The sequence below is a fragment of the Sinocyclocheilus grahami genome, unplaced genomic scaffold, assembly GCF_001515645.1.
Source record: "Sinocyclocheilus grahami isolate Dianchi unplaced genomic scaffold, SAMN03320097.WGS_v1.1 scaffold125.1, whole genome shotgun sequence".
In the NCBI taxonomy this organism is placed as follows: Eukaryota; Metazoa; Chordata; class Actinopteri; order Cypriniformes; family Cyprinidae; genus Sinocyclocheilus; species Sinocyclocheilus grahami.
In genome coordinates this window covers 1,936,208-2,008,296 of record NW_015505304.1, presented here as the reverse complement: position 1 = coordinate 2,008,296, position 72,089 = coordinate 1,936,208, and the positions used below count along the sequence as shown (strand labels likewise).

The 72,089-nt window shown below is 36.8% G+C and overlaps 4 protein-coding genes across 10 annotated transcripts in view; 1 reads left to right on the top strand and 3 right to left on the bottom strand.

The window, feature by feature from the left end:
• The window catches only part of LOC107590168 (nuclear receptor coactivator 3-like), a 42,124-nt gene extending 29,530 nt beyond the window's left edge, over positions 1–12,594 (top strand). The window contains exons 8-23 of the mRNA XM_016278791.1: positions 170–313; positions 569–716; positions 821–1,281; positions 2,616–3,616; positions 4,561–4,678; positions 4,868–5,026; positions 5,127–5,345; positions 5,442–5,556; positions 6,549–6,720; positions 6,861–7,214; positions 8,062–8,163; positions 8,251–8,316; positions 8,475–8,649; positions 8,820–9,000; positions 9,639–9,822; positions 10,675–12,594. Of these exons, the coding sequence (XP_016134277.1) occupies positions 170–313; positions 569–716; positions 821–1,281; positions 2,616–3,616; positions 4,561–4,678; positions 4,868–5,026; positions 5,127–5,345; positions 5,442–5,556; positions 6,549–6,720; positions 6,861–7,214; positions 8,062–8,163; positions 8,251–8,316; positions 8,475–8,649; positions 8,820–9,000; positions 9,639–9,822; positions 10,675–10,686 (3,611 nt within the window). The 3' untranslated portion in view covers positions 10,687–12,594. The remainder of the gene's footprint in view (positions 1–169; positions 314–568; positions 717–820; positions 1,282–2,615; positions 3,617–4,560; positions 4,679–4,867; positions 5,027–5,126; positions 5,346–5,441; positions 5,557–6,548; positions 6,721–6,860; positions 7,215–8,061; positions 8,164–8,250; positions 8,317–8,474; positions 8,650–8,819; positions 9,001–9,638; positions 9,823–10,674) is intronic.
• Positions 12,595–17,099: 4,505 nt separating this feature from the next.
• id1 (inhibitor of DNA binding 1, HLH protein) lies at positions 17,100–18,188 on the bottom strand. Its single transcript, XM_016278792.1, has 2 exons — positions 17,712–18,188; positions 17,100–17,596 (listed from the first exon to the last, which is right to left on the bottom strand). The coding sequence occupies exons 1-2, from the start codon at positions 18,060–18,062 to the stop codon at positions 17,561–17,563; spliced, it is 387 nt and encodes a 128-aa protein (XP_016134278.1). The 5' UTR covers positions 18,063–18,188; the 3' UTR covers positions 17,100–17,560.
• Positions 18,189–47,311: 29,123 nt separating this feature from the next.
• Positions 47,312–56,574, bottom strand: pfkfb2b (6-phosphofructo-2-kinase/fructose-2,6-biphosphatase 2b). Of its 7 annotated transcripts, none has more exons than XM_016278786.1 (17): positions 56,338–56,574; positions 56,177–56,257; positions 55,850–56,000; positions 54,511–54,636; positions 54,021–54,117; positions 53,843–53,909; positions 53,643–53,717; positions 53,505–53,561; positions 53,256–53,380; positions 52,770–52,977; positions 52,545–52,691; positions 52,349–52,453; positions 52,082–52,211; positions 51,555–51,617; positions 51,413–51,477; positions 48,960–48,982; positions 47,312–48,444 (listed from the first exon to the last, which is right to left on the bottom strand). In XM_016278786.1, the coding sequence occupies exons 3-17, from the start codon at positions 55,935–55,937 to the stop codon at positions 48,375–48,377; spliced, it is 1,446 nt and encodes a 481-aa protein (XP_016134272.1). In that variant the 5' UTR covers positions 55,938–56,000; positions 56,177–56,257; positions 56,338–56,574; the 3' UTR covers positions 47,312–48,374. The 7 variants fall into 7 exon arrangements, with proteins under 7 accessions (XP_016134272.1, XP_016134269.1, XP_016134271.1 ...); XM_016278783.1 differs by having other exon boundaries at positions 56,230–56,257; positions 56,395–56,574; XM_016278785.1 differs by having other exon boundaries at positions 56,395–56,455.
• Positions 56,575–57,973: 1,399 nt separating this feature from the next.
• On the bottom strand, positions 57,974–69,858 carry phtf1 (putative homeodomain transcription factor 1). Its single transcript, XM_016278782.1, has 17 exons — positions 69,535–69,858; positions 69,233–69,322; positions 69,090–69,146; positions 68,935–69,004; positions 67,907–68,065; positions 67,488–67,668; positions 66,589–66,703; positions 66,339–66,515; positions 66,010–66,258; positions 64,625–64,753; positions 64,099–64,368; positions 63,711–63,842; positions 62,994–63,080; positions 60,832–60,987; positions 59,855–59,950; positions 59,648–59,773; positions 57,974–58,343 (listed from the first exon to the last, which is right to left on the bottom strand). The coding sequence occupies exons 2-17, from the start codon at positions 69,260–69,262 to the stop codon at positions 58,323–58,325; spliced, it is 2,055 nt and encodes a 684-aa protein (XP_016134268.1). The 5' UTR covers positions 69,263–69,322; positions 69,535–69,858; the 3' UTR covers positions 57,974–58,322.
• Positions 69,859–72,089: the final 2,231 nt, after the last annotated feature.

Below are 72,089 nucleotides of genomic sequence, written 5' to 3'. Positions count from 1 at the left end.
TTAGTAAATATTGAAAATGTTTAAATAGAAGACAAAACTTTGAAACCGTTTGAGGATGATTAAAAAAAATGATTCAAATTAATAATTATATAATGATTATATATAATATAATCAAATTATATTTGAGTTCGGTGCTGTACCACATCTGAGTGTGTATGTTTGACCCCAGGTAAACTGATCGAGATCGAGCAGCAGAGCCTGTTGCACACCACCATGCGTCCTGGCTGGGAGGATTTAGTGCGCAGGTGTATGCAGATGTTCCTGCATCGCAGTGAGGGTCAACCCTGGTCCTACAAGAGACACTATCATGAAGGTATGTGGTAATACACCTGCATGGATCTTTTCAGTATTTCTCAGCTTTAATCTTTACTTTAGTTAATTGTGTAAATGAAGTAAATTACTTAATCTACTTGACAAATGATGTTGAAAGACAAAATAGAAGTGTGAATTCTGTAACTTGTTAATATGGCAGAAATAAAAACGGGCTGCTTTTGCATGCGGTGTGAAATGGGTTTGACAGATTGAATACATGTTTTATTAATGTTGTTTGTATTCTTCTTCTTTTCAGCATATGTTCATGGTAGAGCAGAGACTCCACCCTATCGGTTCTCTTTGTCAGATGGCACTCCAGTAACAGCACAAACGCGCAGTGAGCTCTGCCGAAACCCTGTCACCAATGACCCGCTCACTTTCCTCTCTACTCATCTTCTGCAGAGGTTTGTTCCTCTCCAAGTCAACACTTATACACTACTCTGATTTTACATGAAAATGCCTCTGTGTTCTCCTCGCCTTCACTTATATTTCAATCACTTTCACACAGGGAGCAAAATGGATACCGACCCAATCAGGGTGGTGTAATGCGATCAGTTATGGGCAATGCCAATCCGAATGCCCAGATGGGCATGGGCAATACCAGAGGCTATGGCATGAACGAGCAAGGTCACATGGGACCCAGAGGAGGAGCTATGTACGGCCCAGGCAACAGGATGAATCAAATGAACCCGATGCATCAGATGAATCAAATGAACCAGATGAATTCAATGAATCAAATGAATATGAATCAGATGAATTGCATGAATCAGATGAACTCCATGAATCAGATGGGCCATCCCGGCATGAATCAGCACCAGCAGGGTCAATTTCAAGGTGGTGGCTATGGAATGGGCATGACAAGTCCCTCCCAAGGAAGCCCTGGTATGAACCCTGCTCAGCAGAATCTCATGGGCTCACCACGGATACGAGGGAGTCCTAAAATGGGTGCAAGTCCTTTCTCACCTGGAGGTAAGTGTCCTGTTTTTGCATTTTGGATTAGATAGATGTAAGATTAGGCCTGCGGAATCTAACAGAATTCCACAGACCGCTCCATTCAATTCCACAAAATCAAACATGTCACTTCCAAAGTTCTAAACATCCCAGGCACCTTGTGCTTTTGTTTTATTAAAGGGATAGCTCACCCAAAAATGAAAATTCTGTCATTAATTACTCACCTTCATGTCGATCCAAACCCGTAAGATCTTCATTCATTTATGGAACACAAATTAAGATATTTTTCATGAATTCCGAGAGCTCTCTGACCCTCCCATAGACAGCAAGGATCCTAACACGATCAAGGTCCAGAAACGTAGTAAAGACATTGTTAAAATAATCCATGTGACATCAGTGGTTCAACCATAATTTTACGAAGCTATGAGAATACTTTTTGTGCGACTTTATTCAACAATTTGTCTCCTCCGCATCATCCTGGCACCATTTTGGAGAGTATCACATATGTAATCAACTTATGCAACGTATGTACGCGGATACATTGTTTATGTTTAAATCAAAATGTAAACAATGTATCCGCGTACATTCGTTGCGTATGTTGTTTACGTATGTGATACTCTCAGAGAGAGTAGAGACCTCTCGGAATTCATCAAAAATATCTTAATCTGTGTTCCGAAGATGAACGAAGGTCTTACGGGTGAGTAATTAATGACAGAATTTTCATTTTTGGGTGAACTATCCTTTTAAATATTTTAGCTAATTATATAATTCTCTTACCTGATAATAAATAGGGATTTGTCAAAGTTGTTAAGCAGTTGTCCAACTTTTACTGAAAATGTGCGATTTCCGATTCATTAGCCAATATACCTAAGAACATTTACATTTACATTTAATCATTTGGCAGATGCTTTTATCCAAAGCGACTTACATTTGAGGAATACATCAAGAGATTTACCATAAGATGGCAATAAACACACAAAGAAGTGCCCGTTATACAAGGTTTCAGTCATTGTTAAAAATAGTAAAATCTAGGACAGGAAGGGAGTAAATGGCAAAACTAGAAAAATGCAGTAAATGGCAAAACTATTGCGCATTGATTGAAATAATATGATAAATAGTAGTTTGTAAGATCAGGCCACAGTAAATGACACTGGGTGCTCTTACATTAACAATAAGGTGGCTATTTTAATTTGGTTGCATTTAAATCAAATCTGCAGATCTTTCCTTTCAACCATTAAAGAAAATGTGCAAAGATTCTAATGGCCTAATTAAATATACTAGTTGTGCTGTCTCTATTAGTGCTTAATTTGAAAACAAGCTCAAAATTTAGCTTTATTTTCTTGATTTCACAGGCATGCACTCTCCCATGGGTCCTGTGGGAATGGGCGGCAGTGGTGGATCTTCTGGTCCATCAGTTGGCAACACTTTCTCCAATAGTTCTTTGAATGCTCTCCAGGCCATCAGTGAAGGCGTTGGCTCTTCTCTACCTTCAGCTCTGAACTCACCTGCCCACAAATCCGACAGCTCTCCCAGCATCAACTCGACCCAGTCCAGTCAGCAAGGCCAGACCGGCAACAGCAAACCCAGCTCTGGGGATTCCAAGAGCCCGTCAAGTGCTCACAGCACAGGGTTAGAGCAGCAACAGGCTGCTTCATCGGAGACCACGGATAAACCGGACAGTCAGTCCAGCAAGGACGCTTCCACTGCGGCCGAAGCCAACCGGAGAGTCCCTGATGGAAAGGGCCATAAGAAGTTACTTCAGTTGCTCACATCCCCAACTGAAGAGATTGGGTCTGGTGGACCTGTCCCAGGTCGTGCCTCCACTCCAATGGGTCCTGACTCAAAGGAGGCAGGAAGTGGCATGATGAGTCCTTCATCGACGGGAGTGTCCTCCTCATCTGGTTCATTATCGGGGAATAACGTAAATCAGCAAGGCTCGGGAGGAGTGTCGTCCACGGCTTGTCCCGGTGGCTACCACAGTTCTCACACCTTACAGGAGAAACACAAGATACTCCACAAACTTCTTCAAAATGGAAACACTCCCGACGAGGTGGCTCGCATTACAGCCGAGGCCACTGGTAAGTCCTCTCTTGGTTCAGAGCCCCCAGGTGCTGAGGGGAGGAATCTAGATCTCAAGCAGGAACAGCACAGCCCGAAAGAAGGAAAAAAACCACAAGCCCTCCTTCACTACCTCCTCAATAAGGACGACTCCAAAGAGCCCAATGCAGCAGAGGTCAAGTCAAAGCTGGAGGAGCTGGAAGGGAGAGGGGTCACTGGAGGGCAGGGGTCAGGGGTCACAACCTCAAATTCTAACAGCCAGGAGGGCAAAGTCAAGATCGAACCGCCCGATGAGGTATTTATGGTTAATTCATACTGTTTAAGTACTTCTCATGTTGGGTTCATATTTCTATACTTCTCAAGATCATATCAGTCTTATATTTTGGGATTAATCTAATAATAAATATAAATACATATTTTTAACTAAATAAATAAATGTAATATATAATACTACTCATTTATAAAAGAAATTAATACTTTCATTCAGCAAGGATGCATTAAACTGAACAAGTCACAGTAAAGACTTGTATAATGTTACAAAAGTTTTCTATTTCAAATAAACTTTCATCAAAGAATCTAAAAGAAAGAATCCAAAGTATGTTCCATTTAAAGGAATGCATTATATTTTGAAGTATATTAAAATAGAAAACCGTCATTTTAAATTGTAATAATATTTTTGTTGAATTGTAATATTTGTAAATATATCTGTTTTTTGGTCATATTGCAATACATATTGCATTAAAAATACTTTTCTACATGATATTATAATTTATTATATTTTAAAAAGTCTTAAGTCATTGCTTAAAAATTTAAAAATTAAAATTTCAAATAAACTTTCATCAAAGAATCTAAAAGAAAGAATCCAAAGGATGTTCCATTTAAAGGAATGCATTATATTTTGAAGTATATTAAAATAGAAAACCGTCATTTTAAATTGTAATAATATTTTTGTTGAATTGTAATATTTGTAAATATATCTGTTTTTTGGTCATATTGCAATACATATTGCATTAAAAATACTTTTCTACATGATATTATCATTTATTATATTTTAAAAAGTCTTAAGTCATTGCTTAAAAATCTCAGCTGTAGTTTTATAAACAACTTGAGACTATCTTTTGCACATTTTGAAAAATACTGACAGTTATTAAATTGTTCTGTTGATATGCAGAACTCTCATACAAATTTGCAATTACTTATTTATCATTCTAACATCAATCCTTTGTTTTATTTTTCCAGCTGGATAATTTGGAGAGTATTCTCGGAGGGCTGAGGAATTCTGGTTCTGGAATGTTTGCTGATTCTGGAACGGAAGGGGGCAATAAGCAGGGCAATGGACCTAACAGCACCGCACATGGTGAGTAACAACACCTTAAGTTCCTCAAAAGTCAGGAAGGGGATGTTGAAAATTGAATGTAAAGATTAATAGAAAATATATTGGGCATATATTATGCAGGTAACTGCTGATGACCGTGAGGATGACCAACAAAACCTGCCCTGTGTTTTTATTCTTAATGCTATTTGTATGAATTGCTGTGTATTTCAGATCGGGAGGGTGTTTGTATGGGCTCTGGTCAACGTGTGCCCTTCCAGAGGGCTGTGTCTGTCGATGGTAAACCCTTGAGCGGTACGGGTATGACTGGTAGGAGGAGCGCCCCTTCCTCTCTTGTCAAACAGGAGCATACTGACACCCAGATAGGCATGGGTGAGTGTCTCATATATTCAGCTTTAATTTTATGTAGCTACAACTCTACATGCATTCATTCTTTAGCTGAATTTTAACATTCCCAACATGCTTTTCCCAGGAGGTCCAAACAGGCCAATGGGAATGCCCAATCGTCCCCCCATGGCAAGTGCAGGAGATTGGGGAATGTCCGGTTCTGGCAGCCCTGTCGGACACCCTGGCATGGGTCGCACAGGCATCGACCACAATCCCAAGAGCATGATGGGAGGACCCATGGTTAACCGATCAAACAGCGTTCCTGCAACCAGATCTATGTTGCAGCAGCAGTTGATGGATATGGGTAAGTTCTGTTAACTCAATACCAGCAGTGTGGGCCTATTACGACAGATAAAACATCCAATTAAATCTTTCAAACTGCATGATGTTGTTTTTGCAGGGCCTTATGATGTAGGAATGGGTATAAATTCGTTCAGTGGGCAGGCACCTCCTCCACAGTCCCCTTCGTGGCCAGACAGTGGGATGAGAATGGAGAGAGCACAGAATGCAAACAGGTAACATAAGTGAGGCATTTAGTCATTTAGCAGATGCTTTTATCCAAAGCGACTTACAAATGAGGACAATGGAAGCAATCAAAATCAACAAAAGAGCAATGATACGCAAGTGCTATGACAACAAGTCTCAGTTAGCTTGACGCAGTACACATAGCAAAGTTGTTTTTTTAATTATATAATAAATAAAAAGAAAACCGATACAATAGAAAAAGAATAGAGCAAGCTAGTGTTAGAGGCCTTTTTTGCTTTTGTTAATTATATAATAATTAAAAAGAAAAGAAATAGATACAATACAAAAAAATAGAGAAGCTAGTGTTAGGTTTTTTTTGTTTTTTTTTTAAACAAGCATTTAGTAAATGAATATATATAATTTTTTTAATATTCAGATGTAATCCCCTTTGTAATCGTTAACATTTTCATAAGTAGCTGTAATTTAATTGCACTTTTTTTTCTCAGTGACTGTAAGACTACAGTTACATTTCTTTTGTAATTAAATTACGAAATTCTGATGTAACCCTCTTTGTAGTCGTTAACATTTTCATAAGTAGCTGTAATTTAATTACACATTTTTTTTCTCAGTGACTGTAAGACTACAGTTACATTTCTTTTGTAATTAAATTACGTAACAGCATTACAGCACTGGTGGAAAGTCACTGTCTTGAGTCATTGAGTCGTTCATTAAACTCATTTGTTCAAACAACTGATTTATTCATGAACGATAAAAATAGCAAGCGGCTGTTTTTATAATTTGACAATGTTATTACTGTAGATGATTCATAGACTTAAATTAACTTAGTTTTTAAGCCATATTTTGATAAAATTATCTATTATAATCATATTTTTTCCCTTTTTTAACAAACTTTTACTTGATTTATTCTTAAAACCAAAAAAAAATACCTAATTAAAACAAGTGTGTTCATCTGAGGATTAAGGTTAAATAAATAAATTTACACACGCCAATAACATCCTTTTGTCTGCTTTTTATACATCAGGCTGCCATTTAATAACTCTCTGGATGACCTACTGGTCCCTCCGTCTACCACTGAGGGTCAGAGTGATGAGCGAGCTCTGCTGGACCAGCTGGACTCTCTACTCAACAACACTGACGTTATCGCTCTGGAGGAGATCGACCGTGCCCTTGGCATACCAGATCTCATCAACCAGGTACCCAGCCAGTCTGCTTCATGGAAGAGATGCGTTCATTTTATAAATCACAACCCTCAGTGCTGTGGTGTTGAATATGTTAGAGTTGCTGCCCAGTCACATTCACTGAAAACCACCGTTTTGGTCTATTCTCTCTTCAGGGTCATAGTTCAGACCAGCCCCCTCCGACAGACCCCTTCTCTGGTCATGGTCCGGGACCTGACTCCTCTATGGGTATGGACCCCAAGGGCATGTATGGGCAGGGCTACCCGGGCCCCCCTTCCATGGGAATGCAGGGTGGATATGGCCGTGGTCCCAACCCTGGTCCTGGACCTGGTCCCATGCCAGGGCAGTCTGGACCAGGGTTTAACCCCATGATGAGTCAGATGAACCAGCAGGGTGGCTTCCCCGGAATGGGCGGTATGGGCGCTATGCATCCTCGTGCTAATATGACAAGGCCACGGATGGGAAATCCGACCAGATACCAGCTGCAGCAGAGACTGCAGGGACAGCAGGTAAGCAGCTGCACGCCAATAACACTCAACTTATAATTACTGTAAAAGACACAAATATGAGTGGTCAGTGTAGAAGTGTAATCGAATAACCTGATATTGCAGCTGATGCACATTTTAGAAATTATAGTGTCCCAGAATCTATTTAGCTATATTATTTTGAGTAATGTAGGGCTGTGACTACTAATTAATAACAGTTAATAGTGAAAATTGTAAAAAATAGGGAATATTATAAGCATTATAAAATTATATGGCAGTATTGATTAGACCGGTCTTGTTGCTGAAAATTTTATTTTTATGTGTATTTAAAAAAATTAAAAATATCTTTAAAAATATGTATATTTTATTTTTGCATTTTTGAGGACTGCAGCTGAACAGTGAATATTTCAAACATTTCACAATATTTAGTAATAAATATTTGCCTTCCAAAGTTTAGTTCCAAAATATTATTTTTAATTTTAAATACCAAACTGGTAATGTTTGCTTGTTATTTTTCACTTTACAAATTTGGCTCCACTGTTTCAGTGGTATAAATTTAAATGCAATTTCAAACACATGTAGGAATTGCAGAACAAGTGGTGTTTTTATTAAGAGCAGTGCTTTTAAAAAAAAAGGCATTTGACATTAATATACTTCCAGAACAGAACATCCAAAACAGTGATTAAACGTTGCTGTTGCTGGTTTTAGATATCTGCTGATTCAATGATATATGTTGTTAAACATACATTTTAGGTTCTAAATTAACAATAGATTCAACACAAATAATTTATTAAATCACTTTATTATTTGAATAAAGGAAAACTTAAGCATTTAACATGTCTCATAACATTTGAATGTTCCTTTGCTACAGTTTTTGAACCAGAGCAGGCAGGGCATGGGGATGAGGCCAGAGAACAACCCTGCAGGAAACCCTGGCATGAGACCTAGCATGCAGCCAGGCATGGGCGGCCAGGTACCTTTTTTTAATCTTTTGATGATATCTGAAGTCTTATACGTGTTCATTTTCTCTCTCTAATACCATCCCTCCTTTATCTTTCAGCCTGGTTTCCTGAATGCACAGATGATGGCCCAGCGCAGCAGAGAAATGATGAATCTTCAAACAGAGGTATAAATAGATCATTTTCAAAATATGCATTTGTGTGTCTGTCAGTGATGTGGAATTGCATATATGATACTTAACCCCCATTGACAATGTAACTGAAGTATAAGATTTTATGTAAGACTGATCATAATGTTTAACTATTGTTTTCTCCCTTTCTACAGATGAGAAGACAGAGGATGATGATGATGATGCAACAGCAGCAACAGCAGCAGGTTGCAGCCGGAGGCTTCAGTCCCCCTCCTAATGTCACAGCTCCCACAGGAATGGACAACCCTATGGGAGGGCCACCAATGACCCAGCCCGGCCAGCAGCCCTTTAACTATGGAGGCAGCTATGGTAGGCTAGTTATTGGGATCTTGTACTATCAAATAGCAAGTAATGACACATGGTGGATAAAATAATTGGAATAGAATAGCAATTTGCTTGGGTATATTGATTGCTGATTAACACGCTATGCACTTTCTTATTGCTTTCTTTTTATAAATGTCTCTGGGTTGTGATTCCAGGTATAGGCCCGCAGGGGGATCCTTCATTTGTGGGAACAGGCAACAGCCCCCCTAATAATATGATGTCTGGCCGTATGGGTGGCCCTCAGAATCCCATGATGCAACAGCACCCTCAGAGCAATCCCATGTACCAGTCTGCAGAGATGAAAGGCTGGGGACAGGGGCCTATGCCCATGAATAAGTAAGTCATAAAACCTTCTATAGCACCGTGGAAATGTCAGTGAATTTTTGCCTTCAGGTCTTGAAAAATAGTTACAGTTACAAAAATCATGAAATTACGATTACAATTAGTCATGAAAATGTTATGGAAATTACTGTAGTTAAAAAAGCACATAAAATATACAAACCAATGTATATTTAAAGAATATTCAGTGGTACAAAGCATATTTAATATTTGTTAAAATAATATTTAATATACATTTTTGTTTTATTACTGTACACTATTGTATATAAATAAGCTTTTCAAATTATGGTCAGATATAAAATAAAATGTAACCAGCTAGAAAACAGTCAAAAGCTGTGTTTTTATTGTTATATCTGAAATAAAAATATATTAAAGCTAAATTTACATCTAAAAGATAATAATTAAAGATATAAACATCAAAGGTAATAATAAAAAAAAATAATCAATAGTAAACACTAATATTTTAAAAGGAAAAAAAATAATACTACAAACTTGTGTGGAACACTGTCAAGTAGTAAGTAAAATCAACCTGTCAGTCACAATAGTCCTTCGTACGTGGCCTTTAAAAGAGTTCATCTTTATATTGGGTGTATTTAATTTTATTTTATTATTATCCTGTTTTATCTGTTTCCTAGTTCATACTCGCAGCAGCAGCAATATCCCCAGCAGGGGGCGCCGGGACAATATGGGGCAATGATGATGAACGGTTCCATGCAAGGAGGTGTAAATGGCAACGGTGCAGGACAGATGCCCCCAATGCAGGGCCAGATGGGCATGAACGCCATGGGTATGGGACGCATGCCAATGGGACCTGATCAGGTACAGACTGCATTGATTTGGTTACATTTGCTTAAAGGAATTCAGTTTTCTGAAATCCAAGATGTAGATGAGCTTGTTTCTTCAGCAACACTGATTACTGAAATTTAGCATTACATCACTTGCTCACCAATGGATCATCTGCAGTGAATGGGTGCCGTCAGAATGAGAGTTCAAACAGCTGATAAAAACATTACAATAATCCACACGACTCCAGTCCATCAGTTAACATATTGTGAAGGGAAACGCTGCATGTTTGTAATAAACAAATCCATCAAGACATTTTTACTTCAAACCATAGTTCCTGACCAAAAAAAAAAAAAAAAGTCCTCTAGCCATAATATTGCTTTCTCCAGTAAAAAAAAAAAACTTGAATCTGAATGAAGAGAGAAATGTGCACAGACCAAACCCTGTTTACAAGCAAAAACCGTCTAAAACTGTTCTAAACAAATATGTGGGTGGATTTTGATATGGGAGGACAACAGGGATTGGACTTTTTTTTTTTTTTTATCGGAGGAAGGGTTGTTATACAGACTGGTGTTTTGGCCAGAAGTGACCGTTTAAAGATAAAATGCAGATTTGGATTTGTTTCTTACAAACACACAGCTTTTTCACTTTACAAGACCTTAATTGATGGACTGGAGTACTGTGGATTATTGTGATGTTTTTATTGAACTCTCATTCTGACGGCACCCATTAACTGCAGAGGTCCATTGGTGAGCAAGTCATGTAATGCTAAATCTTGCTAATCGATTTTGATGAAGAAACATGGCCGGAGGTCTTCTTTAACTGCACTAAAAGATGCAATATGTTACTTTTACTTATCTCTGCGCACGTATAATATGTGTTTTACAGAAGTACTGCTGAGGAGATGAGCCATCTCTGTCAAAGCTGGATTCGAACTCGGGACTCACACATCAGTCCAGTGAGGAAATGTCAACACAAAGCTATAAAATCCACCTCGTAGGGGATAAATCACTGGAAATCTCCAGTAAAAACTTGACTGAGAGCGAGAAAGACATGGAAAGGGAGAGAGAGAGAGAGAGACTCAAGCCTTCTCTGTGGGCTTCTTTCTGAATATGCCCAGTAGCGAGTGCAGCAGGCTCTCTCCTGTCCCATGTGGCTGTACTGCAGTACACGACATAACCACCAGGGGGATCAGAGTAGGAATGGCTGTGGTACAACACGACAGTGTGGGGGAGCACTTTATTTTAAGGCTAGTACGGAAAAGGATAGTTGCAATATATTTCTTGCTTTTCTAGCCTTATAGAACGATTATGTGCATATTGTTTATTTTGAATTTGTTTCGGACAAGCCTCGTTTGAAATAAAACCGTGGGAATTGTAAACACCAGAACTTCACCACTTACGCATATCAAAGCAATAATCCTCCTCTCAATGCCACCGGCTCAAAGTGGTGTGTCAACAAAAAGCAAATGGTACTGCAGTATTAGACAGGATTTTTTTTCTTTTTTTGTGTGTGAATAAGATTAGAATTGTAAATACTGTCTGCTACATATGTATCATACATGCTTTTACTACATACTTTTTTTGCACAGCGTTTGGGCCCGGTTAGGTCCATCTTATCTATATGTTAGTTCAGTACTGCTCTGGGTTTTACATCTATTTGAACTTTTGTCAAAGGGAGAAAATATTTTATTTTTATCCTTTCCAGCACAGCCTCTTATTCCTTTTTTTTTTTTTCCAACAGTGACCGCTATTATGTTTGTATGGCACTATTTCTAACATCACGGAAATGTTATGCAGTGACGGTTTCTTAATTTTATTTTCATTTCCATTTGTTCTCCTGACCGGAAAAAAAAATGGTGCAAGTTTTCCGATGATACGCAAAGATTATGTTTGTTGTTGCTTTTTGAGCTAGCTCTTAATAAGGAAAATTACTCACTTTCTCACTGTATCATACTGTTGGTTCTTCAGAAATCTACCTTTAAGAAACATGCACAATCCAAAGATGCTTTTTTCAGGCTCTTTTTCCTGTTTTCTCAAGTTTGATTACAGAAATGTATCCATTTACATGTTTTCCCGCAAATGCGCGGAGTAAAAGGTACATATCATATGAACATATTACTACATATTATGATTTTGTACTATATACTGTATACATACAAAACAAGTATACCTGTTTATTTTTGAGGCCAGTTAATATTTTAGCAGTATTGTCTGTGCTTTTGGAGGGTTTCTCTCTCATGCGGTTTATTCGCTCTTCAGTTTAAGTTTTGTAAGATTTTGATGATTATGAATTATCTACAGAACTGCCAAGACTTATAACTTGTAACTACACACCTCGTTTTAAAACTTTTCTTAAACCGCTTTTAAGAGCCTCTTGGATGTGCTTTTTAAAAGTACGAATAATAAGGAATCCATTCTTCAAAGGCGCTCATCCATGTATCTCTGTAGTGTAGTGATCCTCGGCCGCTTCATTAGTCCAGTCTTTACCATCAGTGACTTCAAATAGTGCTGATTCCCAGATGTGGGAATGAAATACAGTTGGGAAACTAATAATACATCAGTCTTTTCAGGAAAGCAACACTATCATTTGTGGTAATTTCGCTAGGTTACTGTTGATTGTGACAGAGTATATTTTGAAATGATAATTCCTGGAAATTGAGGTTACTGTGGTGTGTTTTCAGAACTGGTTGACTGAGGGGTGTGAACGGAAGATAAGCTCACATTTTACAGGATGTAAATTACAATACACTTAATTATTTTGCTTGATGTTGATATTGTTGTAAATAAAAGTTCTATTTAAACGTGACATGTATTCCATATAGTCTCTCTCTCTCTCTGTGTGTGTGTGTGTCCGTAGGCCTGTCGCAATAATCAATATGTCGACTTATGGCGCAATATATGTACATGACCGCAATCATTTTTGGTTACGCAATATATCGCCCATTATATTTACTTAAAAATGAATGTCACCATGTTTTGTACATTCCACTTGTGCCTGTGTCTTCTTCTCGTACATAACGTGGTGTAGTCATAAGGTGCTAGTTCAAATTTAAAAAATGCTTCTACAAAAAAAGTTTCATCTGCAGATATGGTCTTGTTTAGGGATCTGTGCCTTTGTGCATACGGACATCTGACTGCTGAGTAGTGATTGTGTTTTTCAGCAATAGTGTGCACCCTTCATTTACAGAGAAAAGAAGGTCAGGGAAAAATCTGCAGATGGAAAAATCTCCATACAAGTTCTTTGTGCGTTTTTCTTTTTTTCCAATTGTTCCTTTGCACTTTTTGTTAGAAAATGTTTATTTATTATTTATTCAGGTTTTTAAAGGCATCTAATATTTTGATACTTAATTTCCATGATCTAAATATTCTTAAAAATTTAAAGTTTGTTGTCATTTGGAAGTGTGTAGGCCTTCTTGCATTATTATGCTGTTACATTATGATTATATATTCAGTGGTATAAAATGGTCCTTAAAATGACAATAATATCGCTTATCGCTATTATTTCTGGGGCAATATATCGCGCAACAAAAAGTTGTTATCGTGACAGGCCTATGTGTGTGTGTGTGTGTGTGTGTGTCTATTTATTTTGGGCACCCAGAAGTGAGATAAATTTGTTAAAACTGTATAAAAAATTTTTCTCTTTTTTTAATGGTAAAATGCAAGAGGTTTTTGTTTAACGTCCAAAGATGCTTTTTTCAGGCTCTTTTTCCTGTTTTCTCAAGTTTGATTACAGAAATGTATCCATTTACATGTTTTCCCGCAAATGCGCGGAGTAAAAGGTACATATCATATGAACATATTACTACATATTATGATTTTGTACTATATACTGTATACATACAAAACAAGTATACCTGTTTATTTTTGAGGCCAGTTAATATTTTAGCAGTATTGTCTGTGCTTTTGGAGGGTTTCTCTCTCATGCGGTTTATTCGCTCTTCAGTTTAAGTTTTGTAAGATTTTGATGATTATGAATTATCTACAGAACTGCCAAGACTTATAACTTGTAACTACACACCTCGTTTTAAAACTTTTCTTAAACCGCTTTTAAGAGCCTCTTGGATGTGCTTTTTAAAAGTACGAATAATAAGGAATCCATTCTTCAAAGGCGCTCATCCATGTATCTCTGTAGTGTAGTGATCCTCGGCCGCTTCATTAGTCCAGTCTTTACCATCAGTGACTTCAAATAGTGCTGATTCCCAGATGTGGGAATGAAATACAGTTGGGAAACTAATAATACATCAGTCTTTTCAGGAAAGCAACACTATCATTTGTGGTAATTTCGCTAGGTTACTGTTGATTGTGACAGAGTATATTTTGAAATGATAATTCCTGGAAATTGAGGTTACTGTGGTGTGTTTTCAGAACTGGTTGACTGAGGGGTGTGAACGGAAGATAAGCTCACATTTTACAGGATGTATACACTTAAACACTTAATTATTTTGCTTGATGTTGATATTGTTGTAAATAAAAGTTCTATTTAAACGTGACATGTATTCCTCTCTCTCTGCCTGTCGCAATAATCAATATGTCGACTTATGGCGCAATATATGTACATGACCGCAATCATTTTTGGTTACGCAATATATCGCCCATTATATTTACTTAAAAATGAATGTCACCATGTTTTGTACATTCCACTTGTGCCTGTGTCTTCTTCTCGTACATAACGTGGTGTAGTCATAAGGTGCTAGTTCAAATTTAAAAAATGCTTCTACAAAAAAAGTTTCATCTGCAGATATGGTCTTGTTTAGGGATCTGTGCCTTTGTGCATACGGACATCTGACTGCTGAGTAGTGATTGTGTTTTTCGGCAATAGTGTGCACCCTTCATTTACAGAGAAAAGAAGGTCAGGGAAAAATCTGCAGATGGAAAAATCTCCATACAAGTTCTTTGTGCGTTTTTCTTTTTTTCCAATTGTTCCTTTGCACTTTTTGTTAGAAAATGTTTATTTATTATTTATTCAGGTTTTTAAAGGCATCTAATATTTTGATACTTAATTTCCATGATCTAAATATTCTTAAAAATTTAAAGTTTGTTGTCATTTGGAAGTGTGTAGGCCTTCTTGCATTATTATGCTGTTACATTATGATTATATATTCAGTGGTATAAAATGGTCCTTAAAATGACAATAATATCGCTTATCGCTATTATTTCTGGGGCAATATATCGCGCAACAAAAAGTTGTTATCGTGACAGGCCTATGTGTGTGTGTGTGTGTGTGTGTGTCTATTTATTTTGGGCACCCAGAAGTGAGATAAATTTGTTAAAACTGTATAAAAAATTTTTCTCTTTTTTTAATGGTAAAATGCAAGAGGTTTTTGTTTAACGTTAGTTTTTAGTATTTATTACTAGCTGTATATAAAAACTAAAGTCTAGATCACTCAAAGAGAGTTGGATAACTCCGTAAACTTGTGTGTACAGACCAGTGTTGTTTAAGTATTACAGAGACACTATTATAGTTTTTAAATATATGGAATTTTTGTGTTTTCCATTTTTTTTCATTTATAAGTAATTTTGTGGTTCTATTGATTTCTTTTAGTTGTTTTTACAGCCTGTTTTTAAATGTTAGTTTGAGCTATTTTAGTGCATCAAGTTAAACTAAACGAAAATGAGAAATGCTGTGTGTGTGTGTGTGTGTGTGTGTGTGTGTGTGTGTCTATTTATTTTGGGCACCCAGAAGTGAGATAAATTTGTTAAAACTGTATAAAAAAAATTTCTCTTTTTTTAATGGTAAAATGCAAGAGGTTTTTGTTTAACGTTAGTTTTTAGTATTTATTACTAGCTGTATATAAAAACTAAAGTCTAGATCACTCAAAGAGAGTTGGATAACTCCGTAAACTTGTGTGTACAGACCAGTGTTGTTTAAGTATTACAGAGACACTATTATAGTTTTTAAATATATGGAATTTTTGTGTTTTCCATTTTTTTTCATTTATAAGTAATTTTGTGGTTCTATTGATTTCTTTTAGTTGTTTTTACAGCCTGTTTTTAAATGTTAGTTTGAGCTATTTTAGTGCATCAAGTTAAACTAAACGAAAATGAGAAATGCTGGGAACTAACTCAAATGAGTTGATGTTAAAGTTAATGTTTACTTTATTTCAAGTAACACATTTTTTTCTTATGGTTTTAGTTCTAGTTAAATATATAATAATCTTGGCTAAACCTGGCCATATTGTAGAAAATATATCCGAATATAGTGCAACGTTGAAGCACTCTTCACTATTTGACAGACTCGAATCATATTCCTCTCTACCTACATCAACAGGTTATGTTTTTGACAGTTAGTACATCATTTTTTAGATTGTAAATAAAACAAAGACTGAGTAAGAAAAAGCTATTTCTGTTTTTCTGATCATTTAGCCTACCTCCAAACTGTTCAAGTGGCCTAACGTGACCAAATATGAATTTAATTATTTGTATCCTTTCCAGCACAGCCTCTTTTTCTTTCTTTTTTTCTTTTAAATGTAATTGAATTGAATTAAAACCTAAATACCTCAAAAGTTGTTAGTGATAAATCAATGGAAAGTCTTTATAATGCTAGCCTAATAATAATAGCAACGCGTACATGTTTGGCACGAGGTGAAAATAAAGTTCGCCGTGTTTCCACAGAGCGGCGCAAGAGGCTAAAATGTCCATCTTCACAGCTACAAAACGAGCTTTATCCTTGAAAAAAAGATGGTCTTCATCTACCTCATTATTAACAGAGCGTAAGTAGCATCCAATGACAACAATAAGCATAAGAATGTACTAAAAATTGATATAGCCTACAGATTATCAATCACTTTTCCGTCAAGTCTGTCTGAGGGAAGTTTCAGTAGGCCTATACAAACAAACGTGCTTCGGCTAAACGCCTCTGAATTAACATAAAATTGCTTCATTTAGGAGGGAAGACACTTTATGGCTACATAAATTAATTTGAAGTATTCCACACAAGCGTGTTCCCTTTGTCTGCTGTTTTCAAAGCGCCTGCTGTTGAGCTTTATTTGCTGTTCTAGTGGAAAAGTTGGCTGTGGTGTGTGGCGCTATGTTTAAATGCGCTAAGTTCTTATTAAAAGAAGCTTTCGTTGTAGTAGGCCTAGGCTATGTGGGAAACTATACAGAGGGAGTGTTGTCATGTTGTAACATGTTAACGTTTAATGTGTTAACTAGGCTAAATGATGACCTCTAACCTTGTGAGACCAACTTATTTTTAGATGTCAGTAGAACTTTTTTTTTTTTTTGAATTACAAAGTAAACAGCATTTTCTCAGTTCAGCCTCACGTCCATTCAGTCACCCTCACACACAAAAGTGATCAAACAAGTCCGAAATACGTCTATTTTCTTGTTTTAATAAAAAAAACACAATATACACATTGTAAAAAACACAATAAGGCATTCACATCGTTTGTCATTGTAATATACAATACATTCTTTCGCTCAGTAATCTGAGAAATCTTTACAACAAAATAGACATTTTTCTAAAAAGTTATCAAAACACTGGAGAAACTTTGACCGAATGGGAAATGCATGAATTAGAAGTGAATAATCGCCATGGATTCCACAGCTAACACACATCGATATGTTTGGGAAGATCTCAGAGAGAACATCACACTTCACTTCTCGTGACAGTTTTGTGACTCTCCACTGAAAGCGGTTTTCCTCTACAACAGAAGAAGGAGAGTCTCCCAACAACACAGTTCAAGGCGCCACGGCGGTTCTGCTCCATCCGCACCTTGTTCGTTCCTCGCGATGCTTCTCGCTCGGTTGACGTGAAACCGGGAGCGTCTACTTTAACGGCACATGATTCGGTCATCTGAACAGCCGTTCTGCAAGACAAGAGAGGACACATAATGAGTTGAGTCATTCATACACGTATGCTGGATATGAATAGGTCATCTATTTGAGCGCAAAATATCATACACTATATATTTGAATATTTACCTCAACAGAAATGCTGGCCAGTTCCGCGTTCAGAGTCGTGAGGGGAGTTCTGGGAGCGGAGCTCTGGTTCTTCTTGCTTTCCAGCTCCACCTGCAAGTCCCAGATGTAATCAATAACGTGCTGCAGGATCTCCATCTTGCTGGCTTTCTTGTTGGTCGGTAGCGTGGGCACCAGCTCTTTCAGTTTGCTGTAGCAGCTGTTCATGTCCTGAAGAAACATGGTCATCTGCTCGTCCAGCAGCGGGATCTTGCATTTGGAGATGGCCAGGCTCTGGTCGGAGAGGCAGCGGACAACATCTTCCCCTCCAACTTTGCTGCTCTTCAGCGCGCAGGTAGGTCCCACAACTTTCATTTTGGCTGTAAAGGTTGACGGTTAAGTCAAAGAGATGAGCTGAGGCGATACGCTCGTACTCCTTCAGGGTGTTGAGGCGTCGAGAGTGCGATGACAGTTCACCACATGCTTACGGAGGCGAACTGGTCGCTATTTAAAGGATGTCGGCGCTTGTGGGCGTCACCAAACGCTCGTGTTTGCAGGCTTGGGCCAATAGGGTTTCACCGGATTCGCTCGCTCAGCCAATGACGGCGCGGCTCTGTTATCGCAGTTACAATATACTTGGGGGATGGTGTTACAAATGGAAACAAATGTGTGTCTTCTGCGAATGATCTGTGGGTATCCAGTTGTCTGTGCACTCCACAGGTGAAGCAGACAGATCTAGCGGTGTGTGGGGGTGGTCGAGGATCAACAGGCAACAGTTATTACTTTCAAATGAAACAAGCTTTCTTCGTATGTGGGCTGCTTTAAGAAACAAAGCACACTGTAAAATGTTTAATCAGCATCTTTGTTTCCATCCATTTACCTGTCACAGACATTTCTGTTATTACTGGGCAAATTGTGCATCTTGAACACATGTGCGTGAATATTCGGCCAGCATAACACATTTTAAAGTTAAAATAATAATAATAATAGCTAATAATAACAATAATACAGTATGAATTTGTTGGACAATAACAACCTGAACGAAACATCTTTTTTCTTTTCTTTTAACTTAATGACCTTGACATCATGAGTGACTAAAGGATCATCTCTGGGATTATTTTATTGTCACATGACAACAAAATGGCTTAATGCGTTTTAGTTATGCCACAGTGGCTTTTATTTCACCAACAAATGTTTTTAAAATATTAATAATATTCTAAATCTTCACTGACATTAAGCTTTTACAATGCATTTTAAACCAAAAAGTTATACATTAATAAATCGTTGCTTAATATCAAATATTTGTTTTGTGGTTTGAATAAAATCGTATAAAGTCGTGGTGCAACAATGCATGATATGAGATTCCATGTTTCAATACACAAGACATTTATTGTGAACTGTTGCCTAATTGTAAGTTTACATGCTGGGCTACTGTTAATGATAAGTATCATTACTTTTTCACCAGCTTTAAACAATTTTGTATGCACATAAAATAGGCATAGTCCATTAACCAACATTAAGTGCACCACTTGTATAGTGCTGAGGTTTATTGTGCAATCGAGTCTTGCCACAATCCCATTTGTATTCAAATGTGTCTCTTTCTGTTTATTTTCCATGCACCAAAGATCGTCTCATTGTCTTTCTTTGAATGCGTTTCCTCGCGCAAACTTCCAAATTCCTTCATATGTGCGCGTCGCCTTGAGCGCACACTCACTCACATAACTTTGCATTGCTGTGCTCTGATTCTTCCCCCAGATTGTCCAAACAAACCCAAGCAGACTGCCGGGCGCCAGCGCCGTGACGTCACCCATTCATTCGAGCCTTGACGCCTGTCAGCCTGGCGCCGAGCGGGCGGTCTCTATAGCAACAACAAACAACAGGCTCGCATCCCTCCACTCTCCCCCATTCACCTGCGCGCGCTGCGGAATCCTGAGAACAAACTGGTCAGCGCTCATTTATCACTTCAAACCTCTGATGCGATTACCGCGCCGCGCACCTGCAAACTGCCATTGTCGTCCCGAAACACTCTTGTAAAGACACAAAAGTGAGAGACAAAGTGAAAAATAGCCTATTGAGCCAGAGGTTTTTTTTCTTTTAGATTCCAGGGACCCTTTTATTTAAACGCAATTTTAAGAAAGTAAATGAACCGTTTTCGAATATAACAGTGATTATTTTTAATCGCACGTATACATTACATTTTAACATTAACTTTTTTAATGCTTATATTTATTTCTTAAAAAAATAATACAATTATTTTAATACTTGGAAAATAAGAAATACACATTTTACGTGCAGAAAGCCATTTTGTTGTGACAAGAAAATGATAAAACAGAGAATACCTTCGTGATTTAAATATCCTAATAAAGTTGCAATGTGTAAAAAATGCATTCATAATATTTGTATTTCAAAAGAATGCCTAAATGCACGTGATTTTTGACCGATGGCTCGTACACATAGGCTAGCTGTACATCCTGCAGGAGTTTAGAGGGACTGGAGCGTTTCTGGCTCGGTCACAGCTGAGCGGGGTTGAGGGGAGGCGGAGGAGGAGCTGAACAATGGGAGTGCAGTATCGGGACTGTGAGAGAGAACCTCGGCTGGAGCCGACGAGTCTGGAGCGCCCCTCCACTCGCTCATCCCGCTTTTGTTCAGCTGCGCAAGCTATCAGCACTTCCTACCGACTCCAACAATAAGCCCTCACAGCTGGGCTCTCCAAAGCCTGTTTACTGCACATCAAGGCAAAGAGAGGCAAAGAGTGTAACATCCCCCTGACACACTCGCACACCCTTATGAACTCTTGGTAAAATACAAAACATATTCTTAGAAGCAGAGAAAGGAAGTTCAAAGAAAATTTACAAATTATATATGCTTTATTGTTTGATGGCCTCATATGCTGACCACTGGACAGCAATCGCTCGTTTTTATTTGCCATCTGTTTTATCTGCATCTAGTGTGCCTATAGGTTTAATACACAGATAGGCAACTCTTTGTTTGAAATGTGTAATATAAAGCTTCTTTTTTTAAATGGTGAACCCAATAGAAATCATTTATATAAGCTGTCCTTGTCCTGATTCTACCCTGATTTGATTTATGGCTGGTTAGTTCTCACAATATGTTATACAGCAGAACAATCTGGTGCGGGATGAGTGTGAATGCTCTTCTTGTAGCATCTGCATGTATCTTTGACTTCTCCGTCTCATGGGAAGAGTGGCCTCAGATAATTGTCCTCGAGGGAATCACATCCTGTCAGAAGTCATGTGATCGCTGTCTGACAAGGTTGTAGTGTTCTGTGCCGTGTCATCAGCTGGCTATGGACTCTTTAATTCACAACATCACAGCTACACAAAGCAGTAGACAGAGAAAGGAAGTGTTCAATGCAAAGTGCAATAAGACAATACAGTTCACTAGGAACAGACATAAAATGACCTAATTAGCTTTTGTGAGTCATACTATGACATAAAGTCAATGGAATAGCTTTTCACAACACATTTGACTTCTGTAGGATGATGTATTTCTGACCTTATTTAGATTTAATTAGTTATCTTTACTTAGTTGTTATACTTACTAGGTTTTATTAAGTTACAGCTACTTTCAAGGCAAATAAAACAATTTACTTACTGTTTTGAGTGACACTTACTTAAAATATTCAAGTAGCCACAGATGAACCAATGACATTAATACACCAGTGAGAGGCAGCAGTGCACTAATATGTTGCTAATGTGCAACATAACAACAGAAGAAAAATAAAAGAAAAAGAGTCTTAATAGACTTTTCATCCATTTCCTCCATGTCTGCAGTTATCTTTCACTAGTTGCATTTACTCGTTTCCCAAAGTCATCTTGAATGCTGACTTTTCAATACAACTGAAATATCTGAGAGAACATCACATAAGCTAACTTCATAAATTGATGTTGATTTTCCTAAAATGTGTTTTTTTTTTTAACTCACCATTACAATAATCATTCCCTCTAGAGTTCTAGTAACTAAAAAAGAACTGTAGGAGGTACTTGATCAGTTCATTTAGGTTTACGCATGACTTAGTATAGCTACTCACTGACTCCCAGAGTGCATTGCAGCAGACTAAATTATGCAGTTGCTTTGTTTTACAGTTGTTGATTTTATTTGCCAATTTTCCTCCTTTGCTGTCTTGTGTCAGTAGTAGCACAACAAAAAGAGCAAATAAAACTGATTTTATTTGAATTGATTGGATGGTGGCCGTTAAAAGCCAAAAATAATAAACTTTTGCTATTTAACTATTTGGAGATTTTCAAACAGAATATGGTGGAATATACTGAGGCCTAAGTGAGGCCTAAGCAATGTCAGCCGAAAAGCAAAGTCATTACATTTTGCAGTTGGCTGATGCTTTTTTTTTTACAATTTGAGCTTTTCTATTTTTATCCTATCTTTTTTCAAAAAGCATGTTATTGCTATTTTCAAATAGCATGTATTGCTCTTATTGTGATTCATCCATGATTTTTTTTTTGACTTTGTAATTCTTTATCAAAATGTCATAACTGGATCAATCATTTTGGATGCATAAATAACGCAATAAATCTTCCTCTATCCAATCAACAACCGATGTACAGAATGAAGGCCTGCTTTACATTTTATTCTTTTCAATAATTTGTACAACTCGGATGTATATCACACTATACAGAAAAAAAAGATCTACTGCTACTTTTGTTACATCGTGACTTTACTTTGAAAATACAAAATCCAGTTCCACTTTGCATTTATTAGATATTGTCAGATACACTTGTTTGACATCATAATGTCTCGGTCCTGATGATATGTCAACGGTCCTGACATATAACATGCTTTTTGAAGCTGCTGTAGCAGCTTGTGAATGCCGGTGTCCCCACTTGCCACATACTTTCACACTCCACACTCTCCGCCTGGCTACCACACACACTATCAAAGTGCCTTAATGGCTCCTAATTAGCTCCCCATCTGCTGGTGACAGAGCCAACATACCGGTGGTATGCTGAAGCCCCATTCAGAAAGTGGGCATTGTGTCCCGGGATCGTTTCCACTTCATTGGAGATTGCCTGGAGAGGACTTGGACCTCTGGGAAGGGATGGGACAGGAGAGCCAGGGTTACGGAGAGGGAGGAGACAAGCTTTGGACTTCGGGAGGCGCACGGGATGGGAGGGGGGAGGAGGTTGGGACACAAAGGGCAGCAGTGTTGCGGCTTGTTGCAAATCTAATAATGTCTGAGTTCTTTCTGTCCCCTGGATGCCCCCCGCCACCCCCCGCGCACACAAACAGATTTTGTTTTCCTCCTTCTTTTTTCTCATGCTCATTGGCGACAGCTCTCCTTCTTCGAGTTAATCTGTGACTGTGTCATCTTCTGGGAACAGACGTTTGTTTTGTGCTGTTAGTGGGGTAATAAATGCAACCAGACAGCACCATATTAACATCCTCGAAAAACAACAGAAGGCAGAGCTTCTGATAGAACCCAAGTGGTGGTAACGTCCGGTCTGTGCGTTGTAAACAAAGCATATACAAAGTGGACACTAAAGCTGCGGTCACTTTTGCCACTATTTGGCGAATTTCTGCTGGCCAAATCCAGTCATTATAATAGGAACCCACGCGGTCCCTACGCAGATTTTGCAACGGTTTCAAGTTCTTTGTGGATTCGCTGCGCTGGCCAACAGAAAGCTACTTAGTTTGAAAGTGATTTCTGTGTGAGCTACACTAGGGTGACCATAAAATATCCAGATTTTGCCTTTGTTTTCCTATTTTCATACTTGCTGGAGGTAATGATTGAAAAGTAGGTTGACCAATAACATCCCGGCTCACAGTGTGTGAGAAAGCGGGATCTACAGGGAACAGTCAAAGAGATGCAAATACGTGTACATAATGTACAAGGACTGTAAAGAGCATGTCATTATGAAAACAAATCCATTTTAGGCAATTAAGAAATCCTGGCAAGGAAATGTCCTGGAAAAAGAGGGCGTATGATCACCCTAAGCTACTCTATTGACACTAATGAATTTCACTAATGTGACTGCACCTTTTTCTGCATTACATGATTTTTTAAATGTGCATTCAAAAGTCTTAAAATCACTCCAGGTGGATAGAAGTTGATCGTTAAAGATGTTTAGATGACTCTGGTCCCACCTCAAAACAAGAAAAGCTGAATGATGTTCTCGCCTTGCCCTCATTTACATCACATTGCAATTGAATAGGCAGATCCAGAGGATGTGTGTGTGTGTGTGTTTATGGGAGACCAGCTGCTCACAGCTGGGGTATAATGGCCAAGTTTTGGAGGGAAGACCCTAACTACCGGGCAGCTGTCACCACCAGCAGGGGAGAGGGACAGAGGCCATTTAGCCAGAGACCCTCTGGAGAGCTTCTGCTCGTTCTATTCTAAACCCAGAGCCCCCTGTGTGTCAGGTGCAGCGCTATTTCTGTTACCGTATGGAGCTGTCAAAAAAGGTGCCATCAGCAACTATTCACGGTCCCGCAACTTGTCGCAGCTTGTTGCTTATAGTATGGTCGGGTTGCACCTAATAGATCTTTGTGTGCTCAGATCTCCTGACTTCCTCCACATACCTCTATGTGCGAAAATACCTCAGAACCCATCTGGATACTTTAAGAAAGTACGGCCCAAAGATGGGTGTGATGATGGTGGCAGCTGTGCTTCCCTCACAAAGCCCTATTCAGAGAAAAGGGGACAATACTGAAGCCTGGTTGCTCTCTCCTCTTCAGCTCCACACTAAGGTTAATTCCTCAAATCCATTTTCCCAGTGGCAGTCTCAAAGAATGGGAAGCCCTCCTGTTTGTCAGAGCGTATTGTGCCAGTCGCCTGAGAATGAAACCCGTTGATGGTTCTGATAAATGGCCGCCGGCGTTGACGCTGAACAGACCTTTCCAGCTCTTTTGTTTTCAGCATTGCATCTATGTAATCTGGATTATTGTGGATTGTAAGATCGTTCCCCTCTGGGTGGTACGGCACTCTCAAGATACTTTGATTCGACTTGTATGGTCATTAAAGGAATATTCTGGGTACTTGTGGGATAATGTTGACTACCACAAAAATAAAAAGTGAATTGGGCCACTCTGAAAATCTTAAAATACTCACTGTTTCAATAGTAAAGCTGTGGAAACAATATGTGTTAACATGATTTTAGTGTGAAAAATGCTAACTAACACTTTTGATGAGAAGTTATGTATGATTTTACAAGACTTAACACCTAAAATGACCATAAAAATGATGAGAACAACATTACAGCTCAAATAATAATTTATTTTGCAGAAATGCATGCATTTTAAGAGTCATGTTTCTTGGAGACTTTAAAATCTCATTGTAAGTGCCTCACCCTAACCTAGGTTTTGCCTTTTTTTCTGTGGTATTTTTGTGGTTATCAACATTGTACCACAATTAAGCTTGTCGATTAAGCTTAACCTTACTGAACCCAGTATATTCCTTTAAGACACAATTAGTGATTGTTTTTGAATTATGTTGGTAATCATCATGTTTTGTTCATGCATATAAAAGCTGACTTGCTCGACTGTGGGGACGACGTCATATTTAAGAAATGTTTGCGACCGTTTCGTAAGCCTCGGGATCAACAGGTGCGAGGAATGGCAGAAGGCAGTGAGGCAATTGAGTCTGCAGGCAAGAATTGTTTGGTTTTGACTCACTGGTTTCATTCCTTTATTAAAGTGTAAATAGGTTTGAAATCACATCAGAAAGAGGTAACCAGAAACTCACATGTATCAGGTGCTGCTGTGAGGCTGTTTGTCCACAGAGCCAAGGCAGTTAGCCACACCCTAAAATACACACACTCACCCTGTGTTTCTCACACACACACATACACCCTCCGCACAGGTGTTTAGCCTGCAGCTTTAATACAAGTGAAGCTCATCAGCCATTTTGCCTGTAAGTTTAAAAGTGTACACTCACTGCCTGAAGCTGCCTGGATCACTTCAGCTGCCCATCTGCCATATGGCAGGGCTGGGCTGTTAAATATAATACAGCTAAAATTCAACCTCTCACCTGTTTTATGTAGGTACAAAATGTAAATTCAGCCAATTCCCACAAGAGTGGAATACTCTGTCAATTTCACCCTAGTAAAAAAAACCCCTATGCTATCATTTATTTAAAATACATTTATTTCTTACTAAGTAATCAATTAACATATTTACTGACATATCACTCAAGACTTACTGATATAAAAAAAACACAATTCAACTTTATTTGGACTATTTCTTTATTGCACAATGCACATTTCTTAATATTATGCCTAAAATGTGTTTTAATGTCACTATTAATAAGGGTTGTATGATATCTGTATATTATCACTCAATATATTTATATTTAAGACATTTAAGCACAATCAAATATACTTAAGTATATCTTTAGTTGGACCTCAACACTACTTCCACATATTAAGCACAAAATTAGTTGTTCCGATTTAGGAGACTTAAAAAAAATGCATGTTAGAAATAGTTAAGCATCTGCATTTTTTGCATAAATTATATCGAAACCCCTAATTTTACATTTGGCCATATACTTAAACTTGTTTTTCTGCAATGTTGAGTTGTATACATATAATACAAATAACACAGAATGTCAGGCAAACACAGTTATACACACACAAAAACAAATAAGTAAACACAAACAAACAAACAGATCTAATACTAAACAATTTTTGTGCAGTTTTCAACACAATCAGAAGTTTTTCTGTGAACAAGCCTGAGAGTCCATAGGAATGCACGGGAATGGAAATGAATGAGGTTACAATCTGGATGCAAAGGATGCATCCCATCTCCTCCCCTGGGCATTCTCACGGTACACGAATGTGTCCCCTGCACACACACACACACACACATACAGTGACGCTATCTCTTTTCCCACAGCCAGACCCGAGCAACGCCATACACTTGGACACACACACATGTATCTACCAGGCTTGACTTGCAGGAATCCAATTGTATGCAACAGGCAGCAGAAGGTGCCCCAGTTCTTTGACATTCTTCTTTTCTTCTTTGCATTGTTTCGGGGGGTTACAGTAACAAAAGGAGAACGGGTGAACATTGTGTGTGTGGTACGTTCACACCATCGTCCTCTGCTGCCGTACATCTGTGAGCACAGATTCTAAATTACTCTGGTGTGTATGTGTGCGCTGCTGAGGGGGTTTCTGGAGAAAGTTGAATGAAGAGAAGGAGACACTCATGAACAGAATTAACAGAGCACATTCCTCTGCTTTCTTCCGCTCTCTTTATTCTTTCTTGCCTTGCCCCCCGCACCCCTTCATGAGAAAATCAAACAGGTGGTTTGGCCCTGTTGGAGGGGCTGCGTCTTGCGGAGGTGGGCTGTCCCGCAGCCTGTTGGAGGCAGTGAAAGGCAGCGTCTCCTCTCAGCTCCAGCTTGAGTCCAGTGTCCAGTTAAAGAGAGCCACTCTCATTACCATCTCAATTCTGGGAACGGGCTAGAGACCTCAGCTGCACCCTAACAGGCAGCCCATATGGTGCTCGCTTGGCAACCAGGCAGGAGGGGACCGCCGTGACCCCCTCCCCCCCAAAACACATTCTCACACACAAATTTATATTCACAAAACACATGAAGATCTAAATGACACATCTTACCTACACTGTAAAAAATGACCGTGAATTTAACGGTAAAAGACTGTAAAAATGCTACAGTAAAAACCTGTTAAATGGTTAACGGTAAATTCCCCTACCATATACGGTGAAAAACTGGACATTACACGTATTAGACATTAATTTTACGGTAGTATACCGTTTTTGGAAGGGAAAAAGACCGTATCATTTACAGTGAATAACCATAAACTGACATTCCCAGAATTCCCTGCGTTACATTTCAAATTTGATGTTTTGTTGTTGAAATAACTATGTTTCTTTTTATTTTTTTCTTATCAGTTTTGTATATTAGGGTTGTGTGTTACACCTAATGTTGTTAAATTAATGTTTATTACATTATTTCAGTTTCATGTGTGTTACCATGATGGTGTTTAGTGTTTATATGAATGACACTGTGCACCTTCTATATATGTTATTATTTAAAAGCTGCTTGAGATGGGCTTTGGTTCATCTTGTGACTTTCTCATCACCACCTGCATTTGGTGGTTATCAGTGTATTACAAAGGTACAAAACAGATTTCAGTACTTCAATATGTTGGAATATTAACATTATATCAGTTAATAAAATTACGGTATTTAACTGTAAATTTAAGTTAAAACCGTAAAACCTAAAATGTTCCTACTGTACACAGCTGCCGTTTTTTTACCGTAAATTTTATGGAATTTTTTTACAGTGTATATTCACACACTCAACCTCGCAACTGTGAACAAAGACATGCAACAATAGGCCATGCATTTATCTTAATGCATATACACCACCTGTTGCACTAGTCTTTAGATCGGGCATCAACCAAAACGGCTCCCACGCACATTTCCTGGGGGAGCTGGACCACACATCGCCTGCATGGAAGGACGCTTGGCTTCATACACCCTTATACTGTGTTTCTGGAGGCCATCTCACCATAAATGGCTTCAGTGGTTACAGACCCCACAGGTCAAATTTAACATGCACTACTTGGTTCGCATTAGCGGTTTATGACAAGGAAAGATTCACCAATTTAGAAAAATGTGTGAATATATATTTAGATGAAAGTTGTATTGTCATAATTTTTTATAATAATATTAATAATACAAAAATAATATATTCAATAATATAGTGACAATAATAATATATTCTGATAAAAAAAACTTTAATTTGGAATTGTAATAATATTTCATAATGTGTTTAGTGTTTATATGAATGACACTGTGCACCTTCTATATATGTTATTATTTAAAAGCTGCTTGAGATGGGCTTTGGTTCATCTTGTGACTTTCTCATCACCACCTGCATTTGGTGGTTATCAGTGTATTACAAAGGTACAAAACAGATTTCAGTACTTCAATATGTTGGAATATTAACATTATATCAGTTAATAAAATTACGGTATTTAACTGTAAATTTAAGTTAAAACCGTAAAACCTAAAATGTTCCTACTGTACACAGCTGCCGTTTTTTTACCGTAAATTTTATGGAATTTTTTTTACAGTGTATATTCACACACTCAACCTCGCAACTGTGAACAAAGACATGCAACAATAGGCCATGCATTTATCTTAATGCATATACACCACCTGTTGCACTAGTCTTTAGATCGGGCATCAACCAAAACGGCTCCCACGCACATTTCCTGGGGGAGCTGGACCACACATCGCCTGCATGGAAGGACGCTTGGCTTCATACACCCTTATACTGTGTTTCTGGAGGCCATCTCACCATAAATGGCTTCAGTGGTTACAGACCCCACAGGTCAAATTTAACATGCACTACTTGGTTCGCATTAGCGGTTTATGACAAGGAAAGATTCACCAATTTAGAAAAATGTGTGAATATATATTTAGATGAAAGTTGTATTGTCATAATTTTTAATAATAATATTAATAATAAAAAAATTATATATTCAATAATATATTGACAATAATAATATATTCTGATAAAAAAACTTTAATTTGGAATTGTAATAATATTTCATAATATTGCTGTTTTTACTGTATTTTAATAAAATAAATGCAGGTTTGGTCAACATAAGAGCCTTCTATATATAAAAATTACTTTTAACTTTAAAATGTATTTTATACTTTTGTTAGTATAATATTGCAGTATTTCCTCATTTTAAATACCACAGACTAACTCTAAATTAAACTAATTATTATAATAATTTTTTTTATTATTATTTGTCATTATGAAGTATGTTTCATATTTTCCATTATGACCTACTTCGTACATGTCTATATTTTATTGTATTATACATATAAAAGTGTTTCTAATTATTCATAATTATATTAAATATTATATTAAATGTTGAAAATAATTATATAAATTGGGCTACATATCAATGTTAATTATTAATAAATTATATAATCAATAAATTATAATAAGTTAATTATATGAACTACTATATATTTTTCATATTATTTACAAATGTATATTTTCAAACATCAAGCGTTCAGTTTCAGAGTCATGTCCTGAAGTAAAAAAAAAAAAGCAAATGAATTGATAAATAAATGAATTTGTGGAGACACAAATGCTACCTCATACATTTAGCTGATTTCGAGTTATATTTTATTAATTATTTGTACTAACGAATAGTTGACCTCAACACCTGCAAGACCTTTCATAAATATGTCAGCAAGAACAAAAGAAGTCAATGTGCAGGGTGTTTCTCTGGTTTGAACCATCAGAGAGGCCGAAGCTGTGAGGCATTTCCTTCCCAAACGGAGGAATGTGCTGGATCAGAGCCTAATAGTTACAGGAAACGAAAGGTGCATGTGCTTATGTGCGCAGCTCTCTGTGTCCTCCACCACTGGCAGTCCTCCCACGCTGACAGGTCATATCATGTTCACACATTATCTGTGATACCGTCCCCAATCAAGCAATGTCAGCATTGCTGTATGTGACTCCTCGTGATTGCACATGCTCAGTCCGGCCCTCTCTATGAAGCTGCAGCTGTGCAGCCACAAACACAATATGATTTCACAACATCCTCCTTCTGCCTTCACTGGAAATATCCTCTTTTACTCCCCCTCCCTTCCTCCCTCATTCCCCTTCTCTGCCTGTGTAAGTGTCTTTAGTGAAATGCCCTGACAGCCCAGCAGGTGCGGGACTTAATCATCCTCCCTGCCCTTCCCATACATAAGCATGTGTGGGTGACTCAATGCAGCTCCTTATTAAGCGAGCGTGATGTGATGTTAAGTTCCACCACAGCGCTAGTCACAGGTACATGTTGTAATCAACAATTTAGCTGCTCACCAACAGCCCAGCTGTCTCAGTGTTTACTGAAAGCATCACTCACACATGCAGACGCCAAGCACCGTGACTCTGGAGTTTCCAGGCTTTCATATGTGTGTGTGTTCTGGCAGATGGGCCTGTGCAGCACTTCTGACTCTTTGTACAGCTGGCAGGAGTTTCTGTTTCTAGAGACGAGAGCAGGCCGAGTGTCACGTCACTCACTACTGTTTATCATACACTCATAGTGATAATCAGCCTGCTTATTGATACCTTCACAAGTTTACCTAGCGATCAAAATGAGGACATGCCATTGTTTTTCTTTATAAATGAGCATATATGTAGCTCAGACAGAGCATGGTGTGATTTTGATGTGATACTTCTATAGACAAGTTGTTGTGACCTTTATATATCAGTTCATTTTAGTTCACAAATGTAGGACTTTTCACGGTTTCACTGTGTATCAGTGAGCTTGTGTATCAACATACAGACCAGAGTATGTGAGCACCTTTTTTTTTTAAATGTATGATCATTCAAAGAGAGACTTCTCTCACTTATAAGGGAAACCTTTAAAGGAATATATTTCATATATATGGAGAAAAAAGTATAGTAAGTAATTTAATTAATGTAATATAAATTATATATAGGTGACCCTGGACCACAAAACCAGTCATAACTAGCAAGGGTATATTTGTAGCAAAAGCCAAAAATACATTTTATGGGTCAAAATGATAGATTTTTCTTTTATGCCAAAAATCATTAGGATATTAAGTAAAGATCATGTTCATGTAAATTTCCAACTGTAAATATATCAAAACTTAGTTTTTGATTAGTAATATGCATTGCTAAGAACTTCATTTGGACAACTTTAAAGGCGATTTTCTCAATATTTTGATTTTTTTTGCACCCTCAGATTCCAGATTTTCAAATAGTTGTATCTTGGTCAAATATTGTCCTATCCTAACAAAACCATACATCATGGAAAGCTTATTTATTCAGCTTTCAGATGATATATAAATCTAAATTTAAAAAAATCGTCCCTTATGACTGGTTTTGTGGTCCAGGGTCACATATAACACATACAAAATATTACATAATATATATACTGTAGATATAGATTACATACTGCTTATAATTATATATATATATATATATAATATAGATTACATACTGCTTATAATTATATATATATATATATATATATATATATATATATATAAAATCAATTATTTATAGATTATTTATACCTTTTCTTTAATTTTGCTAGTGTAATTGTAATAATTGTAAATACTATAGACTACCTCTAAATAAAGAGTAAAATATAAATATAAAATATTATTAATATACATATTAATGCACCTAGGTACATTTTATTTTTTGTCAGTTTTTGTCGGATTTAGCTAAGTTTCAAGGACAGTTTTGTCCCCAAAGTATAACTAAGTGAGTAAAAACGCTCGCACACCCTGATAGATAATCCTTTAAATGGTGTATTTTGTCATTATGAAGTATGTGTTTCATATTTCCCATTGTGACCTAGATAGCTTTCTGCTTTTCAGCAGAACCATATGTCTGCAATCCAACAGCTCTGGGCTCAATATGGCATCTAAACATATATATTTACTCTGGCTGTGCGTTATAAGACGGATGGAGTTTTAGTACGAGACAGAAATCGGTGTGGTCATACTTATCGTGATTTAGACACGTGCACGTTTGAACGCACACACAGACTCGGCCCGTGTTGAGGATCTGCACATCTGTCACCAGTTAAGCCACACGCTGTTGCCATATACGTGATGAATTCATCCCGACTCTGAAGGATACATTTAGGGCTGCTATAACAGCGCGAGTTACAGAAAAGAGCATTGCGATGTGATTTCCAATAAATAATGTTTAGCGTTAAGAGTCTATATTTAAAGAGGTTTCCAAAAAGAAATCATATGCACTTTCTCGTTTTGAGAGGGAAACAGATGGAGGATCTTTGGAAACACACAACAATAAAAGCCTGAAAGACAGGAACAAGGAGAGTGAAGGATCAGAGCTGAATGAGAAGGAGTGAATGAATAAGTGAAAGAGAGAGAGGAATGGGAGATTGTCTTTCTGGAAGGTCTCCTCTCAGATGTGGGCTCTTCTTCACATGCTAATGGGATGTTTCTTTAGCCCTGGCCCTGTTAGCATAACAATGCTGAGAAAGTGAAGGAGCTAAACTTCAGCTTTCTTTGGGAACTAAACCCCAGCCTTTCTTCTGCAGAAAAACACTCTTCTTCTATTGTGAGAGCAATGAAAGTGGTTCAGGGCAGCTGTGTGAGGTGATCAAAGCCTCTGCTCAAAATGAGTTTGAAATGACCAAAGTTAGAGACGCAAAATCAGTGCCATTCCTGAGATTCTGTAAGATGTACAACCAGGAGCAGAAGGGATCCATGTTTCTATCAGCCAAGATGCGTGTCTGTGTGCGTCTCTGTGTGCACCCTCTGGAAGTGCAACACAATGTGATATAATATCGAACGTAGTGATAAAACTGTGCTGAATTATGTCTGCGATGTTTCTGTGGGAGCTGTGTTTTGTCTGCGCAGATGCAAGCTAATGCCAATCAGTCGCAGTAATGTAAAAGCTACCTCAGATTGTCTGTCCTTGTGGCATTGTATTGTTTTTCAGTTTGCTATCTTAATAACATGAAAAGGTCACATGAAATGTGGCGCCTTTAAACGAATAATAAGACTTTACTGAGAAACCATTACTTACCACTTTATTTGCTCTCTGCACACCCTGTCCAAATGAAATTTAACCTTTGTAAATGCAATAATCAAAACAAAGGAGGTCTTGCTAATTTACATAGTTGGAGATACTGATATTCTATGTAAGAGAATATTTGATCAGCATTTGTTATAAATTTGTAGTTTTGTGTGGAAATTAGTTATTAATTCAGTTCTTAATCTCTGCCATATTCAAGTTATTATGCTAATAAAAAACAACCTGGCAATAACAATGTTTAATAACAAAGTCTTGCGATAACAATGTTTAATAACTAAATATGATGTTTTAATTTTTTAATATATACAAATAAATGATCGATAATTATAAATATAAAAATCTATATAAATGATATACACACAGTATATATATATATATATATATATATATATATATATATATATATATATATATATATATATATTATAATTAACAAAAAAGGAGCATTCAAACTTAATTTTCACGATCCAGTCGTGGTGTTGAAAGTGCTTTATAAATACAGTTTGAGTTGAGTTGAGTTAATTATTAAATATAAAAATTGTTACTACGAAGAAACAATTTATAAATAAATTATAAATAAATAATTATAACTATAAAAATCTATCTAAATTATAAACATACAGAATAAACACACACACACACACACACACACACACACACATAATAATAATATTTTTTTTTTCATTTTTAATATATTAAAATAAATTATAAATAAATAATTATATACATAATATAAACTATACATAATATAATTATATATATAATATAAATATATAAACAATAAATAGGATCATTCAGAGTGATTTTATTACAGAATTTATTACATTGACAACATTTTATATAAATGTAATAATTAAATATGAAGCCATTTTTTCATATACATAGTCTAATCATATATATCATATAATAAAAAATAATATAAAGCAAATACATACGTATTATTTATAAATATTAGTAATTAATTGTATTCAAATATTATATTTGTATAATTATTACTTATAGATTTTTTTTTATTGCTCAAAGAACCTAGCAGAATAACTACTTCGTCATCAGGTACTGCGGTTTGCTGCATTTGACAAATAAAACGTTGACTTTTACTTGAATTTAGACTTAGACTCAAAGTCCTGAGGTTCAAGGGCCGGTGTTAAAAGTGCTAATGATCCATTAGCATCCTGATGCATCCTTAATGAAAGGAAGCACTGCCTCACAAAGCCCTTTACAGTAGGTGAAAAGTTTTAAAGGTTCAACTTGCTGGTGCCACTCAGAAAGTGTGATAACTGTAACAGGCTATTGTCTCCAGATCTGTTTCCTTTCCAGGAGGGTCGCGAGCCATTAGCAAGAAGAAGTACACTTAGCACCTCTGCTACTGAAGAAGGAAGTCCATAACCAACTAAGGACGAGTACGCAGCCTTTGCGGCCACGTTTGTGGTCACAACCCTTAACGCACAATGGCGCTGCCACTGTATTCATGTCAGCTGCCGCTACACAAATTAGCACCTACTTATCTGAGTTGATACATCTTATTTTAATGCAAAGCAGCTATTTCCTTATTCTCTGTATGCTAAGTGTTCGAAACAGACACGGTTAGCCTTGCAATGTTTTAAGCATATGCTACGGTCCGTGACATAAGCTTTAAAGACATTTTTACGAACTTGAGGGGAGTGTAAAAGAGTCATTCACTAGCATGTGTTTTAAGGCATTGTAAATACGCACCAGGACGTGTCTTTGGCTTAATTAGTTCACAAATATATATTTTTATGACCATTGTTTTCTTCGACTCAATAAACTATACGACGGCGATGAAAGCACACAAATAAGACCAAAAATTCTGTATGTGATGAAAAATGTGCTTCTTTTTGTGTACTAACAGAACAACAGACCGATGGCTGTGTGCTGTCACACATCTGTTCTTCACTGGAGAGACTAGCACTATGGCGACAGGAGACTGCCCGACTGGTGCCAGTGTATTTTTATGTGGCGGCAAATAATAACTCACAGCTGGCAGTGTGGGAACAGCTGCCGCTAACATCACTACGCCCAGCATCTTTCTCTCTCACTCTTTTCCTCCCTCGCTTTAGGGCCCAGACTTACTGGAGCCGAAGCTCCACAGCCCACTTCCTTTCTCCAGACTTCACTTCCTGTCATTTGATGGGGCTTCCTGTCACGCCTCTCCGATCAGGCCTTGAGAAAGCTCTTCTCAGAGAGTAGCTTCCTGTTTCAAAGACAGCTGTAGAGATACTTCCTGCTTTTGGCCTCACTCAGGGAATTGGCACACAAACACGCTCACACATGCTCTCACCCTGTTTGTACTGCTGATTTTTCCATTTCCCTTAGCTGAGCAGGTGACTGCCGTTTGCTGATGTTATCAGGAGTTGTTTTAGTGTCATCAGTTGGCCGTGTTGTGTACATGTCGGCCTGTGGGCAAACAGACAGACAGTTCTGCTGCTGTTCTGCTCTTCTGACGACGATTCCATTGCGGAATTCCAAAAGTAAAGCTCCGTCATTCACACAAGTGGAAAAACACTTGCAAAGTGGAACGACACTTAATGTCTCGTACATCTCTCACTTTATTTGCCACATTTTGTTGCACATGTTCGCTTACAGAAACCCACTTACACACCACTTCAACAGCAGCACTGCAAACAACTGCCAACTAATCTATCTATCTATCTATCTATCTGTCCGTCCGTCCGTCCGTCCATCCATCCATCCATCCATCCATCCATCTATCCATCTATCTATCTATTAAGTCTGTCTGTCTGTCTGTCTATAACTTTTTCTCTACCTAAAATATGTGCAAACTGTGGGCTATAAAACAAAAAAGCATGAAAAGTGCACTTGCATAAATACAAAACAGACACATAATGACATCAACTATGAGGTCATAACGTCAAACAACAGCAGTTCTCAAGTGACCGATAATAATGAGAAAAACGAAACCAGCCTAACAACAAAAAGTATGCATGCTATACATTGTGCACAAAAAAAGTCACAATAACAATGTTTAATGACATTTCATTGCAGGACTTAAGTGTCTTAAGCTCACCAAGGCTATGTTTATTTGATTAAAAATACAGTAAAAACCGTAATGTTGTAAAATATGATTTAAAAAAAAAACTAGAGTCTTCAGTGATCCTTCAGAAATCATTCTAATATGCTTATTTGCTGCTCAATAAAACTTTCTTATTATCAATGTTGAAAACTAATATTTTGGTGGAAAACATAAATGATCTATTTGAAACAAATATCTTTTTAAACATTGTAAATGTATTTACTGTAACTTTTTGGGACATCCATCCATCCATCCATCCATCCATCCATCCATCCATCCATCCATCCATCCATCTATCCATCTATCTATCTATTAAGTCTGTCTGTCTGTCTGTCTATAACTTTTTCTCTACCTAAAATATGTGCAAACTGTGGGCTATAAAACAAAAAAGCATGAAAAGTGCACTTGCATAAATACAAAACAGACACATAATGACATCAACTATGAGGTCATAACGTCAAACAACAGCAGTTCTCAAGTGACCGATAATAATGAGAAAAACGAAACCAGCCTAACAACAAAAAGTATGCATGCTATACATTGTGCACAAAAAAAGTCACAATAACAATGTTTAATGACATTTCATTGCAGGACTTAAGTGTCTTATGCTCACCAAGGCTATGTTTATTTGATTAAAAATACAGTAAAAACCGTAATGTTGTAAAATATGATTTTAAAAAAAAACTAGAGTCTTCAGTGATCCTTCAGAAATCATTCTAATATGCTTATTTGCTGCTCAATAAAACTTTCTTATTATCAATGTTGAAAACTAATATTTTGGTGGAAAACATAAATGATCTATTTGAAACAAATATCTTTTTAAACATTGTAAATGTATTTACTGTAACTTTTTGGGACAATTTAATGCATCCTTGCATTACAAAAAAATAAATAAAAAAATTAGCTGACCCCAGACTTTTAAACAGTAGTGTACGTTCATCTACCTTGGCAGATAATTCAGCATAAAAAGTGCTGGATAGCTTTGGAATGCTGTAGGTGGGGAGGCCTTCTTCTTTTTCTGGTGATAGGCGCTGATTGGTACATGACGTAAACAGTATAAACCTGTGTGTGAGTGGGTTTTTAGACACCCAAATGGGGAGGGAAAATGCTGCGGTCTAAAAAGCTGCACCGTTATTAAGAGAGCGTGTTTAACAGTTAGATTTTTAGCTATTTTTAAGTATATTTTTCTACCTGATCTCTTCCTTATTTAATATCCAACTTCCTAAACATGTGTTGTCCTTCTGTCCATCTACTGTGCCCATCTGGAGTGTGTGTTTGCATGTGTGTGTGTGAGGGAAGCAGCAGGGTGCTTGGGCCAGGACAGGTTGGAGACGCAGCATGTGTCCTCTGAGAGGAACACAAACAGGCTGGTTTAAACCCAACAGGCCAGTCATATGGGTCAGTTAGAAGAACCATTTGGCTGTGTCATGATTCTTATTCCAACAACTTTTCTGGGATGCATTACATATATAATATAATATAATATAATATAATATAATATAATATAATATAATTAATATAATTAATATAATATAATAATTTATTATAGGTCATTGCAATGCATTGTAGGACATATGCAACACAAATGCAATGTTTTTTCCCAAATTATTATTGAAATGTAATTTTTTCCTTATTAATAGATAACAAGACCAACCTTGTCTAGGGATAGACTGAAATTGGTCAAACTAGTGCAATTCTGGTAATAGTAGCACTGGCCCACGCTATAGCAACTAAACTGCACAGACTTGATTTTCAACTTTTGGTTTTGCACCAAAACAACAAAGAAAATGAAAGGCGATTTCACTGTTAATTCGTAAAATATGTCCATATGTGAAATTATAGCAATTCAGACTCATAAAAACTAGTCAAACTTACGGAGAGTTTTATGCTTGGATTTTTACAATAAACCCCCCCCCCAGGGGGCTTGTCTTGATTTACAGAGCAGAATATTATTCCAGTTATATATTTGGATGTGAGTCATTACACGCGATTGGTAATGATTTGTGATGTGTCCTGGCTCTTTAAACTTTATTCCTACTACTACTAAAATCTAAAAATAAAATACACTAGCAGCGAAAAATTTGAACAGAATCATTCTTTGTTATTACTTTATTCAACATTTTATACAAAAAAGTCATAAAATCTATGAAATACAAAAAGTCTCTTCTTTCAATTACATTTACATTTTTGTTAGTTTAGTTTTTTAAATTAGGGTTCACATTTTTGGCATAATTAGGGTTTACATAGAACATTGCCAAATCATTAAACATTAAACATAAAACAAGTAATGACAAGAAAAAAGAATCTACAATGTAACAAACAACAATAATTTTTTTAAAATTAAAATAAGGTGTTTAGTAATGAATAAAAATATAAAAACAGTAAATATATTAATATAATAATACATATAATGGAATTAAAATTGCATATAATATATAATACATTTATCTACACATTATGATGAAAAAAATCTGTAATATACAATATATTCCAGTATTTTTCTTTATAATGTCACGATAAACATCTATTTTATGTGATACACTCTCTCTCTCTCTATATATACATTATGTATTATTATTGTTTAATAATAAAAAGGATGTGTCAATAATGTGTATACTGTTGGCTCTGTGAAAAAAATTCTTATGCTTCTCTTTTGTAAGTTATATGGAGAAAAGAGGCTACTAAATACATAAATGTAAATGTGTAGAATTATGCAGCAAAAAAAGTTTTTAGATCAAAATTGACAGTTTATGAACAAAAGCATACATTATTGCATCTGAATCCTGATATATAGTGCTGTCGCTTTCCTCATTCCTTTGCTTTCTTTTTCTGTCTTCCCTCTGCTTCCCTCCCTTTTTCAAACTTGGTTACCTTCATGATATCATGGCACTTTTTGCATGTTTTATTGTCCACTGCGATTCTGGCCCATATTGCAACAGGTGAGGAGAGAAAGAGCTGAAGAATTCCTCATAATTCAAGCATAACCCTAAATAATGGGGTGAGAATTGTTCTGTGTGAGGTTGCTTGGCCTGGGAAACACTCAAGAGATGTCAAAATCTCCACAACATGTGCTTGTGTGTGAGAAAAGAGACAGCGAGGCAGTGTGTATGAGCTTGTGCTTGTTATAGTGTGTGTTTGCTGCATATTTGTTCTCTCTTGTGAGCATGCGTTCCTTATTGTATCGGGGGAATGAATTGTTGCTCACCTGTTCACACAGACTAACAAAAGCCAGGCAGCGGAAGCAGCTGTCTCTCACACAGTGTATTGGTACAATACTTGGGACCCATACTCCTGTTTGCTCAGTACATATTCTAACCCTGGACAGCTCAAACATCTCTCTCACACACAGATCTCATGTACTGCTCATGTCTCACAGTTTAAACAGCTGAATATGTCCTCCTCCAGCCCTGTTTACGAACGAATATTGGACGCCACATTTCCGTGTGCTTCAGGCATGTGTACTTACTATATTCTGCAAATCAAATACAACTAATTACTAAAAAAGCAAGGGATGTTATTGAATATGATCTCACACAAAGGTGGCCCTTTAATGTCTTTCAAACACATATTTCTGTTTGTTAATACAAGTAATACTGATTAAAAGAAGAAAAAAAACAGCAGACAATAAACTGTGCAAATGAACCCCATAGTCTTACACTGAAGGAGTGACTTGAGTCATACCACAATATTATCAAGATGTTGGGAATGGACAATTTTGATATTTGCCAGTAAGAAACCACATAGCAATACACTTAAAACGCTAAAACCACCCATAACACATTATGCAAAGCAAATTAGGGGTGCGATATTGATTTTAAAAAAATCTATATTTTGGGGGATTTTTCGATAATTTAGCAATATTTTGCCTAGTGTGTTTTCGTGCCCGAACCTTGCCTGGTTTAGGCCTGTCATGGTTAAATAAATATGACACAAAAACTGCCAGTAGGTGGCTGTAAGTCCCTTTCCCTAATGAGTGATTCATTGAATCATTAATTCAAACAATTTGTTCAAAACAGCTGATTCCTTTAAAAAGGAAGCAAGTGTCTTTATGAATGGATCAATGAATCACTGCCTTAAATTATTGTTTAAAACACATTAATTCAGGAATGACTTTGGTGAAAGAAAAAAAAAAACCCCCAGACAATATTGTCTAAAATATAACTCACTCAATATTAACTTCTTGTTTTTTGAACTCACATTTGCTGTCGCACTCACGCGCTAATATTGAGGAAAAGGGTAAAAGTCTTGCTTGTTGTGATATTATTTAACTACACTGGGGCAAAAAAGTATTTAGTCAGCCACCAATTGTGCAAGTTCTCCCACTTAAAAAGATGAGAGAGGCCTGTAATTTTCATCATAGGTATACCTCAACTATGAGAGACAAAATGAGAAAAAAAATCCAGAAAATCACATTGTAGGATTTTTAAAGAATGTATTTGCAAATTATGGTGGAAAATAAGTATTTGGTCAATAACAAAATTTTATCTCAATACTTTGTTATATACCCTTTGTTGGCAATGACAGAGGTCAAACGTTTTCTGTAAGTCTTCACAAGGTTTTCACACACTTTTGCTGGTATTTTGGCCCATTCCTCCATGCAGATCTCCTCTAGAGCAGTAATGTTTTGGGGCTGTCGCTGGGCAACACGGATTTTCAACTCCCTATTTTATACTATATCATGTATAAAAAAACAAAAAGCCATACAGGGATATTTTTTTGGCTTTCATAACTTGAATTATAGTGGCACTGTATTCTGATAGGCTTCATCACACAGTCAATGCTTTTGGACTCTCAAGATGTACTTTTAAGTAAATAAAACTTGCACATCATTAAAATTACAATATTATAGATGATAAATATTGCACACCCCTAAAACAATATGTTAAAAAGGACACAGAATACCCTAACAACTACATAGCAACATGCAAAAAACACCATAGCAACATCAACATGTTAAAACCATCTTCACACTAAAGACATAAATCCCAAAACACACACATATACAAAAAAACCCCCACCATAATGCCATAGCAAACAGGGCTGCCAGGTGCATAGTCTCACGTAACCAGACCTTCAGAGTGACGGCAAAAGGTCTGGGAACCTTGGCTGCTTTGAATGGCCAAGGCCAGCCCAAGAGGCCATATGACTGACAGGTAAAACAACCAATCATGTTTTGTTTTGTGCCGCATCATGTTTAGGGGCGTGGAAGTGTCGCCACAATAACAAAGTGGTGTGTAAAACTCTTGGATGATTCTATGCCACTAACTTCACACATTTGATCCTGATAAGCACTCATTGTTCCAATTGTAAACACAACGGCTTTCATTTTTCTTGAGGGGGTTTGGCATCATGGCATCTTTGTTTCCAGGTGGAACGTTAAAGAATGCGACACACATGTCTGAGACTATGTCTGAGTCTGAGACTACCAGGTGCATAACAAAACCAATGCAATTGCTAATCAAAACTAGTGTAAAACTAGACCAATCACATTTCCCCCTATGGTTTCTGCTTCCTTTGGGGTTCCTTCCATCGAAAATGCATTCCAGGAGGGTTTTGGTTGATCGTTGTAACAACGCGCGGCAACAGTGTAAAAATATCCACAGACTTGGCAACACTCACTGATAGCAACTATCTAAAAACCTCACAGAATATTCTAGCAACCACACAGAAACATGCTAAAATCGCCCAGAATAGCATAGCAACTGCATAGCAACATACTAAAACCCACATAGAAACACCCAGGCGACTCTTCATGACAAACTAGCATCATAGAGGAGACTGTTTTAGTATTAAACACCACTCACATTTTTTTTGAATGTAAGAAAATCTAATTCCAGATCTGTTACTGCTCAGATTTCCACATTTCATTTAGTTTCTGTTTGAGGAAGACAGCATGAACTTGTCAGGTTGACAAATGACTGTCCGTATATGCCTGTCAATACACACAGAGTCTTAAGGCAAAACTGTAAAAGATACTTGAGTCTTTACAGTACAAAACAAATGAGACATTGGCGTGTGTTCACCAGTCCATCGCATGTTGTGCTGCTGAGATCTCTAGAAATGATACGCCTGTTGTTCTTCTGCAGTCATGATTGGTAGTGCTGTAACTGTGATGACATGTGCTGCTGATATTTACTGAAGACCTCAGGGGCCGCTCCGCACATCTGGAGTCTAGACTCAGTGGCTCTACAGGACTGAGACTCCCTCGCTCTCTTCCTCTCTCTCGCCGCTGTCCACTGTTTGCATAGCTGCTTGTGTTTAATTTAAATTAAAGTTGCCCCCTTCAAGTGGTTAATTGATTCTAGCGATGAAGGACAAAGTAACTGGAGCCGAGTGTCCTCAAAACACACCGAGAGAAATATTATTAAACCAGCCCGTGAACATCTGTGTTTGTGTGAGAGAAACAATATGATTATCTGTGGAATTGTTGGACTGAGAGGAGCCATATATTTTCCTTAATGCATCCTTGTGTTTACAAAAACACTCGCACAAAGGCTCTTGTTAGCTGCGGTGTAATGACGAATGCCCGTGTGGTTGCGGGTATGTGCGGTTGAGAGGTCTGTTTTACCTGTTAATCTCTTTATCCCCTCCCTCCCGCTCTATAGCTCATACACTGAGAGCTCTAAAACTTGACAGTAGTTTATTTTACAGACGCTCTCTGGCTTCTTCTGTCCTGCTGAAGTCATCATGCTCATACAGCATTAGTAAGGAATATAATGGAGTGAAGCATTTTATCCACCACATACTTATCAATGCAAAAAAAAAAAAAAGCAAATATCATGTACATAAATTATTAGTTTTAATCTTTTATTTAATTATTTTATTTTATATTAGCTTTTATTTACTCAAGTGGCAAATAGTTATTTATTAAATATAATTAAATAGTCATTAAATTGGGTTTAAAGTTGTCAGTTTGGTAAAATAAAAAATATTATTAAAATATTACGTTATGAAATATTATTTATGTATCATTCAATTGTTTGGGGTAGGTTTTTTATGTATATTATATTAGTTTGTGTAAGTTTTCAAAGTCTCTCATGCTCATCAAGGCTGTATTTGGCTATTTGATCAAACATGCATTGATCAAAAAATTTAATTCATTTTAAAATTGGTAAAATGTAGGAATCTTTAATGAATAGAAAGTTCCAAAGAGCAGCATTTATTTAAAATGTAAAAACCTTTATTGTCACATGATCAATTGAATGCATTCTTGCTAAATAAAGTATTAATTTCTTTTATTAAGTTTATTAAAGGCTTACATTTTTGGAAAACATTAAATATGTAAGAAATACTTAAACAAAAAAAATGTAAGTAAATTAATATGCAAAAATATCCAAGATGTTTTTTGGAATTTGCTGTTTGTTTATTTCATTGTTTTTTTTTGGTATATAAAAACGTACTAGTTTTTACATTGGTTTATTTTTCCAAATGGCCCTCACAGAGAGGTAGTTCTGCATTCGAACCTTAGAATGATGGAAAATCTGGTTGAAATGATCTTTGTGTTTGTGAGTGAAAGAGAGAGTGAGAGAGAAGGTATAAATGAACCCCTGATTTACAGCCCGTCTTTAGGTAGAGCCCCTCCTTTTTCCATGTTCACCCCTTCTCTCCTTTCTCTGCCCATAATAATGGACACGGTGTTTTTACGAGAGGACCAAACCCTATTCACACTGCAGCACTGAGTCGGCACTAAATGGCCTCGTTCAGCTCACTGCTATTAAACAGCTCATAAAACCTGGCCACACAACCGCTCGAGTCACACAGATGCAACTACACAGCTCCTGATCCCAGCGTGATGTGGTCTGAGACAGCTGGGTTTGCCTATTTGCATGATGGTTAGGCATCTAAAATGACCTGAATTAACCATAATCATAATTAAATATATACTCACCGTCAGGCCATCCAAAATGTAGATGAGTATTGTGATGTTTTTATCAGCTGTTTGGACTCATCGGCACCCATTCACTGCAGAGGATCCATTGGTGAGCATAATGCTACATTTCTCCAAATCTGTACAGATGAAGAAACAAACTCATGTACATCTTGGATGGCCTAAGGATGAGTACATTTTCAACACGTTTTCATTTTTGGGCCAACTATTCCTTTAAACTTGAGCAGTGTGGAGACAAACATCAAACGAGTCACAAACAGTCATACAAGCTTATTTAACCAATCAGAATAGAGAATTCTGGCGAGCCACACAATAATAACAATTATTAGCGACTTCTCTGAGGTTCAGGTTCTTTCCCACCCTGCTTGCTTTCTCTTTCTTTTCTTTTTCTTTTTCTTTCTGCCTGACACGCTGTGAGTGAAGGATATCAAATTCCCCTGAAAGCTCTCGGACAGGTGAGCGCTGCTTTGGGTGACCTCGATCTCTCACATTACGGTGCTAAACTGCAACTCCCTGCTGTTCTCGATTACACACGTATGCCTGCACACACACAGGTGTGATCCTTACACATCATTCTGTTTCACTTGTCACTGAGTATCATACATCACTAAAGCCAAGAGTTTTAAATTACACTGCATTATATTTATCAGGGTTCACAAAAATTTCAAAATCCCCAGTAGCCCTTCAGGCAGCCACTCTCAGATTGTGAATTTAACTAGCCTGAATAAAAAAGCCAATTTTTTTTGACAAAAGCATTGGCTAAACTTCAGCGGAAACACGATCAAAAATGTCTGTGATTGTATATTTTTCCTTCAAATAACAAGTCAAGAGTAGGGGTGCAGGGTCACGAATCGAATATTTTTTTGGGTCAGCACCCCCCCCCCCCCATAAAACTAGTAGCATAACTAAACAAGTTCAAACATGATTAAAGTCAAAAAAAGAACAAATACACAAATGACAAGCAGTGATAAATAGGTCTAAAATTTGTTTTCAGGAGGGGAGAGCGGGGCACAAAGTAACACTTTTTGACTTAGACAAATCCACATGGGTTCAGAATAAAAAACATTTTTCCACAGTAATTTTACACTTGTCTAGTACAAATATTTCGCTTTGTTTCATAATTACAGTGTATACGTTTTTCTTTATTTACCCTCAAAAAAATCACCCTACATTTGATACTATTGAGATAAAACTGAAATGCTTCAAGCTGGAAATATTTTGATCAATAATATTAAATATTTTCACTAACAATATCGCTCCATAGATGCGTTAGTGGGAATTTGATATTAGCTTCATTGTGAGCCAATGTAATCTGCACATGTGGTATTGATATAATAATATTAGTTTTATATCACATTCATCTAAAAGACACATTGAGCAAAACCAGTCCTGCTAGGATCTCGGTGGGTAGTCAGGAAAAGACCAACAAAAGATTCCAGTGTGCTCCTCAAGAAAGAGAGGCCTAATTACCTGTCTGTACCAACCACAAACTCAAAAGGCAACAGCAGGGGAAACAAATCAGAAGGAAATTAGTGAAAGCATAACTGGAGGGAAAGAGGGGGAAAATGAATAACAGAATGATGATCTATGTAATCGTCCCTAGATAGGTCAACTGTGGTATTGTGGTCAGACTGGAACACTTGTGCTTAGGTGAAACCTCAAAAAGTTTTCAAGAGCTCATGTTCTTACAACAATCAGTGAGAAAGCACCTGCACTTTTCATCTCTTGCTGATCCGTGGAAGTTCAACACATTAATTTTGAAGACAGAATAGAATGATTTGTTGTCAAAATACAATATATTTAGCATCTAAGCAGACAAACAAGAGGAGGAGTAGGCTAGGTTAAAATCCGGTTTTGCACCCATGTATGGGTTGGCATTGTAAACATGGCAGTTTTAGATATTAGAGCATATATCGTCCTCCACCTACAGGGACTCAGAGGTTAATACTTCTCTTGTGGTTCTCCTCTATCACCATCAGGGTTATGTAACACCAAGAGGGCACTGTGGGTGTGTTCCAGGTGCAGCCATTCATTTCTGTCAGTCACACTATTATGATATGATAAAGAGGAAGTGCAATGGCCAGGCTGGATATTACTGGCAAATGTTATTTAGGACACTGATAAGACTTTAGTTGTGATACATTTGTTTTAGTATAAATCTTGCAGAATATTTCAAGCTATTATCACGATAAACAAGTTCATTTACTACTAGGCTACTTGAGTATAATGGAACAGTAAACTATAATAAGAATATTTTACCCAAAATTCTTAGTAGCCTACCGACTATTGACTGGTCAATACAGTGTTCCAGTCATCATTTGTTCATATGGTTATTTATTTATTGTTGTGTAGCAACGTTCGTTTGTGGTTTTTTATCTTAGTGGACGGGTGTCAATTATTGACCTCATATTATAGCATTTGAATGTAAATTTGTGTTCTAAATATTTTATTATGTGGTGTAAGTAATAAAGTTTTGGGGGTTTTTGCTACCAACATCTACCACAGTCTCTAGTATCTCATTGTTTGCATATAACGTAACAAAAACTACTCTTCGTTTTTAAAACAAGCGACTTCATAGCTCGTCTGTTGCTACAAATCTCTCTAAAAAAAGAAGGAAAATGTTTTAGCGCCATCTGGTGGCCGTAATGCCACTCTTTCACCTATTAACATATGAAAACATTTTGACAGAATAAAAATGACACATTAATGTGACTCTGACATAACAGATGTTTAATTGTATTTGGAGAAAGCAATATTTCAAAACATTGCAACAGTTTTCCAAGGTCTGATAATGAGTCATATATTTTCTATTCTGTGGCATTGCCAAAAGTTCAAAGTCAGATTGTGGGCAGTTTGTATTGTGCCATCACACTAGCCACTACTTAAAGGCGATGCATGCTTGGATATCTCAACTGCAGCTTTGATTGTGGTGAAAACTTCGTTTTACAAGTGCTGATGATGTTCATGTCTTGGACACTGATCACAGTAGCACAAGTCTGCAGCATTTTGCTAATTTATTTATAATTTAGTATTATGCATGCAGCATTTAATTCAGAGAGTACATGGAATATTTGCACTTTTTAAAAATGTCACACCTTCATTTAAAATGAAGTAGTGAGGCAAAACATGATTAAATATGTTTAAAAAATGGAAAGAATTAGTGGACAGATACAGAACTTGAGACATTTTTTCTTTAAACATTCAACCATAAGATAGTCATAGGGCACATTATTTAACTGTTTTATGCAGTGTCATTGGTTGATGACATGCTGTTGATTGAGATGTGAATTGTATTTGAGTAGTGCAGCTCCTCACACAAAAATACTTGTAAAGCTAGTAATTCCAGTTTTTTAAACAAACACATAACCAGAGAAAACATTTCTTGCTTAAAGAGCACAGACTACATTCAAAACCTTAATAAAACAACTATATTTGTAGCATCTCCAGCAGAGACCTGACCTATAAAATACACCTCATTTAAATACGGCAACCTACAAATCCTTGTCATTTTGTCCTGATGCTGCACACAAATACGTTTCTATAAAAATATTACATCACAAGCTTGAACTTTGTACAATATCCCATAGGACTATCATTCTTATTAAGAAAATGTGCAAGACAAAAAAAAATATTTCATTGTCATTAAAAATGTCTCATTAAGTGCATTCCTTTTAAGCCACAATGTGCACAAACTTACTTGTTATAATATATATATATACTTTTCCTCTAATCTCTGTCCCACTGATTCCCTGAAAGAAGCTTTTCTTCATTCGGATGACTGACTAGTATGTGTTGTAATAGTTATGATTGTGAAAATGCATTGTTGCAAACAACACTGTATTGCAACACAAACCCTGTACTGAGGTTATCATCATTTGCACAACCCACATCGTGTCCAAAGTATAACAGATCACATTCAGTTCATGGAGAGGGTCTCCTCTGCTCCATCTTCAATAAGGCATCATCACTTAAAATAACTGAGCATATTTAAGTTATCAATATACGTATATCTCTTGATGATAAATTATAGGATTCATTGTAGTCACCACAGCAGTGGTGATTTGTCATGCAAGAGGCTGATGGGAAATGTAGTTCCGTCACCAAAAAAGCAAGCAGAAGGTGGGGAGTGGGAGAATCTAAAAGCAAAGTTTCATTTTCATGCAGGATTTTGGAAATTCGTCCATCTCATTCAGAAGCGGAAACAGTCATTAGCTTCGTCTGGGCAGTCAAAGTTGATTCCTTCACACAAGGAGTCCTCAAAAAATAGAAAAAAAAAGATCAGGGTAAAGTTAAACATAAGGAGAGTATTAGGATCTTTAAGTACCAGAATGCTTCCTTCAGAAACTATCTAGACCACTTCACGTGTTTAATTTAAAACAATTCAACTCTTTGAACTCAAGTGATCTCTTGTGCTCACAGTATATAAATGATACTTTCACTTGGTGTAACACTTGGTTTCACACTTGGCTTTTGAAAGGGTAAATAGGTTTATCTGAAAAGATATAATGTCACAACCCTATGACCACTGGAAAACATGCGTCTACAGAGTTCTGCTTTAGAGCATTTGCATAATTCGGTCACTCATCACAATCAAGCCACAACCTACACATATAAAAACATGTGATTTAAACCTCTAACGTCAATCCAAGATCATCGAGAATCATCATACAATCACAACAGCACATGGTTTGTGACATCGCACATACACCGAAAACTACTTTCTAAAAATGCAATGGGGTGATAAAGCTTTCAAACTCATGGGATACTCACAGATGACTGCCAATCACATGAGACTGTGAAAATAGAGGGATAAGGATGAAGAGGAGGGGAGGAAGAAAGAGGAGAGACAAATATGGAGAACTGAGGCCCAAGGACAAATTGGCATGTTCAGAGACAGAGTAAAACATGGACATTACTGAAGCACATCACTTTGAGATTTACCCCAAAATATGAAGATTCTGTCATCATTTACTCACCCCCATGTCATTCCAAACCATATGACTTTTGTTCTTCTGCAGAACACAAAAGGAGATGATATGCTGCTAGTTTCTATACAATGAAAGCTAATGGTGAAAGCATATTTCTCTCCTGATTCAGACAAGGCAACTTTCTAAGTGGAAATGCATTATTATTATTTTTTAAAGTTATATTTATGGTCTTTTTTGCCTTTATTTGATAGGACAGTAGAGAGCTGACAGGAAAGCATGGAGGTCAGACAGAGGACAGTTGCGTTATATGTCGGCACATTAACCACAAGGCTATCTGTGTCAACAAGAGAATGCAATATTATTGATACAAGACTTGTATTTTAGCTGGAAGTTAAAAAAAATCTTGATGGATTTAACATTAACAACATTAATTGATAGGCTGGAGCCGTGTAGATTATTGTGATGTATTTATCAGCTGTTTGGACTCTCATGCTGACGGCACCCATTCACTGGAAAGGATCCATTGGTGAGCAAGTGATGTAATGCTAAATTTGACCAAATCAGTTCTGATGAAGAAACAAACTCAGTCATGTACATCTTGGATGAGCAAATCTTTGAGGTTGAGTAAATGATGACACAATTTTATTAACAACATTAATTGATAGGCTGGAGCCGTGTAGATTATTGTGATGTATTTATCAGCTGTTTGGACTCTCATGCTGACGGCACCCATTCACTGGAAAGGATCCATTGGTGAGGAAGTGATGTAATGCTAAATTTGACCAAATCAGTTCTGATGAAGAAACAAACTCAGTCATGTACATCTTGGATGAGCAAATCTTTGAGGTTGAGTAAATGATGACACAATTTAAATTTTGGGGTGCACATGAAACAAACTGGCAACGAGAAAATAATTCACTGATTTTGATCTGGTATTATAGAGAAAAAAATACTTAATAGAAAGTCTAAAAGAGAAGGAAAACAATTAGATGTTGTTGTTATAAAGTTAAGTAAGATAATGCCAATTAGTTAGCTGGTAACTGTTAGCTGGTAAGTTATGATTATTGTATGATCTGTGGTGAGCACCCATACAGAACAACAAAAATTAACACACACACACACACACACCTGGATTTCACAAATGTACAATTATTATTCGCAGTCAACAACATATAGAGGGGAGCGCTGAACCTCACTCTGATGAGGTGAATAAGCACAAGAGGAAGAAGATTTATGTTTAATCAAACTTTTGATTGACAGCTTGATTAAACCACAGAGAACATAGCTTAAAGGAATGTTATGGGTTAACAAGTTAAGCTGTTACCACAGACAAAACTTTTGTCCCATCATCGAGTTAAAAATAACCACAATTACATTTACATCAATGCACTTAGAATCAGTGTTATTTTAGTAATATTTGTATGCCATTAAAACATCACTAATATTTTGAATTAGCTTTTTTAGTTTTCAATTAGATTTTAGTTTGAGTAATTTTGCTATGCTTTATAATAGTTAATATATGTTTATATATATATATATATAATATACGTTTTAGGTACCAATAACGGCACTGCTTAGAATGAAAGTCGATTGGGCAAGTCATACTAGAAGGTTTAAAAGCACAGATGTGCAGCTTGTATTGTGGTTAAAGCACTTAAATCAGTTTGTCTGTACAAACAAGTTATTTGAGCAGTAAAGTTGCCTAAATTGCCAGTAGATGTGAAACTATTGTTCCAAGTGGAAGAATTTCTGGTTACACATTCTGATTCTGAGTTTTTCTTTCCCTGATAACCAAATGTGAAAGTTACTGTCTTTCCAGATTTGCAGTATTGAAGTAAGTGATTCTATTAAGCTAGTGTCATATTGTCAAGTATAGTGTGCATGTAACATTATGCAGTGTCCCCATTGTAAAAAACATTTACTTTTTTATTCTATTTTGTTAATAAGGTTAGTCAAAATTATTTTCTGTGGTAACTGACAGCATGTCACAAATGCTGGTGATAGAGCTTAAGTTGTACTGAACCCAAAAAGCTGCTTTAACCTGGGAGTTCTCTGAGAAAAAACAACAAGCATCACAGACACCAACATGCAGTGATGAAATTGCAATTCCAGATCAAAATAAAAGCTATAAGATACCAAAAGGAAAACATAGCATGCTTTCAAAAACATTGCTGAAAAAAGACACAAATCTAAGAGATAAATGTGGCACCAATTATTTTAAAATGAATATTTAATGTTCTCCATTAATATTTCATACTGCAAGAGAGAACACCACAGAGACAGATGTGGACTCACCAGTGGTCGGTCCCGATGTGTATTCACTGCCTCCACATTCAGATAAAACATCTCCACTTTGCAGCCTAAAACATGAACCAGAATGATCTGTGAGCAGAAGTTTGGTGATGAACAAAAGTGAGGAAACAACTGTCCAACACACCATAAGCAACCGGAGTGAGCTTCATGACAGTATGAAGGGGACATTTCAAATAGGGCAGATCATCTATGAGAGAAAAGAAAAATAATATAAATAGGTTTCAGCTGACAGTCTTAAACGTTACTGTGATGCATTGATAATTATTGTTACTTATTCTGCTCAGTTATCAGTATAACTGTCTGATATAGATGAGGTATGAGATTTTTGTGAGAATGATTAGCTAGAATGGGTGAAAAAATTACAAAGCAATCAGTATTTTTTATTGATCTTTTTTTTTTTTTATAAATCGAAGAATATTAAAGAAACAATACTACATGAAAATACATTGCTAAATATATAATGCATTTTATAATATTATTATTGCATTAAATTGATCAAAAGTCACAATTTATGACATTTTTAAAAACTTTTTTTACATTATTAATTTATTTTAATTGAAAATATCAGAAGGGTAAGCAAAAATCTCATGGTCAGCAGGCAAAAAAATCCACTTGTTTTTAGTATTTTTCATAAGTGAAAATGCATCTTGCCTCCACTCTTGTCCAAGAAATAGGCTAGTAGGCAGCGCATAACTGCCTGGTGGCAGATGACTAGTACATTGCCTTGTCTCTCAAGCTCCATAATCACAGGCTCTAGTCGCTGAACCAGGTCCTGATACGACTGCGAGAAAAGAGAGCCTTTTAAAATAGTTAGACCAGAAACCAACACAAACCAAACAACCTACTCAACTATAGAGAGTGAGAAGGGACATACTTTGAAGAACTGCAACAAAGAGATACGTTCATGACGTGCTGTACCTCTCCTCCCGGGTATCTGTAGTGGTATTTATCCTGATCCCTTAAAGCAAACTCTTCTGGGAATGTGTTCTGGATCATTTCGTAGGTCATCTCTTCACATACACCCTGTGTCAGAGCAATATACGCTGATGAATGTACATACAGTATAATACATATAAACTGCATGTAATCTCAGATGGGATCTTGGCATACTAACAGCATCTATCTCATTGAGGATTTTCCACTGTTCATACGGAACTCCCAGCTCTTCAGCCGTCTGGATGGTTCTTCTTAACTGGCTGGTCCAAACCTTCAAGTCAGACAGCTTATGCTCCTCAATGAACTCACGCAGGGCACTTGCAAACTACTCGCAAGGGAAAGAGCAAGTCAAGCATCTTATGATGAATAAACGCTATGAAGGCAGCACTAAATAAGTCCAGACCTGTCTCCCTCGGGGGGAGAGTTCAGAATCTCCTCCAATGCGGCCCTGGACGTTGTGTTCGCTCTCTCCGTGCCTGCACAGGTAGATGGAGTGCGAGTGCACGTGGATGTTCATGAGGTAGTAGACGATCTTGCTCTGGATGTAGTCCTGAACACGGTTCACCAGATACCGACGGCCCACGTTCATCACTTTAATGAAGGACAAATCTCTGGGAAAAATAAGTGAATGTTATGATTAGGAAAGCCTTCTGTATGGGTGGTGCATGCTAAGCCATGAAACACTATAGACAAATAAATTTAGGTGTAAAACACATTATATGAACATATTTACATATAAAGGTCTTAAAAGTAGCATCTTCTGCTTGATTATATAAGTGTCAGAGAGAGGGAGAGAAATGGTCATGTGGTCATCTTAAATATGTACTTCGCTTACAAAACATGTACATTCAGATACGCTATCATGTGTCTATTTTCTAAACATTCTTACTTGTCATATTCATCAGGATCTAGTGGTTGGTAAGTGACTTTATAACATTCTATGCGTTTCAGGAAATCATCCATGACTCGCTCTCTGTGTGTCTCTGGATAGTCTGGACTTGAAACCTTGACATCCTGAAGATATAAGAGCACATAGGAGACAACTGTTGAGAAGACCATAAAAACCTATACTGGTATGTTGCTGTACTTTATTATACCATTAGTTTAAAGGAAATGCAAACCAAACATCACAACATACCAGGATGTTAGCTGCAATAACCTCTGGATCGTCACATACTGACTCCACAAAAAACACCTGTAAAAGTAAACACACAGAAAATGGTGACCACACGTCACTTTTACAAAAAGATAACTCATCATATAATGGAAGTTATACCTTGTATGCATTCTCCTGTATAAAATCTAATATAAGATCCCGCCTCTCCCGAGTTGTGTTTGTAGCATCAAATACCTTAAAAGGACAAAAACAGATTATAATAAATATAATGAAGGAAGTCTTGAACCTTATCAACATTCTTAAACCCTATTAAATTTAAGTAAATAATTGATGTGAACAGAGAAAAGGTAAATCCTTACAGCTATTTGTCCACCTTCCTCATTAAGGTAGGTCTTTACATCTTCCAGGGCCACCAAGGCACACTGTCTATTTGTGAAAATGAAAAAATGCAACAATAGACATGTACCTAATTCAAATAAATTTGTCATGATGACAAAATGGTCATGCCATTAAAATCCAACAAAGATATAATCCTACTTTCGTATCTCCATGGCTTCCTCATTGTCATGTCTGAAGAAGTCATAAGACTTGTAGGCTTTAACTGCTTCCCTCCGATACACCCCCAGGTTAAACACTGCATGATAAACCAAAAAACAAGAAATTATGGTTATTCCTCACATACTTTATCAGTTTTAGCACCAGTGTAATGCATCAAGGTGACATCTCTCTGCAAGTAAAGATGGAACAGTTCAATTCCCAGTGTGTAAGGAACCTCTGACTTCAGTTACAGTGATTAAACACTTGCATTGTGGGTCGTGACTCATGATGTACTTAAGAGAGTTTGAATTTCAGTGTGTTGGTTGCCTACATTTAAATAATGCAAGTTCAAATTTAGCCTCTTGACAGACCATAATGTCAAAATGGTCAGCTGAGAGCTAAATTAAGCATTTAAAATTGAAGACAGATGCTATTTATAGTAAGTGTCATTTGATATGATGCAACTGTCTAAATTCAACTGCCCACTCACCCTTTGTTGGAACTCCTATCCAGTTGAGGTAGCGTGTGAGTTTCTTTGACATATACGTCTTGCCTCTGGCAGGGAGGCCGATCATGACAATCATGGTGGGGGAGTTTGTCATGTAAGACGCCCATGCTGTGGTCAGACAGACACAGAAAAACAGACAGCACAACATGAGCTGGAGGAAGTTACAATCTATAGTACTAACAATTATAATCTGCCAAATGTAAATTTCACATATGGGACACCAACAGATACTTGTGGTTTATGGTACTTTCAACAATGGACTACAAAATAGGACCTGAAACCCTGAGGCTGTTGACACCTTGCTTACACTGAGGCAAACTCTTTGCTATTACTCCAGTCTTCAGTGTCACATGATCCTTCAGAAATCATTCTAATATCTAGTTTGGTGCTCAAGAAACATGTCTTATCATTAGCTATGTTTCCATCCAAAGATGTGAATTTAACTTGTGCGCAAAACTGGAATATCGCATAAAACATATGTTGAAAATCGAAAGATAAAAAAGGTGACAGTTTTTTTTTCAGGACTCTTTGATGAATATTAAGATCAAAAGAAAAGCAATTATTTTAAATATAATATATTGTAACATTATGAATGTCTTTATGATCACTTTTAATAAATTTTTGTCCTTTGTATGTATATAAAAATGTATATTTTTTTCTTTCTTTAAAAAAAAATATTTTGAACAGTGGTGTATAACATATTAACCAGTCTAATTTAATTTAAGCACTGCATTTCTTTATAGACTATTTATAAAACAGTATGGTATCTATTTAGTTATTCTTCCAATGTCTAGGAATGTGTTTTAAAATGACAAAAGAATGTCACATGCAACATGCAAATGAAATCCCTGGACTTTTTTTTTTAAATAATAAAAATATTAGGTATTAAGAAAGCCTCAGGTGAGCAATTTGATAATGACTGAAAAAAAAAAAAACTAGAATAATCCCTAAACAAATGTGCCTTTACCTTGATCTGTAATTTGAAACCAGCATACCAGACAATGCATATCTAAATGAAGGGAAGTGCTGTAGGTTTATTTCAAATCTAGACTGACAGTGAACTTCTGCGTAGCAGCCTCGGTGACAGCTGACATTATAAGAAGGGCAACTGTGATATGACTCAGGGTCGTCGTTAAACTTCACTGGGTCAGGAACAAAACTGTTATGTGGGAAACATTCTCATCAGCAGAAAAGTACCCCCCAGACCTCTCTAACAGCCATGAAAACAGACTGCCATAACCAGCTGACCACCTTAGGCTGGTTTAAATAGGGATTCCTAACAGCTTCTTGATCTGTGAGATGTGAAAATGTGTATACTTACAGCATTTCTTCTCCTGGCCTCTGGGCTCTAATTTCTTGGCTTCAGCAGAACTGGTTGTACCAGCCTCCTGCTGCACCCATGCAGACATACTGAATCTGACAGACTTAATCACTCTCTCCCTCACTCTTCCCGCTGTAAAAACATAGTGCACCTGCAGGGAGAAAGAGGCGAAATGAAGACAAAATACGCAGACTATGTCACTGGAAACAACGTTATTGGTTTGTTACAAATAACTAACGACAATTAAAACATTTTCTCCATACAATATGCTCTATTCAGTGACAATGCAGCTTCTATTCTTGCCAAATCGTCGTTTTTGTTAATCACCCGCAGCGCAGTAACAGAGAAGAGGACGCTGAGGATACCATGTTACGTCATACCCGTAAACAGCAATCAGTCACTGATGGCCTATCATAGAATGGATAGATTAAAAGAACACATTGAAGCACCATGACTATTAACTAGATACGTAAAGCGTGAGACCTTACGGTTTCCTAATCGTTGTCTCTTGAACCTCAGGGGTCCGTATTTCATTCCGTACTCACCGGCAGGTGTAATGTCTTTGCGCAGGGTGTTGTTGCCTCAACCGGTTTTGCACTTGATGACCTTCCATGGCAACTAGCGCCAAGCGCGTGAGCGAAGGTGTGTCTCTACGTCACTATTTACTTACCGTAATCCATGCAGAAGAATGACATCGCGTCCGTCACCAAACATTACAGCGTACTAGTCAGTGGTGGGGAGTTTGAATCATCTCAGTGACTCGACTCTTTTGAATCAACCATTCACGAAAGGATTCACTCAGTGGCACTTTCATCGTTACATCATAAACTCATATACAGCTATAGAAAAGGGCTGTAACATCCTAAAGCAATAATAAAAGGTTTCAATAACGTCCATACGTAATTTTAACACACTTTTATGATTCGTTCACGACCTAAATGATATTATAAATGATTATAGCCAGTAATTACAGGATAGCAGCAAAATCACCAAACCCACACTTTTGTTTGTGATAAATAAATTAAAACTAAAAATAAGATTTAAGATTTTTTTTTTGAGTCGTCAGAAACATTACATTCTACATTCACAATATTTAAATGCTATAAAAATTGTATTTGTGAAAACTCCTCCCTATGGAAGTCCGTTTCCGCCACTGAATAAAAAATAAAAGAGGTCATTGAGACTTTTTAATCTCACAATTCTGACTTTTTTTCACAGAATTGTGAGATATAAACTGAATAAAAAAAGTGAATAATTTTGTGAATAAAAATGAATTTCTTCGCCACTGAATAAAAAAGAAAAAAAGGTAATTGTGAATTTTTATCTCACAATTCTGACTTTTTTTCACAGAATTGTGAGTTATAAAGTCAGAATTGTGAGATATAAACTCGCAATTCTGAGAACATATCAGTCTTTTTCCCCCCTCAAAATTGTACTTTAACTCAAATTGCAAGTTTATATCACGCAATTCTGACTTTATAACTCGCAATTGCGAGTTTATATCTCACAATTCTGAGAAAAAGTCAGAATTGCGAGAAAAAAAGTCAGAATTGCGAGTTTTTAATCTCACGATTGTGACTTTATATCTCACAATTCTGTGAAAAAAAGTCAGAATTGTGAGATAAAGACTGATATGTTCTCAGAATTGCGAGTTTATATCTCACAATTCTGAGAAAAAGTCAGAATTGCGAGAAAAAAAAGTCAGAATTGCGAGTTTTTATCTCACGATTGTGACTTTATATCTCACAATTCTGTGAAAAAAAGTCAGAATTGTGAGATAAAAAGTCGCAATGACCTTTTTTTTTCTTTTTTATTCAGTGGCGGAAACGGGCTTCCATACCTCCCACCCCAAACATTTGGTTAAGGATTGACGATTACAGAAGTTTCTTATAGAAAGCTTTGTTTATTTGAATACAATGCCAGTAAAAAGTGCTCACTCCAAGAGCTTCAGTGTGCAAGTTTTTCAGTACCCTTTTCTAAAAACTCAAAACTTTAATTCCATCACCCATTCAGCAGTTGACATATCCATGTCTCGTACATAGCTTATCTAAAAGTACTGTTATATGCAATTATTCACAAGGCACATAGTGGTTATGTTTTAAGTGGTTGCTTCAAGACCAGATAATAAACGTGCAGAGTATACATTTATGAAAAACAGTGGTCACTGGTTGGAATATAACAGCAAGCTGTTAAGTAGTTACAGTAAGCAAGTGCATCAAGAAATCCTACTGCTGCATGGGTGTGCTTTACAGTTCTACAATCTCAATGAGGAAATCTCAACGACAAAGTTGAGCTGAACACAGTTTTGCTCGGACTGGCCGAAGGCACAGGGTAAGGAGGAAAGGTCATGAATAAGTTTGGTCAGTAGATTTGCACAGTTTTTAAAATATAACTTGGTCATCTGGTGGGTTGTGCACACTTAAGAGTCTCTCTGGACCAAGTGTTAAGATGCTGGCAGTGTAAAGGAATCACATCAAGGTTTGATCTTCCAGAGCTGTTAAAAAAACAACATACAATGGATATTGTTAGTTAAAGGGGTCATATGATGCGATTTCAAGTTTTCCTTTCTCTTTGGAGTGTTACAAGCTGATTGTGCATAGATAAGATCCCTGAAGTTGCAAAGACTAAAGTCTCAAATCCAAAGAGATATTCTTTATCAAAGATAAGACTCTGCCACGCCCTCCTAAAACGGCTCGTTCTAACACGCCTCCACATATCTACCTCACTATTTGGAAATATTTGCGTAATGCCGCCCAAATGTTCACGCAAAGAAAGAAGGCGTGGTTTCAGTAACCGCAGTTAGTGTTGAAGCAGCATGTCAGGGAGACGCTGTGTGTTTCTAGGCGAATGCAAAAGCACTTTTTTTGGCCTTCCGAAAGTAGATGCATTTAGGAATCTTTAAGATTACTTACAACAGAACAGCAATACAGTTTATGGACGACCGTTTCGTGAACCTAGGAGAGGAGGTAATTCTGACTTTGCTATGACAATCTGGCGCTTCTGAATCAGCTACTGTACGTATGTTTTGTTATTAGTTTAAGTATTTGCTGTTGACTGTTCAAATGCGGAGTTTTGCGCATCATGTGTGTGTGTTTGTGCGCGCGCGCGAGAGAGAGAGAGAGAGACAGAGACAGAGAGAGAGAGAGACAGGGTCACATCACAGTGGAGTCAGCTGTCTTAACCGTGGCTTGTGTACTGCACACCTACCAGCTTCATCACTGTCTGTCACGTGACTCTGTTCCCCTTTTCGGGCTTGAACTGATTGTAAAACTAATGACATTATTTACGGTCTTTACATTTATTTTGAAAGATGAAGCTCACGATTATGGTAAGGGGCGTTACATTTCCGACGAGTGCTTGCGGTGTTCGGCCAATCACAATGCACTGGGTCAGCTGGCCAATCAGAGACTGCGGAGAGGCGGGGCATAGAGGACCTACAATAATGTACAGTATTTGAAAAAGAATGTGTTTTTTGAACATTAAAGCATGTCAACATATTCTGTTACACCAAATACACAAAATAATGATCTTTAAAAAAAGCATCATATGACCCCTTTAAAGATTGCTTGTATATGTTGTACTGCTTGATGATAACAGTCATATACAACAAAGAGTGAGCAACCCCCACTATCCTGATAACAGGAAGAAGTACAAAAGCGGTTATGACTTTAGAGTCATAGATCATCAGATCATCGAGATCAATAACTCCAGACATCTGCATTTCAGTGGGACAGTAAAACAGACCCAGGATACAGGTGGAGATAACCACTGTACTTAGAGCGCAAATGTTTCCCTCACCCGGATGTTGAACCCTAGTAAATCGCTGACAGCAGCAGAGATGGCCGACAGGATGACCACTCTCGTGATATTGTAGATGAGCGGGTTCACTGTCAGACCTAGCAGACGAAATGGAGTGTCCAGTTCCTGAAAGCAGCAAATGATGATCAATGCAAGCAAGGCATGTTTTATTATTTCCCATGAATGATGCTTTTCTGATAGTCTTACTTTTAGTAATTTTGTGGCCAGCCTCAGCACGTTGTTCACTATGTTCAGCTGATCCTTTTTGTTGGGTTTCTTCTCCATCTTAAGATACAAGTTTATCTGAAGCAGAAAGTGGATAACACGTTACAGTAAGGTTTCATCTGCTAACAATAGTTAATTACACATACTTCTAAAGCACTTGTTAATCTTAATGTTAATTTCAACATTTAATAACACATTATTTTAAAAAAAGTCTGTTAATATAATTGTCCTGAGACAACATGTATTGAAGCTTGTTTCCAGTTTTCCACCACAGAATAATAATTAAAAAAAGGTATTTGCGACTTCTTATCTCACCATTCACACTTTCTCATAGAAAGTCACAACTGCCTTTTTTATTTTGTGGCAAAAAACAACAACAACAACAAAAAACAGAATGCTGTTTTTTGTTTCCACCATGGAATAAAAAATAAAAAAGGTAATTGCGACATTTTATCTCTCAAGTTTGAGTTTCTCAATTCTGAATTCATATCTCACAATTCAGACTTTTTTTTGCAATTCTGCACTTAATATCTTGCAATTCTGAGTTTATATCTCGAAAAAAAAAATCAGAATAGTGGAATATGAAATCAGATTGTGAGAATGAAGTTAGAACTCTGAGATGAGTTGCAATTACCTTTAAAAAAATTTTTTATCCCATGGCGGAAAAAAGCTTCTATAAACATGAACTAACATGTACTAACTAATGAACTAACTTTTATTAACTAACATTAACAAAAATGACTGGAACAAATGTATTGGTCCTTGTTAGTTAAACGTTAACTAAAGGGACCATATTGTAAAGTGTTTCCAGAAAATGTAATGGCACACAGCACACAACTCAGCTGTAAGCAATGCTGGAGCTATTTATTAGCGCCTGCGCAGTGTGCACGTGTGAATGGTTCACTTGTTTCTGAATAATACTGCCTCTTTGTTCTGTGCGGCTGAGATTTTTATCTCACCTGTTCAGTCAGAAGCACAGAAGCATTGCTATACTTTTGGTTGGTCTCAGCTCCGAGGGTAGCGAGGCGTAGGAGGAAAACCATTAGAGCAGCACACCAGACCATCAGCTCCCAGTTGGTCTCTGAATCCAGAAATGTGTGATGACTGTGCAAAAGCTGAAACACAATACCAGTTTCCTTCTCTCTATTAGACAGTCATATCTTCTAATGGTTAATGTGCAGTGATATGATACTTTACTTTACCTAATCTAAACAATAGATGTCACTTAAATTGTCTCTAAAGATGACTTTATTGCACATTACTAACAGTCAGGAGCACATTTTATACTTACTACTATTCTTACTAGATCCAAATGGCAAAAAAAACTACTTTTTTTTTAAGACAACCAAAGTGATGTGTTATTTTAGTATTATTTATATATGATGTTTAATAGCTTTTGTGAACAATAACAACACTGCGAAGTTTCACGATTAAACCTAAAGTTGCAACAAAGAATATTAACGCTAGATAAAACTGAAGCAATAATTAATGTGCTGTGTAAGTTATAATTCAAGTTAAATGCCACATTTACTATAGCTTCAACGGTACAGCAGTCTCTTTATAAGGCGGGATTTAGGCATGTGACGGTATCAAATTTTGATGTTGTGATAATTGCTAAAGCTTTTATCACGGTAGTGACATAATTTGCAAAAAATGTTGTCATAATATAGTATAACAGGTTTAACTGTTTCCTTCTAACAAAAAAGCAATACACAAAAATGTATAAAGTAAATAAATGTTTCAAACAGATTAAAGTGCAAAAGAATTATAAAGAATACTACTTTACAATAAGGTCTCATTGGTAAACGTTAGTTAATGTACTAACATTAACAATGAGCAAAAGCTATTTGTTACAGAGGTTATTATTCTTTGTTAAAAAATACAACTGTTAGTTCATGTTAGCTAAGGTCCATTAAATAATACAGCTACAACTTTTGATTTTAATATCATGCTATTATGTAAGATTGAAATTAAGTAAGATTAATAAATGCTTTAGAGATGAATTTTTCATTGGCAGTTTATGATAACTAATGAATTAACTAATGTTAACTAATGGAGTCTTAATGTAAAGTGTGACCGAAAAAAACAGAATCAAAACATTTTCAAACAATATCTAGGGTATGTTGTAGTCCAGATTAAAATGTAAAAATGTTTGAAAATAAATAGCCTATTAAGTCTAAAGACCCGTTCACACCAAGAACGATAACTATAAAGATAACGATATTAGCGTCCACACCAGTGAACGATATCGTCTGTTTATTCTAAGCGCACGTGCGTCTGCCGCTTTAAATTCTCGAGCTCGTTACAGCAGGATGGATTCTGATTGGCTGTCGATGTTTGTATCGTTCCATCAGCTGGAAAAAATCGTTCTGAAAATGATTCCAACTAAATAATTTCTCTGTGCTTTTATCGTTATAGCTGTGGTGTGGTGTGGATTTTTAGAACTATATCTTTATCGTTATCTTTATAGTTATAGTTCTTGGTGTGAACGGAGCTTAAGGATTTAAATATTTGGCACTGCGATGAGCACCACTGCGAATACAAAAATCTGAATGGCTGTTTAAAACATTTAAATCCTGATCAGAAACAGAAAGTAGAGCAGCTGTTTTGTTCACAGGGTTACCAGGATAACGGCTGCATTTCTGCTGTTTCTTCAGCACCATCTGTTGTCAGAGTATGAATGTGTATTTTTATTCAGCGCGTCTCCTTCACTCGTTCTGCCATGCACTTCTCATCCGTCTTGGGCTTGTTTACATCAGTGTATGCATCTTTGATGCAGCATACTGTGTTGTTGAGCATTTTAACCAGTTGACGAGAAAGGTATTCTTACAATGCATTAAAAAAAAATCGTAATAATTTCTAATAAATAATTATTCACAGCATTTTTAAGTGCCCACGATAACAATATTGTGCATGCTCATTACCGTGATATATTATATAGTATTACCGAATAATGGCACATGTCTAGTGGGATTATAGAAATAGTTACTGTTTTTAAGAACAAATGACATTGAAGGTAGAGCATATATGTAAATATGATTAGATTTTTTTGAAGGCAAACCTTGAAAAGACATTTCTAAAGGGTGTGTCAAAAACATTGTATGATAGAACAATAGCTGACCTGCGCACAGATGATGAAGGAAATAGACAAAGCCAGGAGGAAAATCGATGATACAATGACATCGACAGACCTCTGAGGGCCTCGTCTCTGTTAAACAGAAGAAAGAAATTATTAAATTGTATCTTCATATAGTGTCAACTAGCCTAGGTCCATGTATCTTTAAACAGGACTATACAAATGTCACTGCCAGCAGAAACACCCATTTACTGTCATTTGCGCTTATATAAACAGACTGGTTAAACAAGATGGATTAACAACATATAAAAGCAACCAAAGGCTCTGGAAATTGCCTTAAAGTTGAAATTAAACATAAAGAATACGTTATAGCTGAAATTAAAATTCTATACTATTTTGTCTAAATAAATACAATATATAGTTTTATAATTAATATAGTTTTAGTTATAACCAAACCAAAATTTAAGTATTTAAAATGCTACAAGTGAATTTAGGCATCACAAAATTGTAATGTACAGTATAAAACTGTTCAATTTAGAGATGTGCTAAAGGTTACATTCAATAGTGCAATTAAATTATTATTAGTTATTATTAGAGTAAATTAATAGATTAACTTTATGAGCATTAGATGACAGCAAAGCTTATCTAAATGTAAAAATTGAAGAAATTAGCATGCAAAATTGAATATCTATAAATATCAGTAGTATATAAAAAAAATATACAGTGCATCCCTACATGTCAGTTGTAGTGGGAAGATGATACCTTTAGGAATGATCGAAGTGAAAGCCACATCTTGATATTTTGCACTTTCTTCAGTCGAAAGTGAGGAATGTCAGATTTTTTGGCTTTGCGTGCAGATGTGAGATGGCTGAAGAGTTTTGCAAACAAAAGGCGCTGTAGTTGAGAACAAAAAAAAACATTTTTGGCATGTTACTTAACAATAACACAATAACTGTTCATTTATACATTGAGAAATGTACAAATATTATTAGGATACAGAATTAAACGTAACGTAAAATAACACCAAAATTAACATTTTAGCCTAAAGGTGGCAGCCAACATAAACATTATTTACAATGTTTATGTTTGCTGCCAAACATTTATTACAAACACACATAAAAAATTGATGCCAAGGCATTTTCATATTCACCTGTCTATATGTCCTCTCAGCCACACACATCATGAAGAAGAAGAGCCCAGAGAGGAAAACTCTTTCTATTGTGGTGATGATGAAGAATGCATAGGACAAGGCACAAGGTGGCCCAATGGCCACTGCGGGCAGTTCCTCGAAAGACACAGAACTGAGATTGGCAATATCCAGTTTTTGTGCCAGTCTGAAGCAGTAGGGCAGCAGAGCCAGTGAGGCGGTGACCAGACTGCCGAAGATCAGATAACCCATCCCTTGTTCGACCACCTTCACCTGGAAACAGAAATCCTTCAGCATAATTGTACAGCAACAACACTGACCTGTTGCTTTCCGGTCAGTTAGAAATGTGTCAAAGGCAAATTCCAATGTAAAACTCTATAACAGTCGGCGTTCAAATGCTTACAGAGGAGTTTACATTGAATTTAAATATAATTTGTGTTTAAAGAGGAAGTCAACAGTTCTCTTCTCTTTTTAAGCAATGTAAACCACTAATGTAGAAATAAACGGGGCAGAGAAAGAAGGACTTTACTCTTGTGAGAATGATACCACTGATCTCCAGCACGGACATGTCAGCTTTCTTACACTCTCCTTGCTCCCAGATAATGGCACTGACGCGATCTTTGGAGGGGTGACAAGCCTGCAGCCACGAAAACTGGTGCTAAAAGGATAAAGAAATAATTTGTGTCATTCAAAGTGCATAGATAAAGTCTTGCGACATAACCTTTTTTTTAACTGTGTACTGATATTCAGTAACTGTCAGGCAACAAAAGTTATGTGGTCAGACCAACATGCAGGAAAAAAACATAAAAAGGAAATGATACCAACCCTGCAGACCCTCATGACTGTGTGTCAAGTTCAATAAGTTTTCTAAAATATCAGCTAATTTGAGCACAACATGCAAAGAGCCCACAACTTGTTATAAGTGCTTATCCATTATAGAAATGACACCATGGAAATTAAATAATGCGTTTGCTGTTGCGTTTCAATAATTTTTTTTAAAAACACGGACCTTCAAAGTATCTGTACAAACTGTGGAAAGCACATTAATATTTAAATTGGTAATTAATTACTGCTTAGTGTGATTGGTTGCCTGTGCCAGTGCTGTTTGATTCAACAATGCAATCTTAATTTGTACTGGAGAGGTAAAAATTGGCTTTTACTAGGGGTTAATAAAAAAAACTGTATCCCAGAGTTAAAGGAATATTTCACCCAAAAATGAAAATGTACTCACCATCAGGCCATCCAAGATGTAGATGAGTTTGTTGCTTCATTGGAACAGGTTTGGCAATTTTGCATTGCATTACTTGCTCACTAATGGATCCTCTGCAGTGAATGGGTGCCATCAGAATGAGAGTCCAAACAGCTGCTAAAAACATCACAATAATCCACAAGTAATCCAAACGACTCCAGTCCATCAACTGAAGTCTTGTGAAGCGAAAAGCTCCATGTTTGTAGCCAGCATTAAGATGTTAAACTGTCCTTTCTGGCCAAAATATCAAAATAGAAAATTGTGCATGTTTCTCTCTTGATTCAGACGAGACTTTTTCACTGGAGAAAGAAATATTATGGATAGGGAACTTGTTTTTTATTTGACCTAATTTAAAAATACAGCTTTTTGCTTCACAAGATGTTACATGATGGACTGGAGTTGTGTGGATTACTGTGATGTATTTATGAGCTGTTTGGACTCTCATTCTGATGGCACCCATTCATTGCAGAGGATACTCTGGTGAGCAAGTGATGCAATGCTAAATTTCTCCAAATCTGTTCCGATGAAGAAACAAACTCATCTACGTCTTAGATGGCCTGAGGGTGAGTACATTTTCAGCACATTTTCATTTTTTGGGTGAACCATTCCTTTAAGTGAGGTATGAAAAGTCACATTAAGCTTATTACAGCAAAACTGCAACCCACCTGCGGTAAGGCTTCATCCTCATCACTCGTCGGGGCGATGTTTGGAAGAGGGTGGGAGTGGTTATGACTGTGAGGTTCCTCCTCCCCACTTTCGCTACTTCCTGTGGAGGCGGAGTCAGGATCCTGTAAAAGCTCCTCCCATAACATATCATCTGTGTCAGAGGCTGGACGTGAGCCCTCTGAGGGCCGCAGAAGCTCGACTTCACGTGGCAGCGCCGGGCCGTCTGTTGGCCTTCCGTTTTTCTCTCCCTGTATGTGTTCACTCACTGGTAATTAGCATTCTGAACTAACGTACAGACATTTACCTTGGTTTTTACAAAGATACTCACCTGAGTCTGGGGAGGCCGATTGTTCTTGGGAAGGTTGTGAAGTCTATTCCGGAGCGCTCGAGCGTATTTGGGAGGTGCCGATGAGAAGAGTCTCTCTCTTTGCAGCTCTGCTTCCTCTGCTTCTTCCTCACTGGAGAGATCTTCAGAAGCCCCATACGGAGGCCTCCTCAGGGGATTCTGCAAAGCCCACAGGATCTCAATCAATACAACCATGAATGTTCATGACGATTCAAAAAGGAAAGGGTTTTACCAGTCTCTTCTCTGATCTGTAGAGCCGGTGGCTGTCTTCAAGTTTGAGCTCTACTATCCCTCCCCCTCTACTGCTTTCATCCTCAGACCTCTTAGATTTTCTACTCTTCCTCTGTCTATGAATAAACACCAAAATAATTTACAACATGACACAAATGGAATTACGGCAAAAGAATGAAGTACTGACCAATCAAAAGCCAGGACCTATCCATTTATACCTGCTATAATATATAAGAGTAACATATAAAATTAAATCTGGTGCCTGTTTTATATAACACAATGCATTTTTTGTCTTGATCTTCTATTATAAGCATGTTTTTAATTTGTTTTGGATTAAAATATGTATATAATATAATATACAAAAAAATATATTTTAGTTCACATTCTAACATATCATGCAGTGTGACTCAAACCTAATAATATGTATGAATTAACAACTTTAAAAAGTTTTACCTTGAATATTATATTTAAAAATATATTTTAAATATTATATATTTTATATATAAACTTTTTAAAATATAGATTTTAAGATGTTCACACACATACGTACATTTAAGGTGTTGGAAAACATGACTTTTTACTTAAATATTACACCACAACATTTTTAGAGTAACTAAAATTAAACTTTTCATAAAAATGGTTTAAAGTTACATGAATACAACGAGTACATTTCTAAGAACTTAAACTAGATTATTTCCTTCTCTTTACTGTGGAGACTTTTTTTTGGGTCACTGATTCAGTAGTGTCAGCTGAACACTGGCACTTCTGATTAAACTGCAAGTCTTGCAGAACATTAGATGTATTGGCCATTGGATGAGCGAAAGAAAAAAAAAACACTTGGTCTTTTATGGCTCTGAGATAAGTCTGTCTCTAACAAATCTGACACAGCAGTAGCTTAACCTTTTCCTGCGAACAGGGCTGGCCGTCCGGCTGGGGACAGGGCTGTTGTCCGGGCTTCTGGAGGATTCTGTGGATACTATTTGGCAGTGTACTGTACCCAACAACAACATGAGACACAATGGACCCACAACCTCACTGGCACAGGCTGCAGGTACCTCAAAATACACCACAGCTCCTGCCACTGCAATGAACACAAATCCATCAGATCATGATACCATACTGAGAATTTCCATTTCTTTTCATTAATTTCCAAATTATATGGAAGTTTTTCAAAAGTATTATCACTAAACCACGTGTACAATCTCTCGACAAAATCTGAAATATTCAAAGAATGATCAACAAAACTATGCTAAAACACTTGAATGCATCATTTATGTTCATGTGACAGTGCTTTGCTGAAAAGAAAAAAAACTGCATACCTTGAAGAAAGTACAGAACTAAGATGAGGGTGGAAATGCTTTTAGATGTAACTTGGATCCACCACTGAAAGAAGAAAGGAAAAAAGAGGACCCTGACCAAGCCTTTACGAGTCAGAGCAGTCCAAGGGCTCTCTGGTTTGGCCTTACTAAACGTAGAACCTGCAGTTGTAAAGATACTATTTCAATTGTTTAAAAGAGCATCATACTGTAAATATGTTGGTAACTTTTAACAGAAAAAAACAACAATGTAAAATACAAAAATAAATACAGTAAAACAGTAATATTATTCAAATTTAAAATAACTCTTCCTTACATTACTTATAATAACTGAAGGAGTAACATATATAATTAATGGAATAAAAAAAACACAATCTTTCAGAAATCATTCTAATATGCTCATTTGCTGCTCAAGAAACAATTCTGATCACTGTTGAAAATGATAAAAATGCCTTTTTTTGGAAATGCTTTTATTAGAAATAGAACGCTTTAGTAACAGCACAAATGTCTTTTTAATCAATTTAATGCATCTTTGCTGAATCAATGTATTCATTTCTTTCAAAAAAATCCCAGCGACTCCAATATTTTGAGCAACTGCAAATTTACTGCAAAATAAGCAAGTAAAGAAATATAGATTTATAGATGAAAACCTTCAAATTGCTTGACACTACATAGACATCTAATTAGTTAACTAAAAAATATGTTTCTGTAAGTAATTTAGAGTGAAAATAGTAGCGCAGAAGCCCTTGTATGACAGATCGCATTTGATTATCTTGACTTTACTCGTTTATGTTTCTTCTTATAGTAATATGTCTTATTCAGATTTAGATAACATAATGATATTTTCTGGTTCTAAAATGAAAACATACATGCACAAAAACACCTTCCTGTAATGCCCGAAACAATGTCACTTTAGCAGTTGCCTGTTTTATAGCACATTTTTGCATTTTAAGTATGGTATCTGATCTGATAGCCTATAACTATTATATATACGCAAGAGACACAGATGCTAAACTTCAATGTTAACTCACCTCTCACTAGGTCAACATCAATGAGGTCTGGCTTGATATGGCCAGTCTTCTTAGGTTTGCTTCCAAAGCCCTGTTCATACGGAACAGTTTCACAAATCTGACTGCATACATTTTACACAATGTTGCAAACACACGCTGCCACTTTGTCACATTACCTTGAGCTCAGTCTGTTCCAGTGACTTTTCCCAAATCTGCTGATCATAGGCTCCGATCTTTGACACAAGATCATTAGAGAAATGTCAATCCCTTTCTAATCACAACCTGCATTTACTACATGACAGATCTAGTTAAGGCTTACCTTTTTCTGATACCATGCTATTCCTGCCATTTTTTTAAATACATTAGGTCAGGTCATCTCAGTAGACAGTGTAGACAGAATATGTCATTCCTCGAAAGAGTCAGAGAGACAGGTTATGTTATAGCTTACATTAAAAAGGAGACGCCTGCTCTCAGTTGCAGGTACAGACATAGGAAGCGACTCGAATAAAGACAGCGGCTGTGTTTCGAAACCTAGTGAGCTGCCTACCTAGACAGCATAAACAGTTACAGGTAAAGTTGCTTGCTTTTAGTTCTCGGAAAAGAATACAATATTAAACATACCTGGAGCCCAATAAACGATATGTGGCTGTGATTCCTCAGCAGTTCGTGTTGAGTCTTGTCAACATTTTCAGATGTTTACACAAACCTCGCCTCTCTTTCACTAAAACTATCTGACGCTACATCATACACATCTCATTAGGATGTTAAAACAACCGTATAAAGTTGCGAGCTACCTATATTTACTGTCAGACCACCCTGGCATTAATTCGGTTAAATCTGATCGATGATAAAATGATATTCTTGTAAAGGAGAAGTGCTTGTTAAAGTTCCCACTCTCATCAGCGCCTTCTGGCAGAAACTACAAGTGTGTGTGAAGCAGGCGACGACAACGCCTCATTAAATGTAAATGGCGGAACTACATGCTGTGCAAAATAAACTGCAGTAACTAGTGTAAAACAATAATAACATAAGATCAAATTGAAAATAATAATAAGTAAAAATAATTATAAGTAAAAAAAAATTGCTTAAAGTCGAATGTAACATGTAATCACACTGTATGCAATTAGTCTCATGATAAATGTGACCAGAATGACAAAACCAGTCATAAGGGTACATTTTTTAAAATTGAGATTTATACATAATCTGAAAGCTGAATAACTAAGCTTTCCATTGATGTATGGTTTGTTAGGATAGGACAATATATTTTGGCCGAGTCGAGATATAACTAGCTATTTGAAAATCTGGAATCTGAGGGTGCAAAAAAAATATCAAACTAGCTATTGAGAAAATCTCATTTAAAGTTGTCCAAATGAAGTTATTAGCAATGCATATTACTAATCAAAAATTAAGTGTTCATGGAACATGATCTTTACTTAATATGAATGATTTTTGGCATAGGCCTACAAGAACAATGAATAATTGTGACCCGTACAATGTATTGTTGGCTATTGCTACAAATATACCCGTGCTACTTATGACTGGTTTTGTGGTCCAGGGTCACAAATGATAAATTAAAGGGGTCATATGATGCGATTTCAATTTTTCCTTTCTCTTTGGAGTGTTACGAGCTCTTGGTGCATAAAGAAGATCTGTAAAGTTGCAAAGACTAAAGTCTCAAATCCAAAGAGATATTCTTTATAAAAGTTAAGAGTCAGCCACGCCCCCCTAAAACGGCTCGTTCTAACACGCCCCCACATGTCTATGTCATTATGTGGGAAGATTTGCATAACGCCGCCCAAATATTCACGCAAAGAAAGAAGGCGTAACTTTTATTCTCGCTGTAGTATTGTTGCTGCCACCGCCATGTCGTGAAGGCGCTGTGTGATTCGTTGTGAAAGCGAAACTACTTTGTTTGGCCTTCCAAAAGAGGATGATATCGCTTCGTGATGGCTGGAGCTGATCCGTGCTGGTCGCTGAGGAAATACATCAGCTTAGTGCTGTGGATCGCCGGATCAGCTTTCACCGTGGACGAAGCGGAGTCCAGCCCGGGGTCGTCACATGTGGTTGCCGCAGGCATCACAGTATGGTAGAGGCGTAACATTTCCGTCACACACTTGAGGAATTCGGCCAATCACAACGCACTGGATAGCTGGCCAATCAGAGCACACCTCGCTTTTCAGACCGATGAGCTTTGTAAAAATCGACGCGTTTCAGAAAGGTGGGGCATAGAGGAGAAACAATAATGTACATATTGGGAAAATAATGTGTTTTTTGAACCTTAAACCGCATAAACACATTTCATTACACCAAATACACAAAATAATGTTATTTTTGGCAACATCATATGACCCCTTTAAAATCAATCGTTCTTTTGAGTCTGACCTTTACGATGACTGAACTTAAGTGGTCCTCGACTCAACGTTGAATCAATAGGCCTACTAAACACTAACTTTTTTCAGCTCATGTGAGTATTATTTTAACCGTATTTTTCACAAGTGCTATTAATTTCTTTATGTGTAGAACTTTTTTTAATTACTGCACCTTTAATGTTTTAAGTCTGACCTTTACGATGACTGAACTTAAGTGGTCCTCGACTCAACGTTGAATCAATAGGCCTACTAAACACTAACATTTTTCAGCTCATGTGAGTATTATTTTAACCGTATTTTTCACAAGTTCTATTAATTTCTTTATGTGTAGAACTTTTTTTAATTACTGCACCTTTAATGTTTTAGGTTAGAAGAAAGTTGACAGATTGTTGGTGTGGCCTTTTCAAAGTGTTGAACAAATACCTAATGTGCTTTTAACTGGGTTAAGACCATTTTAAACCTATGTTAAATGACGTTTTATATTAATTTTATTATTGTATATGTTTATTGACATATTTATTCTATAGGTGATAGCCTATCTATTATATATTCGCGTGAGATGACTTTTTAAAATTACTAACATCATGCCTGCATCCCAATGTGCATACTATCCATCCTAAATTCTATGTGATATTAGTCATTTTCAATACTATTTAGGGCAGATAGGGCGGATAGTATGCACACTGGGACGCAAGGCATGTCTTTGCCAGTAGGGACGGTTGCAATACTTTTTGCATTAGCTTTAGTTTCTCAGAGACTATTTGCATTAGAAAGCCAGAATTTTAATACAATAAAGCCACATCAGTC

Bases quoted from the DNA above. Each gene is read 5' to 3' on its own strand.
- id1 (XM_016278792.1), bottom strand. From the start codon at position 18,062: ATGAAAGTTGTGGGACCTACCTGCGCGCTGAAGAGCAGCAAAGTTGGA. The intron at 17,597-17,711 runs GTAAATATTCAA...CTTGTCTTGCAG, and splicing joins TGGCCAGCATTTCTGTTGAG to AACGGCTGTTCAGATGACCG.
- phtf1 (XM_016278782.1), bottom strand. From the start codon at position 69,262: ATGGCAGGAATAGCATGGTATCAGAAAAAG. The intron at 64,369-64,624 runs GTAAAGTCCTTC...TTCTGTTTCCAG, and splicing joins GTGGTATCATTCTCACAAGA to GTGAAGGTGGTCGAACAAGG. The intron at 58,344-59,647 runs GTGAGGGAAACA...TTTTTTTAACAG, and splicing joins TACTAGGGTTCAACATCCGG to CTCTGGAAGATCAAACCTTG.
- pfkfb2b (XM_016278783.1), bottom strand. From the start codon at position 56,462: ATGGAAGGTCATCAAGTGCAAAACCGGTTGAGGCAACAACACCCTGCG. The intron at 53,381-53,504 runs GTATGTTGTGAT...TTATATCTTCAG, and splicing joins TTATTGCAGCTAACATCCTG to GATGTCAAGGTTTCAAGTCC. The intron at 52,692-52,769 runs GTCTGGACTTAT...CCTTGCGAGTAG, and splicing joins TCTCCCCCCGAGGGAGACAG to TTTGCAAGTGCCCTGCGTGA.